The sequence below is a fragment of the Anser anser genome (genome assembly GCF_964211835.1).
Source record: "Anser anser genome assembly, chromosome: 1".
Classification (NCBI taxonomy): Eukaryota; Metazoa; Chordata; class Aves; order Anseriformes; family Anatidae; genus Anser; species Anser anser.
The window spans coordinates 110,759,308-110,831,396 of record NC_139720.1 but is presented as its reverse complement, the minus strand read 5'-3'; the positions used below and the strand labels follow the sequence as shown (position 1 = coordinate 110,831,396).

The window sequence follows — 72,089 nt, the reverse complement described above, 5'->3', positions numbered from 1 at the left end:
TAGTATAATGTAGAGAAGCATCTTCCGTATGTAAGAAGTACATTTCACCTGAAAGAGATTTCTGTAGCATATTAGCATTAATGTGATGGCAATGAGCTGTGGGCTGGAATAAAGTTGATGCCATATGTATCATTATATAATGAGAGGAGTATCCTAGCACCACAGTGTTAAAAAGCATAGTCTTCAGGGACTGTAATAGATCCAGGCATTCATTAATAACATAACATCAGTGGCTTGTAATCAATATCAAAGCCAAAGTAAATTTAAAAATGTGTGATTCCAGATGTCATGGGTAGGATTTTAAACAAGTTTTGCTCCAATTGTCAGTGATGACTTCCACCATATTCTTGGTTCAATAAATGCATATACAATATTTTTGGAATATATTCATCCACTTTTACCTTGCTTCAGCTGGAAAAAGTGGCTTCATGTTAAGTGTGATGACATGCCTTTGCCAGCCATAGATTTTTATTTAAAAAAAAAAAAAAGAAAAAGTAAAACAATATTTACAATCAAAGCAATACTGTGATGCACAAGAGAGACTTCTGCACATAATAAATCCCTTGTATACATAATTCACCTACTTGCATGTATATACAAAGTCCTATTTTAAAGGTAAGGGTAGTAAAATAATAGGTTATGGCTCTGAATAGCAATGGAATCTGCTGTTCTCACTCATGAACCAGAAAAGATGTCCGCTACCACATACGGGGATTTCCAAGAGAACAGAAGGTACAAAAGTTAAAAGTGGCAGAGATAAAGAGAAAATGATGTAATAAACAACAGGCATGCCCAGGTAAATGTAAAAAATATGGCTACATGCATAGTAAATAATTTTAAAGAAAAATATGGGATTACAGTGATCCAATCCTTAGCTGCCTGCCATAATTTAGTGTTCTATGAATATATCACGTCATCTTCCCACCAGCACTGCTGATATTATTAGAATAAGGAGGAATGGAAACAAGGATCATCTTTCTGGTTAAAATGTTATTTTAAGTATGTTGTTTTACCTGTTTAAAATCCTTATGACCAGAATATTCATAGAACAAATACATGAGGTTAGGCCAAAAGATGACATGGCGCCATCTGAGGGTGGCAAGGCTAATGGGAGCATCTATGCTGCTCCAAGGAGAACTGTGGATTCAGGAGCACATCTGGAATGCTTACATACCAACACGTGCAGTATGAATAACAAATGGGATGAACTGGAAGCTTTGGTCCTTTCACAGAGCTACAATATCAATAGTTTTAGTAAGACTTGGTGGGACAAGTCCCACAGCTGGAGTGCAGCTGTTCAGGAGGGACATGCAGGGCAGGCGAGGTGGAGGTGTTGCGCTATACATAAGGAAGAGGTTAGACTGTGCAGCCATTGCCATTACGGATGACATGGTAGAGAGTCTCTGGCTGAGGATTAAGGGGACAGATAGCAAAGCAGATGTCGTGGGTGTCTACTATTGACCGCCCACCCAGGATGATAGCATGGATAAGCTATTCTACAGGCAGCTGGGGGAAATCTCAGGAATGGTTGCCCTTATCTTTATGGGAGACATCAACTTCTCAGACATAAACTGAGAATATATTGCTGCAACAAGTACAACTGTGAAATCCCTAAAGCATGATAACTTCCTGTCACAAGTACTGAGTGAGCCAACTAGGAAAGGAACCCTCCTGGATCTGCTTGAGAATTGGGAAGGCCTTGTGGGAGAGGTGATGGTAGGTGTCTTTCTTGGCCACAGTGAGCATTGAGTTCAAAATTGTTGGTGTAAGGAGAAAAAGATCAGCAGAGTTTCCACCATGGAGATTAAGAGAGCAGACTGTAGCTTCTCAGGGAGCTAGTTAGCAGTGTCTCTAGGAATCTGCTCTAAAGGATCCATGAGAGCTGGTCACTTTTCAAGAACCATCTTTTAAAAGCCCAGGAGCAGGCAATCTCACTGTGCTGCAAGTCACGCAAGTGGAGCAGAAGAACAGCCTGGCTGAACAGGGAACTCTGCCTTGAACTAGGGCAGAAGAAGAAAATATATGACCTCTGAAAGCAAGGTCTGGTTTTACGGGGAGAGTACAGAGCTGCAGTTCACATCTGCAGTGAGAAAATGAGAAAATCCAAAACGAAGCTTGAATTGAAACTGGCCAGTGTGTCATCAGGCAAGAATGTGTTTTTTTGTTGTTGTTGTTTGTTTGTTTGTTTTGTATTGTTTTGTTTCGTTTTGTTTTCTAGTATGTCAACAGCAAGAGGAGGTCAAAGGAAAACATTGGACTGATACTTGGAGTGGATAGTCACCTGACAAGTAAGGCTGAGGAAAAGGCAGAGGCATTTAATGCCTTTTTTTGCCTCAGTATTTAACAGTAATGACAGATCTTGTGCTGCCCAGTCCTCAGAGTTGGAGGACCATGACGGGGGGATCAGTGACTTTCCAGCTGTGGTCATCGAAATTGTAAGGGAATGGTCGCATCAGCTCAATGTTTGTAAGTCTATGGAGCCTGATGGGGTTCACCTCAGTACTGGTGGAGTTAGTAGATGTTATAGCTGTACCCCTCTAAGTAATTTACTGAAGGTTATGGGAGTCTGGGAAGGTTCCTGCTGACTAGAAGCTAGACAATGTTACACCCATCTACAAAAAGAGCATGAGAGAACATCCAAGAAACTACACACTTGCTAGTCTAACCTGGAAAAGTTATGGAAAAGATTATCCTGGGGCGTATTGAAAGACACTTAAACAACAAAGTAATTATCAGGCATAGTCAACATGGGATTATGAAGGGAAAGTCCTTCCTTAGTAATTTGATCTTCTATAATAAGGTCACTTGGATGAAGGGAAGGCAGTCGATGTAATCTTTCTGGTTTCAGTAAGGCCTTTGATACCATCCCTCACAGCACCGTTCAGGACAAATTGTAGAACAGTGAGGTAAACAGGTTCACACTATGCTATATGATGAACTGTCTCAAAGGGTTGTAGTGGATGGGGCTATATCTAGCTGGTGGCCTGTCACTAGTGGTGTTCCCCAAGACTTAGTTCTAGGGCCAATCTTTTTCAATGTTTTTATCAATGATCTGGGAAAGAAAGTTTGCTGGTGATACTAAACTGGGAGGTGCTGTTGACTTCTTGGGGGGATGAGAGACCTTGCAGAGGGATCTAGATTGATTGGAGAATGGACAATCAGCAACAGCATGAAGTTCAACAAAGGTAAGTGCCAGGTTCTATACCTGGGATAGAGTAATGCCAGACACAGGTACAGATGGGGAGACAAGTGGCTGGAGAGCAGCTCAGCAGAAAGGGATCTGAGGGTGCTGGTCGACAGCAGGTTCAACAAGAGTCAGCAGTGTGCCCTGGCAGACAAGAAAGCAAACTAGGATGCTTTAAACACAGCATAGCCAGTCTGTCAAAAGAGGTGATTCTCCCATTATATTTAGCATTGGTGTGGCCTCACCTTAAATACTGTGTGCAGTTCAGTGCTCCACAATATAAAAAGGATGCTAAGATACTTGAAAGCATCCAGAGAAAGGCAACAAAGTGGTAGAAGGGCTGGAAGGCATGTCCGCTGAGGAGAGGCTGAGGACACTTGTGTTGTCTGGTCTAGAGAAGAGAAGTCTGAGAGGGAACCTCATTACTCTCTGAAAATTCCTGAGGAGGGGAAGAGGGGAGAGAGGTCCCGGTCTCTGCTCCCTGATCACTGATGACAGGACACAAGGGAATGGCACAAAGCCGCTCCAGGGGAGGTTCAGACTGGACATTGGGAAACATTTCTTTACTGTGAGGGTGGTCAGGCCCTAGAACAGGCTTCCTAGGAAGGTGGTTGATGTCCTAGGACTGTTAATATTCAAGAGGCATTTGGGTAATTCCTTTAATAAAAAAGTTTAACTTTTGGTTAGTCATGAAATGGTCAGGCAGTTGGACTCGATGATCTCTGTAGGTCCCGTCAAACTGAGCTAACTGCATTTCATTGTTTAGATTCAGAGTGGAAGCCAGTGTTGAAATATGTGAATGGCTGTCAGTTAGAGAGAGAAAGGCTCATTTCCAGTACATCTTGGTACCTGGGCTAAACCCAGTAACAGAGTTCCTCTGTGCCTGGGGTGAGCATTTATGTCAGACTAGACGTCTCTCCTTGGTCACTGTTCCGCAAAGAGAGCAGGTCATTGTCATAGATCCCTGGTTAGCAACATTACAAACAGTAGCAGATGCAAAATGACATCATAACTTTGGTGTTATCACTAGGGAAACTAATTTAACTTACAGGTTGGCAAAAACGCTTGGGCTTTACTTATTTTCATTGTGATGCTTCATGTACTGCATACCACAGTGGCAGGCAAAGCAACAGATAGAGCAAAAAGTTCTTCAATTTTTGAAACCCCCTTTGTGAAAAGATACAGGGGACCCAAGGGGACATGTCCTTTGGAAAGGGTATGTGCCTGCACTTCATTTTCTCCAGGATCTCCAGTTGAACAAATGGTGTGACAGTTTCTGCTGTGATGAGCTTTGCAATGCTGTGATTTGTACTGGGGATGAGGCTCCACAAAATGCACCAATATGTTCAAGTGCACATCAAGAAGCATGAGCACAGTGAGTTCAGGTGCAAAGCCAAAGCCAGTCTGATTGCAGTTAAGGTATCTTTTTCAGTTCAACATCTAGCCTGTGTGGTACAGCTAGTAAGGGTAACAGAGAACAAGCAGCGTGGACTATTTCCTGTTTAGTTAAATGATTCTGATGAATTTGAAGCATTACATTGCTTATTATAAACACATAAAACAATAAAACTAGAGGTTATATGTACACAGGAACATTGTTTCTCTTAGATTTGTGCCTCATGGCTGTGATTTCTGACTACATGACTGGTCATTTAGTCTTAGGGTTTTAAATGCTCTGTGAAATTTGAAAGGTATCCCTGTACTGGTTTTCCAGGATTAAATGTCACCTCACTTTGCAGCAATTCTTGCCACCAAGCCTTTCGTAGGTAGAAGAAACAGTCAGATGTTCTCCTATACCTTACAAACTCAAAAGACTGTAGTTAGCCTTGAAACGAGCTTTCTGTGAAACTTGGCTGTAGTTTTGTCAGATGATGTAAAGTTGTTAGGGCCAGTAAGGATAGTTGTTAGGGCCAGACAAAAATAGAGAGACAACATACACTCATAGACTTCTTTTCTAAGAAAGTTAGGCTAAACTGGTGTTGGGCTAGTTCTAAGAATTGTTTTAAGAACCTGATACAAGCTACAATGAAGTATGTGACACTTGCACTGAACAGCAGATTAAAAAAGGATCGTCACAAGTTACTGGTACTCCAGATAATCTCCATTCTTAACTGAAACCAGTTCAAATTATTTAACTTGAGTAACTGGTATTATACTACCTCCATTCATTACAAATCTGCCCCAAATGTAAAGGTGCAACATCTCTCTCTGGTACAGTGTTAAAGCTATATTTTAATTCAATCTTTTATTTTTTTCCCCAATTTTTATTTTCATATCTTGCTCCCCAAATCTTCTAGGAAAGTGAAAATTAACATTAGACTGTGGCCTGTAATATTACAGTAGAATAGAATAGTTCAGTTGGAACAGATCTTCAAAGATCTAGTCCAACTGCCTGAACACGTCAGAGCTAACCAAAAGTTAAAGCATGTTATTGAGAACATTGTCCAAATGCCTCTTGAACGCTGACAAGCATGGGGCATCAACCACCTCTCTAGAAAGCCTTTTCCAGTGTTTGATCATCCTCACGGTAAAGTAATTTTCCTTAATGTTAAGTAATTCATTTATAACCCAGCTATACTTCAAATCTACCTGTGAGTCATCCATTACTTAGTAAATGATTCCATTCCCTAGTACTGGCAGTCTTCAACAGTGCTTTCTAATAATGAGAGCCTAGAAAAGAAAGCAGTCAAGAGAGGAAAAGAAAGAGTCAAGAGAGAAGTTTTAAGTATTTCTACGTTCTGTTTCTTCAAAATAAGCAAATCAATAAAAAATTAGATCTTCTTTCATTTTCAATGTCAATACTTAAAACTGAATGCAATTTTTTATCAGAAGTCCATGCAAGAGAGTCCTTGTAGTTTCAGAGAGATATTTTACCACAGGAAAGACCTGAGGGTGTAAACATCTTTGTAGGGTTAAGTCTGAATTTTCAATGAAGAAGTTAAAGTCTGCAGAAAATTTATTGGAAAGAGGGAGTAAAGGCAGCAGAATGCTTCTTACACATGTCAAGACAATCTGGCATCAGAGTTAATTATATGGCCATCTGTTTCTTTGGAATTAATGTACATGTTTAATTACATAACATGGAGCTGGACGCATTTGTAAATACTGCTGCAATGGTTACTAACTTCAGGAAAATAGAGATCTTGGGCACACAGCTTACTTTTGAGAAAAGATGCAAATTTTAATATAAAACTTCCCATTGGATTCCTTCCTCGTCAGTTTTGTACTCTAAATTCATCAGAAGCACTGTGAAATTTAATTAACTGAAACAGATTCAGAACTGGTAAGTAAAAGAATCTCAAATAAATAAATAAATAAATAAATAAATAAATAAATCATGTCTTTAAAATATGGAAGCTTTTACTGAATTTTCTTAATTAGTGGAAAAATAATTTGACCTGCTTTGTTGCTTGTAGAGGAATTATATACATAGCTAGGGATCATCTCAAGTGTGTGGGTGGTTCCCCTCAGAGCTGACACTTGCAGACAGAAAGAAGTGTTCTCCAGATGTAAATGGGAGGCAAAGGAAGGAGGGCTATTCATAGGACATGAATATTACCAGAATAAGACCTCTTGTCCTTACTGAGTCAGGTTTCATGTAAAGAGGGCCAGCTGCTCCTTCAACTGTGTTTGCTTTCAATATTGTAGAAACCAGAGAAAGAACACTGAGTGCTAAAACCCTGTGTTGTGAGTAGCTTGATTTACCTGTTTGTATCTGAAGTAGAACAGTGAAAAGCGGATCTATTTGACATTATTCATCGGGTTTGTTTGTTTGTTTTTATGTCTTTCATTTTAGTATTTCTTACGTCCTGTCTCAGGTCTGAATTTTTAATGTTTCATTGTTTTGGTTTCAAACACTCAAAGAAAATATTTTTATTTTGGAGAGGAATTGAAAATACCTATTTCTTTGGACTTCAGCGGAGTCTGGGAAGTCATTTCCACCACTGTTTGATTCTGTTAATACTTATATCTTTGGAAAAATAATCATTGTTCAAATTTAAATCAACAGCATTCCTCTGGTACATATGCAAAAACAGCATAACTTTTCATTGTGGCTCCTTTGCACAAATTATGGGTATGATAATTCTTCAGTACACCATCACACATATATTATTTGCTGCCCTTTCAGAAATGCTCTGCTTTTCTACATGAAAGCTTGCTCTTTTCTCAGTGTGTAAGAATAAAAGAGAGAATCAAAAATGTGTTGAAGCAGCACTGACTGTGTGTATGACCGGTATCTGTGAAGGCACTCAGAAGTATCCCTTCTGTGTAATACCTTTCTGCACTTACAAATTTCCTCTATACTACATGCCCCCTCAGTAGATCTGGAGTATGGACAGTGTGAAGCAGTTGAAACACTAACATGAACATTTAGAAAGGTGTTTGTGCTTTCCTCCTCTTCTTGCTTTCACAAGGTCCACAGGGCTTACAACTATGCTGATAAGAAGGACTCCTTTCACTAGGCATCCTTCCCTAGCTCAGCTTGATAAAACCCTTTTGAAAATCACCAAACTACTCAAATGGAGGTTGGAGCCCTCACAAGAATCAAAGTATGCTCAGTGGTCTATAAAGAAAGAGCACGGCTGCTAAGTAAGAACTCAGAAACAGTGCTGTGGGATTGCTGCTGGCAGATACACTGTCATCAAGGTGTACGCATCCAGCTATATTCCAAATTCAAGATAAAACTAGCAGGCTTAGAATTGAGCTAGGTGCCTGGACTTCACATCTGAAAGTTTTAGAGAGCTTCCAGACATTGGTAGGAGAGATGCCTGCAGAGAAATCAGATTTTTTAGGTATTTTATAATTAGTCATACAGAAGAGTAAAAGAAACAGTCTAAATGTCTAAATTACTACCAAATATGCAAAATGTTCACATTCAATTGAATGGAAAGAGAACATTTGAAATTTGCAACTTTGAACCACTGTGCTTTTGAGGAATAAATAATAATTTCTCAGTAATTTAGATCCACGTTAATGGATCTTTGATTGTAGCTTAATAAACTTTCAGATATGTTTTTAAAATGTTGATTATTGATAAAGGATCAATAAGAACTGTACAGCATGCATTACTGGTTCTTTTCAGATAGCCTCCATGGCTTTTCTCTCTTAGGAGAATCATTTTGGACCGTTGACAGCATTTTTCCTTCTGAACCTCCTAGGCAGGAAGAAGATGCAACTTATATCAGCCTTTATATGTTTCAGGGGAATATTGGATCACAACTACTTTTATCTGTGTTGTGTACAACTTGAGTAAAAAATATCTGGCAGATGACTATGTTTAAGCACATTCACACCCCTATATAAATATGTAAACACATAAATACACAAGAGTCCTTCACAACAGATATATACAAATAATATAGGCCCTACTCAAAGGAGAGAAATCTAGTGTTGCTTCTAGTAATATTCATCACACATGACCCCTCTGGATATTAGTGTTGCTACTCTCACAAGCAGAAGCTCATGCCATGGACTTGCAATTTGTCTTTCTAGGTTGCAAAAAATAAAAATCAGAATAAAAAATCAATGGAGAGGACAAGTATTGTTTAAATGTTGGTTTCTTTTTGTGCTCATGTGGCAATCCTGCCATGAAATGACTAAAGGGAAGACCAATCTGAGGCATTTAAAGCACTGTTGAATGTTGCCAGTTCCATGACAGGCTGGTAGAGTTAACGAGAAAATATTGAGGAATGGCATTTACTTAGAAATACAAAAACTGAGAGATAAGCCTTTCACCAACTTTTCACCTTCCTTGCATATAAGTGCTTTAGTCACTGAGCTGTGTTTTATCTTGGCACTTAAAGTGGTGGGGTTTTGGTTGGTTGGTTGTTTTGTTTTGTTTTGTTTCATAAGCTTTTGAAAGCTGCTTCTAATACAGGGAAAACTTTAAAAAAAAGCAAAAACTTTTGTGAGTTAAAAAAAAAAAGATAATTTTCTTGCTAGTAGCTAGTATGGTGCTGTGTTTTGTATTTAGGGTGAAGATAAAATAATGTTGATAGCACACCAATGTTTTGTTTGTTGCTGAGCACTGCTTACAGTAAGTCAAGGACTTTCACCTTCTTATGCTGCTCTGTCAGTGACTAGCCTGGAAGTGCACAAGAAGCTGAGAGGGGACACAACCAGGACGATGACTCAAACTGATTGAAGGGATATGCCCTACCGTATGACTGTGCTCAGCAATAAAAGCTGGGGCAGTTGCCCAGGGTGGGTTGCCCTGGGCATGGGAATGAATCAGCTGGTGATGAGCAATTGTATTGTGCATCTCTTGTTCTTTTGCTTGTTTGTTTGTTTTTCCTGTCTTATTAAACTCTCTTTATCTCAACCCAAAAAGTTCTCACACTTTTACCCTTTTCAGTTATTTCCCCTCTCACTTTAGGTGGTGAACAAATTGTTGTGTTGTACTTATCTGTCTGCCAGGTTAAACCACAACACCTTTCTATGGATTCCTTTTCTTTTGCATCCTATTGGTAAACTGCTTTTTGTTCAAAAAACTTTAAAGATTTTTTTTGACCTTTGTATTTTAGCAATCTGTTAGAATCACTTTAATGCACATATATATTGGGAAACAAATATTTAGCAGTTAAGGAAATCCCAATATCAGCTTTGGAATCTCATTTTCAAAGGCCCAAAAATATTGTTATACTTCTGAGAAAACACCGTTACTAGAAACCATAAGTTACTAAGTTATTCCCATCTTGAAATACAGTTTAAGAGCCATACTTTCTCTACTAAGTTTTAAAAATCACACCAGACATTTCTGGCAAAAACGATCTCAAGTGTTTTTAGATAACACTGGATACAAGAAAATTTACTCAAGCTGAAATGTGAAAATAGGCTTTGGATTTCATTTTACTTTTTTTTTTTTTTCCCAGTGTTTATAAGTAATGACAAAAAAGTTAAGAGTTCTTTCTGAGCAAGACAGGGTGAATTACTGTTGGATGCCTTATTTGTCCTGCACAGATTAGAAGTTAAAGTATGTTCTTCTCCCATAATCACCATTGTCCTCGTTGTCTTTGAGAAAGACTGCTGCCTTACTCACTCTCATTTAGTCTTCAGCATTGAGGAATGAATTGTTAGGAATCAATGACTATATAGAAAAAAGGAGAAGGATGGCACTTGGGCCCAAGGAATATTATTACTTCTACTTCAGTCTTGCTATTTGGCACAAAGAAGAAAAATTCTATCTTACTAATTTGTTTGGAGCATATTAGGATCCAATAATTTGGCTGTGAACACAGCATCAGTCACCCACTGAAACTGTGAAGTTTTCTCCTTTGTGCTACTCTGACATTAGCTTTCAGATTTTAGTTGTCACAATTTGGCAGATGCTGCTGCAGGCTCTTAATAAGCAACATGCTTCCTTGTAAGGCTACAAGTAGAACTGAGTTTGAGGCACAAAGCTCTTGAAGAAGATAGGAATGGAACTGGAGAAGATAGGAATGGAATGAGGGCTGCTTGTGTCCGATGCAGTCAGGACAAAACTCTTCTCTATGAAGTGAGACTGGAGATCCCACTGCCTGTGGCAGAATTATGTCAGTTCTATGGTAGCTGTTCCAGAACACCAGCTACAAGCAACTTCAAAAGTCATATATCACATCTGAGAGTGGAGGTGATGTAGTTCCAAATAAGTGCTTATATGAGTACACATTAGTTAAACATTTACGTAATTTATTAGAATTTTGTCCTGCCTGTTCCATCCTTCTCTGCCTTGATTGATGTCCAAATTACAATCATCAGCCTTAAATACTACATAAATTAATTTCATAGACTTCCACTCTTTTGTCCACCTCTACCTTGGACAAATATCCCAGCATTGTGCAATCAGGTGAACAAATACATTTTATGTGAAACGTGATGTCCAGGCTACTTAACATTAAAGAATCCACCACCCTTTTGTAAAATGAAAGACTTGTTCTGATTGATTTGGGTAATTGTCTTCTGCATTTTTTTCCCTGCAGTTTCTAGATGTATGTAGTATTATTTATATCTGTTTTCTTGTTCAAAACTGTTGCCTTTTCCTTCATATGATTAGGCAGCTAGGTTCCTGAAAGTAGATGCAGATTCCAAAAGGCATAGATACAGTTGTAGATAATGACATATGTGTCAAATTTGGCCTTGTCTACATGTCTTTATCCATCAGAGTCTTTAAAAATAGAAATAATATAGCAAATAAGCTATCATATCACCCAGAAGAATTGTTCACCTCAGATCTGTGGTAAGACTCTGTACAATGTGAAACAATTTGCACAGATTGTCCTATGTCTTCCTGCTGTGTGACCATATGGCTTCAGTTTCTGATGTTGTTTGTCTGTATTCTCTCACCACAGCTAAAACCAAGATAAAAAAACAAGAACATGAAAACAACTTTTATTCAAATAGAATTTATAATAATTTAACTATTTTTTTCTTCATGAAACATTTAGTAGGTGAAAATAACATATTGATGTACTTAAATTCAAGATGACCACGGGATCCACCTACTCTTCCTGTCAAAAACAGCACATCCATTAAAAAAAAAAAAAAAACACGGCTGCAACGACAAGAAAATCCAAACCAGCTCACTTCCTTTTCTTGTACTAGTGATGGTGGCCACAAATTAAAAACCATACTTCCTTTTATCAGCAGCTGAGAGGAGTTCTTTTAGGAAACTTTTTAGGCACTGATGAGTTCTGAAGTAACAGTTGCAGATTTTAATACATTCTTTTTTCATTTATGAGAAATATTGTCAACATTACTTACTGCACAATATATTTCAGCAAGGGAGCTTTAGAAACCTTGAAACTTCCCAGTACCTTGTTGAAGTAACATGTAATATTTTGTTTTGCATATTCTCTTATTCGTCTGAAAAGATGGAACTCACACCATGATAGGGATCCAAAGAAAATAAATCTACATTACTCAGAGGGAAAAAAAAAATAGTATTTGCATCCAGAAAATAAGAACTTCTCCCCGCTAGGGTCAGGGTAAGTGTTTTGAACTATTTGTACATGAATTTGTTCTTAGTGATAAACAGTTCGTACTGTAACTAATTGACCACATCGACTTAGTGTAGGTTTAAATCTCCTTTTTTTTTTTCTTTTTTTTGGTAGCTTCACTCACTTCCAGTGCTTGTGCTAATCAGCTTTCCATAATACATAATACACTTCATAAAGCCTCAGGGTTTAGATATCTACGTGTTGCCGCATTTGTTTCTGCTTGCAACCAGAAGAAGTTTCAGTTTCTGCTTGTTGATTGATGTGGTGGACTTTGTGACATTCAGACACACATTGCTACATTGCTATTTATCAGTCCTGATGAGTAAATTTGATTTCATTTGAACTAATGCAAACTTCACAAATCTTATAATTATTAATCTCATAGTACCCTTAAAATGTAATGGTGGCCCTACTGAATTCAGTGGATAACCTGTAAGTGAAACCAGTCATTGAAACAGCTGAAAGACAAGATTTAAATCCTTTCATTAACTGGGAACATCAAAAAAAATGTTCCAGCCTGAATGTGTTCCAGGGAAATCCCACAGCACTGACTAGCTAACCAAATGTCTGGAAATGCTGGGGTCAACAGCCTGCTTTCCTACTGCTGTGTCAGAACTCTGTAGCAGGGAGAAGTGGGGTTCCCACAGCTCTGTGCCAGTGAGAATGGGTCCCTGGGAGCACCTGGGTTGGTGTGGAGTCATAGGCCTTGGAAAACCCAGGGAATCATTCCAGAACGGGATATCCCATAAGTGCTCACAGTGACTCATGAACTGGAACCCCAGCAGCTTGCCACAAATGTATACAAAGCTTCATGGACATCATTCCTTTCAGTTACCTAATGACTGAACTTCAGACAGTAAGTTTTATCAACATAATCCTGTTTCACTGAACAGTAAAGTCAGGTCTTGTGCTGGCAATCACATGAAGCGAAGGACCTTGATAGTAGAAAATACTTGCAACAATCAAAGAGAATATTAGACCCCAACTATCTTTCATAGTGTAATGAAAGGCAAGTACTGGTATTCATCTTCTATTATATGTATAAATATCAAAAAACAACAGCAACAACAACAACAAAAAACTAGATTGAGACAATTGGATGGTGATGATTTGCACACCAAAATTTTTTGTAGGTTTCATTATTGGGGTTCAAATACTGCAGGCTGATTTTGAGGAAGGATATGGAGTTTTAATTTGGACCACTACACTCTAGATGTGAAATTAGTTAACAGGAAAAGGTCTGTGTTTTAGTGTCGCTAGACTGATTTCAGTAGTTTATTAAGTTGTTTAAGCCTAGATTCAGTGATGAGAACATTACATTGCAGTCACATTGTCTGCAAAAATGGTTAGAGGGCCTTTTTTATTCTGTTTTGTATGGAACTATCACTGTAGGATAATGACTTACACCCGAGACCCCTAAGAACTACTACAATATAAATAATAACACTGAAGAGCATCCAACATCTCATTATTTCTCAATAGCTAAATAACTTTTGATACAGTGGAAAATCTTTGTTTATATTACTTCCTGTCAATGAGTATCCCAAGCAGCATTTACTGTTATAGCCTTTAAAGACTGTCCACTGTAAATAGAACCAAAATGCTTACAACTTTGCAATGAAGAGCAGTGGCACATTATAAGTACCTTATTATTCATTATTCAGTTAACACATCATGAGAACAGATTCCTATCTCTTAAAGCCCAGATTATTGAGCCTGTATTTTTTTTTCTTTTAATATAAGAAAAAAATAAGAAAGCACATTTTGTTTGTTTGTTTGTTGCATTTGCATTTGCCTCAGGCCTGGTATGGAAATGAAAACTAGATAATTTTTCAAAATCCAGCTGCTAGTGGGAAGCACTTGAAGACTTGTTAAGTCTACTCTGGTGAGATGTGGCATTGCACAGAGAAAAATTTCAGAGACACAGATGTCAGTATAAAATAATTGTCACACTTGTTTGTTTTTTTTTAACAGAAAGAAAAGTTCACCTCTTAAATGATTCTGTTTCATTTCTCAGGCATAATATATGGAGACAATGAAGGAAGCAACAAAAAAGAATAAAAAATTGAACACAACTCAGATGGAAATTTAGAACTCAGGTCAGTGCCACAAATATTTCTGAGCAATGCAGTGTACTTAATAGCTTTTGTATTGACTTGAAGAGACACATCATGCATTTTTAAAAATGTGATAAAATATGTATCATTATGTGATATATATGCCAATGAAGCACCAAAGGTATCTGTATTCTTTTCAGCTTTTTCTTCCTATAATTTCCAGGCTAAAGGTATATTCTATACCCACATAAAATCCCATTTCCATTCCTAATTTCATCTGCTTTGAAGACAAAGAGGATTCCAAAATAAACTCAAAGTCTTTCTGAAACTTGATGCATAGCAAACCAACTGTCCTTGAAAAGGGAAGAAGTGACTTCACACAGCAGATGTAACTAGATTTACATGCACCTTTGTTAACAACGTAATTAATGACAGTAGCCTGACATTGCTTATATGTTAACACTAATGCTTATTAATGCTTATCCAGGGTATGACACTGAAGAATTTGCTAACTTAAGTGAATGTCTTCTCTTTCATATAGCCAATTCTTTGTAGTCATTTTCCAAGTGTTGTGAGACAAATATGTGCTTCATCTTTTATTTACATTACAATAGTTCGTGGAAATGTTATCAAACCCCACTGGCTAAGCCTTTCACAGGTATACATTCAAAGTCCCAAACTCAGTTGAAGTCCTTGAATGTGCTTTACTATTATCTATCTGAAAAAAAAAAAAAAAAAAAGAGTAAAGAGTGCTTGTGACTTGATTATTTATAGAATGTTGTTTTTCAGTTAGCTGGAAGTTGCAAAAGAAACTTTCTTAAGACTGTGACTCACTGGGGATTGCTGAGTCACAGGTAGTAAACAGGATATTGCTGATCTTGTACAACATTTACACTTAAAGTAACATCTTAATAAGCACAGTTTTTCTCCTTTCTAAGAAAAAACATTGACCCATGTCTAAAAGCAGGAAGCAGTGTTCCCAGTGAAATCACTTTTTTTTCTGTGCTGATAATGATTTGAAAATTCCCATGTCTCTAACACACATTGAATACAAGACAGCTTCTGTAGACAGGGCCACTGTAATCATTACTACTTAACATTTCTATGCGATCTTATTTCAGAGTTCTTGCAATGGCAACAGAAATCCTCCCTTTGAAAGTTAATCAGATCTATTACTTTAAGAAGGCTTAACTGGCTACTTGTGCAGGTAGTATAAATAGAGGAAAAGGGATTGTAATTTGACCTGGAGGTGAGATCTGTCAGTATTAACAAAATAGGTATTCACATTTTTTAATGCATGCTTAACTATATAGGTAGAACTTTATAACTGCTTAATTTCATTATTTTCTGTATATAGCTAGGATATAGAGAACCTGAGGCCAAATTCTAAATCTATTAAAAACAAAGGGGAACATGACAGAATGATTGAAGTCCAGATATTAATGTCATTTGTTCTCCTCTGTGTAGGTACAATAAAGGTAATAGTATTTCTCATTTTCACCTGTGCTAGAGCTTCTTGGTAAATTATGAGACTTAAAGTGATGATGTTATGCCTATTTTATCAAACATTTGTGCATATAATCTGTTTCATTGTCCTTTCTGGTGTTTTTGTTAAGAAGTAGAAAATAAATGCTTGAGAAATGCTTTGCTTTTTTTTTTCTTTGCTTTTTTTTTCTTTTTTTTTCAGAAAAGGTAGTTTCAAGATTTAACTAAAAATGCAAAATAAAGAAAATTCTATGACAGAAGCTTCTAATATATTTTGTATTTTGAACTACAAAATCAGAAGATGCAGTGCAGTGTTGCATAACTTTCTTTTAGAACTGTTTATTCCTCTTAGAACATCACAATTCTATTATGACATAAACACAAGATATTGATTAGGACCATACTTTGGAAAAGGGAAGAACTTGTTCAGTAGTTTATTTTTCTATGATTCAGGTTTACACGCAAGACATTCCACCAACAAACAAACAAACAAACAAACAACAACAAAAAACCACGTAGCTTAAAGATACAGAACTCAACTCAGATTTTTATTCTTCATCAAATAAAGGTTCGACCTAAAAATGACTTGTTATAAAATTTCCTTCTTTCTTTCCAGTGTGTAGGCAGACTAGCAGATGTTACTGCATCTGCGGCCTGTACATAGTTAGTTGGTGTATAGAAATATTGTAATAGCGACATTAGACTACTCTGGCAGCTGAATTCCTTATAACTCATACTAATGTTAATTTTTCCTCCCACAGTTTCTGAACTAATTTGCAAAGAACTGGAAAACTGTTGTGATTTTGTGTTTCTGAGGTTTCCAGTAATAGCAATATCATTTTAACACTTTTATGTTCTTTTGAACCAAAAGCATATTTGTAAAGTTTGTATACACATTTGAAGATTATACCCAAGAGAAGGAAGACTTTAAAAATGTGTAAGTTTAAATTAATATTAACAAATGTTGTATCATATTTGCCTTTGGTAATTATTCTGTCAGCAACAGAAGATATCTGTCAATGCTGAATTATTTTTTTTCTTGGAATTAACTTCTAACATATTTGTAATGTAGACATTATTGTTGACCTATTCTCTAGTAACACTAATTCTAGTGAAAAATGATATTTTGAGATAGCTTGATAAAGTATGAAGACTACTTTTGAAAATATCTTCAGGTTTGTTAGATTTTCCTAGTGCTATGTACAGTCCAAAGCTTAATAAAATGTACTTAGAATGTGTTACTACTTAAATTCTTGTAGCATAATGCAAGAATTCAGCATAGCCTTTTCTTTTCCAATAGTTCAGGGTTGGTACAACTAAAGAACAGATAACCTCTGTTCTTTAAAGCTCATACTCATTACTGTATACCATAAACCACTACAGAATATCCCATTTCCCACTTCAGAATGCAGAATCTACTTGGCCTGTGCTTTGTCAAAAAGAGGGGTGTTGTGATTGCCTCTGTGTGCACTTGGGAAGTGGCAGTAGTTTGTTGGCTAACAGTTGTGGCCTCAAAAAAGGCTGGCCAAAATATTTTCACTGCGATATTTTTGAGCTCATTATATGCACACATGCCAAGAGTGCACAACATATTTCATAACAATGGTCACCATAAGGTAAATAACTGTTTCTTATAATGTTATTATAATATGTAAGTCTCAAATCTGATTTCACTTATACAACCATAAATTTACTCTGTAATAGATCAGATTTAGATCCAAAATCCAGTAGACTGCAGTAAGTCTAGCAGTTACAGCTGAAAATTGAGCCTTGCAAACTACAGACACATAAAGTACAGATCTCAGCAATCACCCAGATGCATATATTTGTATAGATGTTTTAGTCTTTGATAGAAAAAGAAGCAAATAATTTATCTTTGACTTTGAGGTCACATGTAGGGTACAATTTCCTTATTCTTGAGTGGATCGGTGTACAAACAACAAAAATGTTAACAGAGCAGGAGGAAAGACATTTGTGTTGTTTCTCCCCTCAGACTATACTACTTTTAAACCCCAGGAAATTTAATGGGAGAGAAGTGGGCGGATTTATTTGGTTTTCAATGATAAACTCCAAAAATGGTTTCCAAAGGTTGGACACCAGAAATTGTAAAACACCTTGCTCACCGCTTAAAACAAGCAAGAGAATTTACTAAATACAAAGATTACAAACTTTTACTTATTTTTTAAATGGTAATTGAGCAATTGAAATATCCACGAGAGACAGAAGTCTTAAATGACAACCTTTATGTTCAAACGGTAGTCTTCTTTCAATTGTTTTGTAATTTAAAGTCATTAAGTCTTGGGTCTGCCAGGAGTTTCTAAGCTTTTATCTTGAAATAGGATAAATTACAGCCCATTCAAAGTTTTAGTATGGTATCACATAGGGTTCTAGTTGTAGCAATAAAAATGAATGGTTACAAAATTTGCAACTCTCTTTACATCTTGAAGCTTATACCTTATCTAATAGTATTTAGCTGTGAAATCCTTTTTCAGTTTATTTCTAGTTTTTATTCATATATTAATATGGGCATTTACATAATGGTGATTGAAAAGCGTTTTAGCTTAATCCAGTAACATATATAGAAAAATCTTACAGGTCAAGAGTATATTATGATTATCTCCTTACAAAGACTTATTTGCTTTTGTAGGTGTATTTTAAAATGTGGTTTCTGAATTTTTATCTGTAACTTAAAGTATATTTTGTACATCTAAATATCTAACCTATGCTTAAGCGTATAATATGTGACAGAAAAATTCACATGCAATTCAGAAATTCAGGTGTGTGAAAGAGATGCAAAGGCAGGCCCAAGTATGTCAAACTGTAGGATTCAGGTTAAGATTCAATATCGTAGGTGAAACTGGTTGAAAACATATATTGGAAAAATTTTATTTAGTGAAGAACTAAAGTAAGACTAGAATATTGTCCTGGTTTCAGTTAGGACAGAGTTAATTTTCCTCCTAGTAGCTGGAAAGGTGCTATGTTTTGGATTAGGATGAGAAGAGCACTGATAACATGCTGATGTTTTAATTGTTGCAGAGCAGTGCTTACACCAAGCCAAGGACTTTTCAGCTTCTTGCTCTGTCCTGCCAGCGAGCAGGCTAGGGGTGCAGCAGGAGCTGGGAGGGGACGGACCCAGGACAGCTGACCCAAACTGGCCAAAGGGGTATTCCATACCACCTGACGTCATGCTAAACAATATATAGGGGTGGCTGGCTGGGGTCGGGGGTCCGGCTGCTCAGGGATAGGCTGGGCATCGGTCAACGGGTGGTGAGCAATTGCATTGTGCATCACTTGTTTCGTACACATTATTATTAGTAATACTACTACTATTATTGTTATTATTATTTTCCTGTCTTAATAAACTGTCTTTTGCTCAACTCACAGTCTTCACTTTCCCGTTTCTCTCCCCCATCCCAGAGAGGGAGGGGGGAGGGTGAGCGAACGGCTGTGTGGTGTTTAGCTGCCAGCCGGGTTAAACCACAACAAATATATATGAAGGATATGTTTTTTCCACTTTCAGAAGAGATGCTAGTGAGTGACATTTTTAATGACAGTAATAATTTAAGAAAATTTCAGTGCTGTTTAATGTGAGTTTTACAAAGTAAAAGAAGTATCAGCAAGTGTTCTGAAAATCACTGAAATGCAACATTAGAAGGGATCTCATGGTGTCTTTTGGTCCATCCCATTGCCTTGCCTAAGTCTGGGTTTAAGAGGTATTTGGATTGTATTTAAAGATGCTATAAAACATCCTTTACATCCTCTCCAGTAAATCTGTTCCACTATTTCATAATAATGACTTTGAAAATACCCTTTTTGTTTTTTGGTTTTTTTTTTGCCCCTTATGTCTATGTTGAATATCTCACTACAGTTTCTGTCAGGTATCCAAATCCTGTTTCCTTTGGACATAGAGGACATCTTATTGTCTTTTACTGTTTCAAAACCAGTTGTGATTAATTCCCTCCTCACCCCAATCTTTTCTCATGCACCTTGTTCTTCTTACTCTCTGCATGTACTTTTTATTCTATTCTTAACATTATGCAAAAACGTACAGACATTTCCATTCTGTTATCATCAGTAACGGTTAAAAAAAGAAAAAAAGCATAATTTATATTCTATCATTTGTCTATAACTTCTTTACACAACAGCCTATATATACTGACACATATTTGGTATTCAGGAGGAAAGCATGAAAAATATACCAATTAATATACCAATATTAAAAATACTTTCTTCTTCTGTGATGGATGTGATCATCAAATTTAAACAAAAGTGAATACACGCATAAAAATGTGTATAGCAGAGTGACCTACTCTTTAAGAATCAGAAGAACCAGATCTTCACTTAATTTGCAAAGCAAGTAAAACGAAGAGGTTTGTATTGCTCCTGCCATAGTTCTGGGCAGTTGCTCCCTTTCAAAAGGTGAGAGACAAGTGATCAGTTCATTGGTCAAGTACTGAAATGCATACAATGAAGCTACTCTTCTCGCACATTTCATAGAATCATAGAATCAGTCAGGTTGGAAAAGACCTCTAAGATCATCTAGTCCAACCTTTAACCTAGTACTGACAATTCCACCACTAAACCATGCTACTAAGTTCTACATCTACACGTTTCTTGAAGACCTCCAGGTATGGTGACTCAACCACTTCCCTCGACAGCCTATTCCAATGCCACACAACACTTTCAGTAAAGAAATTTCTCCTAATATCCAACCACATTTAAAAGAGTGAGTTCCTAAATACTGACACTTTTCCAGAGAGGGAGACAGAAGACTTAAAAATCTCCTAGGTTTTAAAAAAAAAAAAAAAAAAAAAAAAAAAAGAGCCGAACACTGAAGGCATAAAGATGATTGAAAACATGTACATGGGTCTTTCTTCCTAGTCGCTCAATTTACTTATAAACATTCTTCGGTCTGAAATACTTTTCCTCACCAAAGCAAAACCAAAGCCTGATGTGGGCTGGATTCCACCACAGATTCTACCACTTTTACACTTTCATTTATTCAACGCTTTGTTCAACTAGTGCAGTCCTTTCACCTTTTCATGTGTATAATCAGAGGCACAGCCACATTCCTGTGCTCTCTGTAGATTTCTTTTATACTTAATTATGCTTCAAAAGAATTTTTCTTGTTTCACTATCAGTCCAAAATGTAACTAAAACCAAGAGGATCACCAACATAGTTTATAGAATATATATATATGTACATATCTAGGGTGTATAGAGTTTAACTTCTGGTACTGAGTGTGTTTCAACTGAAGTGGGATCTTCTTGTAAAGGCAGTCAGGGGAGGAAACAGGAAGCTAAAGCTGATGTAGTTTCCATTGACTCACACCGAACAACAGGCCAAACTTTGTGTTATTTACTTGTTAAAGTGAAGAACTTTACTCAAGAAAGAACTGCAAAGTGCCTTCCTATGTACCTCCCAATCCAAGGAAGTAGAGAGATGTAACTTCCTACTCATCTTCAGTCTTTTCGTCAAAACTTACACACAGAGAAAATGAAGAATTCATATAACACACCACTGCAGTCCTGCTTTGGATATAAACAAGCATCCTTAGTGTTATCTGAGATTTATGTTTTGCTCTTTTGATCCTACAATTTCCTGAATACAGGGCTTTCTGTGAAACAGTAAAACTGTAGAGCAACTTCTATTACATACCTCTGGTCCACCTGTCAAAGAAAAAGCAGGGGTTTTCTGCAGCTCACTTCCTATTTGCTCTGAGTAACAGTTTGTCCAGAAATCTCTAGACAGCTTAGACTACGACTGTTCTTTTGCATGCTTCTGCTGCACAGCATTTAAGCTTGACTGGCAAATTTGCTCCACTTTTGGGGTCTTGCACATGCAGTTATTCTTGGGAAACGCCAGCTAAACAATTGGCATTTAATTTTCTTGCCAATGAAGAGCTCTATAATCTGAGACAGACTTCACTACTTTATGGAAGGTAGTGAGCTGTCCTTTTTGGAAATTTAATGCAAATATTACACTATGAAATTTTGTTCAGAACTGATACACAAATGCATTCATTTCAGTTCTTTTAATGAGACTATGGGAAGGAGAGCACTCTCTTCCACTATGTGAGAATATGTACTAAAGAGTATGGCTTGCTATAGACTTTATTTCCACTTAAAGAGAAGTGAAGCATGCTCTTCTCTTCCTTCCTTTGTATAGATATTGCAATTTCTACAATAGTTCTGATGTATCTCTTCTCTCTGGTGACCAGCAATAGAACCCAAGGGAATGGCATGAAGCTGCAACTGGGGAGGTTCAGATTGGATATTATGAAAAGGTTGTTCACCAACAGGCTGGTTGGGCACTGGAACAAGTTCCCCAGGGAAGTGGCCATGACCTGCTGGAGTTCAAGACGTGTTTAGACAATGCTCTCAGTTATTTAGTTTGATTTTTGGGTGGTCCTGTGTGGAGCCAGGAGTTGGACTCGATGATCCTCATGGGTTCTTCCAACTCAGGATATGCTATGATTCTATATTTGTGGAACATTTTTTTTTTTTTTGCAAATTTGTGTGTTTGCAACTGAACCTACCAAATAAGTAATAAGATCAACCCATCATGGATACTTTCAAAGTTAAAATTATTTTATTATTCTCATCCCATCCAGTTATCTTTTCTTTGCCTAGTTTTGCAGTGTGCAATTTTAAAATAAGACATAGTGCCACAAGAACTATAGTGTGTTACTTATTTCTGTTAGTAGATTTGGATTCATTTTGGTAATAAATATGTCCATTCAAAAAACATAAATATGCAACGCAACATTCTCTCTCCACTTGGTGGTTATCTAGAGTTCAGCTTTTCTATCTATGTAGAAAGAGTTTTCCTCTCTTATAATGTCCTCCCTTAAAATTAATTAACGGACCAGCCCATAATGATATGTGCTTCCTATTCCAGTAAAGAGGAAGGAAACTTTCAAATCAAATGGACGTCAATTGGGCTGTAACTTCTGATGAATAAATATGTACCTACAAACAGGAAAATCTCTTCTGTTGCCAAATCATGGATAGGAACTGGTCTTCCTCTCCTTAATGGGCAATCTAAAGGTCAAGAGCCTGAATGGAGACAAATGGTGACATTATGCCTGGTGATTACTTTGTTGATTTGAAATATAATATAGGAAGGAGCTGAAAGCTGCCTGCAAACTGATTATTACTCATTGCTCTCATCAACAAAAATAAACAACAAGCAGATATATTTGCCCTGAACATAAGAGTTAAAAATGAAAAAATTCTAAGAAATCATTTTCTGACACAATGCAGTGGAAAAAAAATTATTTACTTTCCATACAGTAATACAGATAAATCTCTAAAGACTCAGAGTAGGCGGCAGTCAGGAATAATCATAATTGGATTTTGATCATGAAAATCTAAGAGACACAGTAGAAGAAGTAATTGTACTGTTTTTAATGTTTTCATGAATAAATGTTTTGGAAGGTTTCATTAAGATCTTTTAAAAGATAATTATTCACAGTGCTTAAATACATTTTATTTTTAAATAAAGAAAAAATAATTTTATTTCAATCTCTTTCCAGATTTCATCTGTATTTAGTAACTTCCAAGCCTGTATTAGGCTTTTCTATGAGCTGGCCACACCAACTTCATCTCTGTACCAGACACAGTAGCATCGCTCACATGCTATTAGGATTTTTATGACTGAATTAGTTTTATTAACTCATTGGGGAACCCCAGGAATTTCTGTATTGCTTTTTGGGGAGATGTAGTGTCAGTAGTGAATCATTTTTACTTGTTGATGCTCTCCCTCCCAGCCTCCTCTTATGCCTGAAAAATAATCACAGTTTCTATGACTTCTTTACTTCCTATTCTAATTATGTCCAGTGTCTGAACTGGGTGCCAGGAGCAAGTATCTGAAAAACTGCTGTCAAGAATTTTTGACATCTTTTCAAACCTCATTAAGGTTCAGCTGGAACTGCACTGTCATTCATATTAGGAAAATTAAGTACAGTAAGAAGAGAAAATCTCGTAAAACTCAATGTTCCTGCTATTCATCCTAGTAACACCCTCTGTTAAGAGAGCAGTGTCCTTTATGAATACAAATCAAACAGAAGACATATACATTTGAAGAAGAGAAACAAAATTCCAGTAATAAACTTGGTTTTGGGGCAATGAAAAATGTACAAATAAGATGTAAATGGGACTTACCCAAATCTCTGATCTTTCCATCCAAACTGAAAGCCAGGCAATCAGCTATTTAGTGTTTCATGTGATAGTTACACAATATGTTTGTTTGTTTTCACACGGCAAGCTTGGGATAAGCTGTCATATACAAAACACTGCTGCTTCTCCCTCAACACCCTCCCCACACCCCCCCCCCAACCCCCATGTCAGAACTGCATTTGGAGTGCCAATTCAAGGGGAAATTTGTATGTTTAAATACCGCCTTCAGGCCAGAAAAGTTCAGAAACTTCCATATTCCTCTTCAATGTTTTTATAAACAATTTGGATGTAGGACTAGAAGGTGTTTTGAGCAAATTTGCCGATGACACCGAACTTGGAGGAGTTGTGGAGTCTGTTGAGGGTGGAAAGGCCTTGCAGAGTGATCTGGACAGGTTGGAGAGCTGGGCAATCACTAACCGCATGAAGTTTAACAAAAGCAAGTGCCAGGTCCTGCACCTGGGATGGGGCAACCCGGGCTATGCGTACAGACTGAGTGATGAAATGCTGGAGAGCAGCCCCACAAAGAGGGATCTGGGGGTTGTGGTTGACAGCAAGTTGAATATGAGCCAGCAGTGTGCCCTGGCAGCCAGGAGGGCCAACCGTATCCTGGGATGCATCAAGCATGGCGTTGTTAGTCAGATGAGGGAAGTGATTGTCCCGCTCTACTCTGCACTGGTGCGGCCTCACCTCGAGCACTGTGTGCAGTTCTGGGCACCACAGTACAAAAAGGATGTAAAACTGTTGGAGAGTGTCCAGAGGAGGGCTACGAAGTTGGTGAAGGGACTAGAGGGGAAGACGTATGAGGAGCAGCTGAGGTCACTGGGCCTCTTCAGCGTGGAAAAGAGGAGGCTGAGGGGAGACCACATAGCGGTCTACAGCTTCCTCACGAAGGGGAGTGGAGGGGCAGGCACTGATCTATTCTCTTTAGTCACCAGTGATAGGACCCACGGGAATGGTGTCAAGCTGAGGCAGGGGAGGTTTAGGCTAGACATCAGGAAGAGGTTCTTCACTGAGAGGGCGGTCGCACACTGGAACAGGCTCCCCAGGGAAGTAGTCACTGTACGAAGCCTGTCGAAGTTAAGAAGCGTTTAGACTGTGCACTTAGTCACATGGTCTAAAATTTTGTGTAGACCTGTGTGGTGCCAGGAGTTGGACTTGATGATCCTTATGGGTCCCTTCCAACTCGAGATATTCTATGATTCTGTATTTAATTACTTCATAATATGTTATGATTTATTCATCTTTTGGTACAATGACTTTTAGGCTTTTGAATGCATGAGTTAGTTGTGGTTTTAAGTTTATTTAAAAAAATAAAAAAGTGTCATACAAGACATACAAGTTTGTAAACTCACACTTTCACTTTGAATTTATACAATTCTTCAGCTAAATCTGATAATAATCCCAAACTATAAGCAAGTTGGCTCAATTGAACATACTACTGTAGGGACTGGTCTTAGAAACTGCTAGAAAAAGCAGCATTTCTTTCTGCAGGAGAGGATGGGAATGAGATAAAGTTCTTTGTAGTTGAAATCTCAAGATACCTGTAATTTTTAGTACTTGGTTCTTGTTCTCCTGGTGACCGATTTGAGATATTTGATGGTGCAATATGAATTTGAAATACAGTACAGTAAGAAGAAAGGCAAACATTTTACAGAGCACAATTCTCCCTAGAAGTGAAAATTCAGGAGGCTATGAATTCATAAGGGACTATTCTATTTGGAATAAATACCAGCATACCAAAAATTTCTCTGTAATAGAACACTAGCTCTTAGGGTTCGGATTTTGGCTGATCATGACAGGCCAACCATTTTCAGAGGGGAAAAGACAGTTAATAAATCCACTGCCTACATTTATCTTTCAGAGTAGTTCACAGCCGCTTGGATTGTTTGTCTCCCTCTTTGCATGTATTATGCACTGGAAGCTTACACAGGCCAAATTATGGGGTCTGGCTGAGTGCCCTGGCCTCTCATCTGAAAGATAGCTCTGTATGGAGGGCAGAGGGCAATGTATCACAACCATAGGAGTGGTTTTAACAACTGGGCAATGTTTTCCTGCTTTTTTTCTTTACCCAGCCAACACTCATATTATGGGGGTGTGTGAAATACAGATTACAATTATAGTCAGACATAATTTCCCACGATTTTGGTTTTCATGAACATTCATCATTTTGCATATTTGTTTGGCACTGATGACCTATTAATCAAAGATGAGCTTTTAGTGCTGACACTTTCAGGCAATCTTGACATTACAAACATCTGCCTATGCTTTAACACCTGTGCACTCACAATAACCCAGCACCTGCTAGTGTCCAAGCAGTGTGATTTATGTGCCTGGCTATGGGAGCCTGAGGGCTTTTGCGGCTACAACCGGTGTCACGTGTGCTCCAGTGAGCACCAGAGTGCTGGGGCCTCGCTTGCACTTGGGCAGTCCTGCCTGCATGCAGACAGAGATCCCAGAGTGACCCATGTGGTTGCTTCAGCCAAGACCCATCTCTCACTGTTGGCTCTGGGGGCAGCCCTGTGGCACCCCATGTCAGGGAGGGGTGGGCTGCACACAGGCAGCCAGTGGCTGTTGGAGGAACTTGAATGTACAATTTAGGGAAGGCAGTGCCAGCACAAAGCTGATTTACTGAGCCTGGCCTGGGGAGAGCCCAGAAGCTTCCAAAAAGCCCTTCCATGGTGTTATAGGTGTGCATGTGCGTGACTTCTAGAGCTCTGTGCCTTCCTCCCTTCTGTGCTCAGTGAAACTTAATGCAGCTTGCATCTGACGCCCTACTCCTCTAGGTACCACTTGAGGGCTTGCTTAGAAATTCCTGAAGAAATTCAGGTGTGCAAATAGATGTGTTTTTAAAGGTTTTTCAAGAGCAAGGTATCTGTGGTAATGTGCTATTTGTCAAAGAGCTGGTAGGTGCCTGAGTAACAGGTTCTTTCCAAAGTGCTAAGTACTCAGCTGTGGCACCTCCAAGTGTAAGAATGAATCATGTTGACAAATGGTTTTAGCTTTTTTTTTTTTTTTTTTGTGAGAACTAGGTGTAGAAGATTGTGGTTTGTTGTTGTTTTTAGTGTGTGTATATGTGTGTGATTTTAGCATGCTATGAAGCTCTTAATCATTAAATATTTTTTTTAATTAATTTCTGATTTTGTCATTAGCACTTACTCAGTAGTCAGAACTGTTTGATCTCTTCTAATCTCAACACCAAGAAGTTATTTTCGCTTGCTTTTGTGACACAGTACAAAGATAATTAAAAACTACTTTCTATTATTTCTAAAAACTAGTAAACTTTATATTTTATTATACAAATGTCTGTTAATCCTACTTTTTGAGCAAAGTATGTCAAAATGTTTGTATAGCTTATTTTTCGTGTTTTATTTATTTACAATCTGCTACTAAGCAAACAGTGCTTGGAAGACATCAATATCTAGGTGGACAACACAACTGCAAAGTCTTCATAATAACTATTACAGAACTCCATCTACCATTCTTTTCCAATGATTTTTCTTTTCCTTATTTTCCCTGTACAGTTTGTATTTGTCACTCCTAACCTTCTAAACAAGTAACTTTCTGGTTTAGAATCAGAAAGCCCATCTGACTCTTCCTAGAAGAAAAAAAAAAAATTCTGATAAGGAAGTAAAATTTTATTGAAGATTGTTAGAGTAGGATCTGCCTACTGTAAGTCAGGTACCCAAAGTTTAAATAAATTAATCTTCAAAATAAATGACTGTATGTAGTTACTTTCTATTTTCCCAGTTCAGATAACTAATTTTCTATGTCCTGGCATTAATATTCCAGTTTCCAAAGCATTTTCAACCAAGAGCTTAAGGGCCAATGCATCAGGAGACAACCTATGGTCTAGCATCGGATACATCATCAATCTCAGCCTAAATGTAGAGTTATCACAGCCACCCTGTCACTGCAAGAGAGAGGATTGCCAGCTGGCTGAAAAGCTGTGACTGTAGCTAAAAACTGTTCTTAGGAACTACTACTTACCTTTCATGCTTGGTTTGGAGAGAGATCATGTAATTTCACAAGGAGCAGAGAAGCCTTCTATAACACAAGAGGCTGAGGATCTTGAGGCATGCTGGCTGCAACTGGATAAAAACAACCTATGTTTATGCTAGCAGTGTTCTTTCAAAACAGAGTGGCTGCATGCAGACTGCTGGGTGGGTATGGTCCTTGTCATCTTTTAACTATCAGATTCTATGCAGGAATCAGTTGATTTTTATCAATATACTAGCATACACTGCAGTCCTGTTCTAGAACCCAGGCAAGTTCTTTGACACACCTGAACTTACTGGCTATTGTGAGCAGTGGAAATCGGAGAGTTGGGGAAGGGAAGATGAATGTAGACAGGAAAACAAGATATTATTTTTTTTCCACATTTTTCACACAAATAAGTAAAGGAAAACAGATCAGCTTGTTTCCTGAGAGGAAAAGTTCAGTTTTCAGTGTTCTAGATTTTCAGTATGGAAGATATTTGATACCACTGCATACCTACAGTTCTGCCCCAAAGAAAGATCATTAACTAGGAAAACCTAATCCAGAATTTTCTACCTACAGAATATTTCTTCAGAGTTTTTTTTTGAGGTTTCAAGCTACAAATACAAGAACTGGTCAGCATCTATCCCCTTTTCCAAGTGCAATATAAAAGTACGATATATTAAAAGATTGTGAATGTATTCTGAATGCGAAGGGGAAGCCCTAACTAAATATAACACATTAACAGATATTTAATATGACTGTTTTCTTCATCATGTTTAAGTATCTGAATTATTCCTCCTCATCACAATTACCTCACTGATTAGTATGTCATAGAATCATAGAATGGCTTGGGTTGGAAGCGACCTCAAAGATCAACTCATTCAAACCCCCCTGCCATAAGCAGGGATGCCACCCACTAGATCATGTTGCCTCATCTAACCTGGTTTTGAACACCTCCAGGGATAGGACATCCACAACCTCTCTGGGCAACCTGTTCCAGTGCCTCACCACACTCTGAGTGAAAAATTCCCCCCTAACCTCTAATCTAAATGTCCTCTCTTTTAGTTTAAACCATTCCCCTCATCTTGTCAATATTTGATTGAGCAAAGAGTTGCTCTCCATCTTTTTCATAAGCCCCCTTCAAATACTGAATATCTGTCCTTTTCTAATAGGACAGATTTTCACCAAGTTGCAAATAAAAATTCAACATCACCATTTGATGAACGTAAACAATGATAATAAAAAAGTTATGTATTTGTTGCTTATTTCCAAATGCTAAAATAGTGGGAACAATTGCTAATTTTTGCACAGTCAATGTATTTAAGAATATTTAAGAGTATTTAAGTATATTAAGTTTGTTTTCATGTGAATCACCAGTGTTTTTTAGCTGGAAGATTTAGAAGAAAATACAGGCAGCTCCCATAAGGTATAAAGAGCCTAAGACTTTTTTTTTTCTTTTTCTTGTTTCTTTTACTTTCAGGAGTGGTGCTACAGAAAAGGTTGCACACAAAGGGTAATCCTTTTGTAAAGGATTTTGCTGTTCTCTTCATCTTGTCTCCCCTCTTTTTAGTAGAATGGTTTTCATGCTTTAGGTGATATTAGTTGTATTATAGTAGGCTACATCCTGACAAAGATTTTAACTAGCTTGGATGCCAGCAGGAGGTTGCAAGATGAATAGAAGGATCCTTTCTCTGTTTTGCAGAGCTTACATCTTAAGAACTTTAGAGCACTTGCTGGTTTATTCAAACATTTAGTTAAACAATGAAAAGAGTGAGAAAGAGGGGCAGCTAGAAGATACAAGTGTGACTGTTATTTCATTGCATTTCCTATAGATGAAATCACTAAAATTAAAGAAAATATAATCATAGCCAACATTAACATCCTGAATAAGATCAGCTCATGTGTGTTATTGACCAAACATACCAAAACTCACTTAGATTAGGGAAGGAAGCTTTGTCTCCTTCATAACGTCTTTCAAATCTAGTGTAGAAAAACTAACATTTCAATGCCTTAGAAATCAATTGGTAGCCTCATGTCCAATTCCCTGATCCTGAATGAAATCTTATCACTAGATAATTGTTTTCCATGTTAATTTCATCATAGAAAATATGAAATTGATGCCTAGATTTAATATGTCGTTTATTAATTTGTCTGGTATTCATTGTGCAGAAATCCCATCCCATTTGAACACAAATTATCTTATGATCTTAAGTCTGGCTCATCAAAGGGCTAGGAATCAGACAAGCCTGTACCTATTTAGTTGTCTTTCACTAGTTGATAGGTAGGTGTTTAAGGGTTTTTGTTTTGTTTTGTTTTCAATTTTACTTAACATAGTGAGCTTGCTGAATTTTTTAGAGGCATGAAAGATGAACAGAAGAGGGACTGTGCTAAGTCCTTTGTAATAGTAGAAGTGTTAGAGCCTACTAGGGAGACAGCTAGATATGTCAGGAAGTAGAAAAAGGTATGGGAAGATTAAAAATTGAGGGCAAAATCTTATTATTGTAGGACAGACTGCAGTAGAACAAGCTACATAGGAATTGCTGACCTTAGAATCAGCCCAAAGATGTAATGTGTCAATGTAGAGTGATTTGGAATATTTCTTGGGTATATGGACTATTTACCTAGAGAGGGTAGTTAACGAGATGAACATTGGTAGGAGAGAGAAATTACTAGGGAATATCATAACACATATAAAAGTTTTAGTGTCTAAATCAGAAAAAGAAGGAACAGGTTTATAATCCTATGTGCCAAGGTAATCTTGTTACTTCGTCTTTGAACTTAAAGCCTTATTTTCATACGGGAAAAACTGTAATTCCCCTGGCTAAAAAATGACAACCTCATTTCCAGCACCTATCCAAGTCTTAAATAAGTCTTTGTTAGGTTTGATATTCCAAAGAATCCTTTGCTCTGAACAGAGAAGGCCTTAAGGGGTTGAAATATCAAGAAAAATATCTTTATCTGTCTTAAATTACTGACGTCAGATATAATAAAGATTATATCCTGCTGTTCTGGTTGCTATTTATGTGATTGAGAGTAGTAATGAACTGAAATTAATCTAGTGCCAAGTCCTTAGGTACACACTCTGAGAAAATGTTGTCCTGTGTTCTGGTTTGCATGTTAGTTTATAATGGTGCAACAGTTCATTGGCAATACAACAGTTGTCCAGCATGTTTATTTATATTATCTTGTACTGTTATATATGCTTTTACTGTATGTAATTGATCTATGACTGTTAGTGATTGCAATTAACTTGTAGTTAGGTCTACATTAATTAGGTATACTACACCACTAGGCAAATTATCTTTCAAAGATATTTTATTTTTTGGTATTTGCTATAACAATTCTAGCATTGCTATTCACATTTTTTGAAAAGTATAAAAGTTCTACACAGGTTGTTATTTCCACAAATTCCTAAGTATCTTTGAGAAACATAATGTATGAATTCTGATCTAATTGTATGATGTCAGATGAGTTTATATTAAAATCCCCACACAAGCAAAATTGGTGAATAGTTCTTAATTCAGACAAAAGCACAAATACTTTCAGTTTTTTCAAAAATAGAATTTCAACAGAAATTTACTAGAAGAAAAAGAAAAAGAAAAAAGAAAAAAGAAAAAAGAAAAAGAAAAAGAAGAAAAAGAAAAAGAAAAAGAAAAAGAAAAAGAAAAAGAAAAAGAAAAAGAAAAAGAAAAAGAAAAAGAAAAAGAAAAAAAGAAAAAGAAAAAGAAAAAGAAAAAGAAAAAGAAAAAGAAAGAAAAAGAAAAAGAAAAAGAAAAAGAAAAAGAAAAAGAAAAAGAAAAAGAAAAAGAAAAAGAAAAAGAAAAAGAAAAAGAAAAAGAAAAAGAAAAAGAAAAAGAAAAAGAAAAAGAAAAGAAAGAAAAAGAAAAAGAAAAAGAAAAAGAAAGAAAAAGAAAAAGAAAAAGAAAAAGAAAAAGAAAAAAAGAAAAAGAAAAAGAAAAAGAAAAAGAAAAAGAAAAAGAAAAAGAGAAAGAGAAAGAGAAAGAGAAAGAGAAGAAAGAGAAAGAGAAAGAGAAAGAGAAAGAGAAAGAGAAAAAAGAAAAACCCACAATTTGTAATGTTAAAGTTAACTTGCATTCTTTCATGATTATTAGTATACAAAGACTGTAGGCCATGCAAGTGCCTCCTCTTTTTCGTCTAAACTAAATCTAGCACCCTGGAATGCGGTATGTTATAGAACATGCCCTGGAGGTTCTCAGGTGTAAAATGAGTAAATTGCATGGTGGTAAAATCTAATTTTACATCCCATCACCCCACCCACAAAGAGAAACAAACAAACAAAAACCGTTGTGGAAAGAAACCCATACTCATATTTCCTTTAAAGACACTGAAAGATAAAAATCTGGGCATTGCAGAGTTGTGAGAAATTGTGTCAGGATAATCATTCTGTAATCCCTTCTGCAAGCAAAACGTGTGAATGTAGGAAAGCCTAACTGTGACAGAAACTCTACTTCCAGGGGTCTCCATCTGTGATATTCAAAGGTATAAATTACTTGCAAATGAGGCACATATCATATTACTGCTGTTACAGTGAAAGGCATATTGCATGCTTCCTGACTATATGCTTTCCTTTTAAAGGGTATGATAAACACAGCCTGCAGTTTCAGCTGACAAAATGTAGTTCTTGTGTCTTCTAGTGATTAATATGGGGTATCATCTGTTGCTGTCCTGTGTTTTATCACAGTAAAGTCTAGTCACTAAGTGCTCATGTATTAACCTGTTATCACACTCTATGCACTCACCTCCACCTCACAATGCATAATCCTGAATTTATCAATGTTTTCCTGAAACATTGAGATCTCTGTTTTATTATTATTATTATTATTATTATTATTATTATTATTTGGCTTTATCAACTGATCAACTGCGTATCTATTTTGTTTAAAAGCTCTGTCATGGAACAGTATGTTGGAGCCTTTGGTATTTAGTCAGTATGAAGGCTCTCCAAATAACTAGTTAATAAAATAATAACATTTTAATGTCTTATTTCATCTAGGCTCAGGAGCCTTTTTACAGACACTTGAATTAGTAGTAATACATAAGCAAACAATGCCTAAACTAAGGAACAGAGTTTACTTTTAAGGGGGGATTTGTGAGTTTATGCAACTTTACACAAGTGTGTACATAATATATATGTATTATGTTATATATATATTATATATAAAAGAGTGTCAGTGTTTTGGCCAGATGGAAAGAATAATGCCTTGGAAGATTAGCTCCTGATAAGAAAGTCAGTAGAGACTCATTTGCTTTCTTTGAGATCACAATGTGTTACTCTGCATTAAGTCAGTCTTTCAAAACTAGCCCGCAGATACAAGTCTAGGTAGTTTATTAATAGACCTGTTTGAAAAAATGCTGATTCAGTATCATCAAAACATTCTGTGGGAACAAGTTCATTTTTCTTAGTTACTCTTGACAGAAACTAGGCAGGTTTCCATGGAAACTTGCCTACTTCACCACCAATTTGCCTGTCTGGAGCCAGATTTCCAGCCATGGGATGAGTCTAAGCTGCTTGGCTCCTAGGGCTGTCAGGGTTCAGAGAACTTGAGGAAAGTCATCTTGAGTTTGTTTTGAAGAGCAAAAGCAAAAATATTGCTTCAATTTCTGTAAACAACATTTAAGGATTCTTGTCAGAAGAGATGTTGAAGTCTTTTTCCAGTGTGCAAACATTTTTCCCCCTCTCAGATTTTCACTCAGAAGAGGAAGTTTGTGCTATGACCACTAGTTTCTTGAAAAGCTGCCATGTATCATACTTCAGGTATGGATCTGCAGAGCATTTCCACTGCTTTTACAAAGTCACAAGCTAGCAAGAATTAGCCCTAATACTTGTCTGAAAATAAATTTGACTCCTTGATATGGCATGGTTTCAAAGGTGTAAGTGTAGGAGGAACATTGGCTTGGGGTAAGACATGTGACGATAGTTATTTTTTGATATATGTATATATTGTTCTTTTTAAGTGCTAGTATTGGTGTGCTGTGAAAGAAAACTAATCCTCTGACTGGCTTTTAAATTCTACATGGATAGTATTTGTTCTGAAAATGTGAGATTTTTAACAAAAGTCTCTGAAGTCAATATTTAACCTTGCTCTCAGTTTGCATTTGTTAAATATATAAAAAAAAAAAAGTGTATTTTTTTTTAAAAAAGGAGGCATTGATCCATTTGTTGAGAGAGAAAAAAATCACTTCAAAAACACCCTTTAAAAAGGCATGAAACAAAAACCAAAACAACACCAAAAAGCTCACACTTCATAGCTAGATTTTCTTTCATCTTAGGTGAGTTAGCCTTTATGCTCTTTGTTTGAGAATTCCCTAAGAGAAGTATTTTCATCACATTCTCCCAGATGTAGTATTTTCTTTACCTCTCATTGCAAAGAACAGTTGTCATCATTTTAGTCATCCATCTGTTTTGTAAGCTGGGTGTTTACAGTGTAAGAATATTAAAACCATCTCTCACACAGCAAAAAAACTAATGGAAAAATCTTACTTGCAGCTGTGGAGGAAGCAGAATCATGTCTGAACTTAAATATTTTAATCCCTAAGTAATAGCAAAGTATTGCACATCTTTGTAATGCACACAGTGTCAACTGGGAGAGGCAACAATTGTTCACGAGCAGTAAGATGTTAAGTAGCATCTAAATAGGAAAGATGTATGTCTTTTCATTCAATACATGTAAATTTACAAATCTTAATACATCTGGTTCTTGCCCCACAGATCATCTATCACATATTGTAGGCTCTTGTAAAGCACTGAGTCTTCAAGTCATAAAGTCACTGCCTTTACTTATTTTTAAATCCGCTCTGGAAAAAAAAAAAAAAAAAAAGCAATCTACGCCCACCCCACTCCCCACCTCCTTCCACCGTCTAAATCACTACCAAAAACAAAGCAAAACAAAACAATTATTCAACAGTCAGGAGCTATCCTTTCAGGTAAATGGTGACCTGTGTTTTTTCTTCTTTCTTCTAGCTTTGCTTCAATGTTTTCTTACTGTCCTAAATTCTACCCTCTGTTATATTTGTCTCATCTCCTTATTGTGATCTGAGCACTCTGACTGAGTTCCTTGGGGCCAGAAATTGTTTTCTGCTTCTTTACCAAGTCTAATATAAAATATCTCTTATTTTCCCAAGGCTCTTAACATCTACTACAGGTTGATACCTAACTATGAGTCCAAACTCTTGTGTGTTACATCAGACTTTAGTTTATTCATTTAAAAGAGTTTAGGCAGCCTCTTCTTTATTTTCTAGGATATATGTATGGAAAAGTTTAAACATAAAAAATATTGGTTATAAAATGAGGCTGCCTTTGACAAATGAAGTGCCAATGCCCTCAGGAAAATGCAAGATGGAATAATATGTCAGTTATTAGCTGGCAGAAAACCTGAGTTACATTTTTATACCCACTGTTATTTAACTGTGGATGCAGTCACTGCATGTATAGTAAGCCAGATTATTTCATGTTCATACATGTTTGAAATACTCTGGGGAGGTATCAGGAAGCGAGATCTATCTAGCAGACTATTCTCTAGATAACTCATATATGCTCACACACTGCGCTTTAGCTTGGGTTGGCAAAACATTGGGTCATTTTTAGAAATATGTCATGCTCTTACCTCCAGCTAGCTGCTATCTTTTCTGCGTTTTCTGTAAAATGCAGATTAGAAATGTTCGGTATCTTAGTCTATGCCATGGTGTGGATTCTTGCCACTAAGCTCTCATCTATCAATGTTTTCCTGGTGATTCTTACCCTTTGCACTAAGCAAGTGTGAAGATATTTTTAATTTTTCTTTTACTATACTTGTTTAATCATCATGAAATGTGCATCCTGCAAATGAAGTAGGAAAGAAAGTGCATCAGCCTCTGAGATGACTGAGTGTTATATGCTGAAAGATGTCAGAATATATACAGAGAGAATAATTATTCCTTGGAAGAAATTGAGTTAAATATTAATGTTTTTATTAATGATATTAGGGATGACTCTTTTACAGTTTTACTTCCTTGCAAAGCCTTCCTGGCACAGAGGAAAAATGTGGTCATAATATTCACAGTAATGCAATTAATTGTCAGCAATTACAAATCAGGTGGGAATACAAATTCTCTCTCTCTCTCTCTCTCTCTTTCTTTCTCTCTCTCTCTCTCTGTCTCTCTCTCTCTCTCTCTCCAGTAGACTTTGTAACCATTTTCTTATACAAATGAAATAATGCAGTCTAGAAAGCTGCTATCCTATGTTCTGTTTGGATTTAGAAGAATGACAGCTAATCAGCATTTAATAGCTATTTTGTCAGAGGTGTAATTTTGTTTAATTGTGACTATTCACTTTATGATAATTCATCATACCAAAGTCAATTTAATTACTTATTAACTTTGACTTATCAAGTCCTTCATATAACAAAACTACTGTTCGGAAAGTTGAGTCAATTATGGTTGAGTCACTTGTTAATTAAGACACTTCACAGTGTGTCATATAGAAAGCTAAAGTGAGCAACTAATTTCAGTAAAGATCAGATATGGGGAGGAAACCAAGGACTGGGGAAAAAAAAAAAAAAGAAAAAAAAAGAAAAACAACCTTCTCATAATTATTTAAGGGCATAGTAAACAAAGAGCTTTTTCTATGGGGAAGTTACACAGGGAAATGAGCTGAATTTAAGAATCTGATATGCTGTGACCTGGAAGGGAAAGAGAAAATCAAGTTTAGGGAGAGTTGTTTCTGGCTTTGAATGGTTAGGTGTATTGCTTGTGACAAATAACTAAAGCCGCACAAATAAATGTGCAAACATTTAACAGTATGGCTAAACCTCTTCTTCAAATCTGCATAACTGTGTTTAGAAAACAAAATATTCAGTGTGCTCTACAATCTTTTTCTTATATGTATGTTTTCCAGAATTTGCAACAGAAAACAATTATGAAATTAATTGTTTTGTGAAGGTACTGAGCTGAATGCGGATCTAAGCCTACATCTCATGTAGTCCAAAATTTAGTTATCATCACAATGTTGTTCTATTTAAAATCAGTTTTGGAATTAATCTACAGTGGATTTCATTAAATGTTATATGAACTGGCAATTAATTGCTATGTGAACTGGCAATCAACGGTTCTGTCTTTCCCCTCCCTCTCCTGAGAAGACAATCTGCACATCTTTCAAGTTGCATCTTTTGTAGCAGTTCTATCCTTTTTTCTTCACAGAAAAAAATATAGTTCTGTGTTGCTGGCTGAGGTACTGTGTCTCCTGTGACTTAAGCATTTCTTGTTTATTATTAATTCTGCTTAGCCTAGATATTCCTAGCTCTAGATCCTGCAAAACTATTGCAGAGGGTGCAGGTAGTTTGGGAATGTTGTTAAAACATATTTTCTTGTCCACAGTCTGGTGGATAGAAGGTTCCTAATTCTGAGCAAAAACCTTCCCTAAAATAATCTTACCTATCTCAATGGTGTGGGCATGTAACTAGCATTATTAGGAATGACCAAATTTCATGCCTCATCCCGTATTAACCTTTGTGAATCTTTGAAAGTATTCACATCAATGCCATTGGTTCACTTTCCAGTAAGGTCATTAGTTCCTGGGGAGTTTGGAGAGAATGCTGAAGGTAGAAAAAAGATTTAAAGAAAGGAACTAATGAATACAAAGTGGGGAGTAGACCAAGCAGTTGAGAATGGAAAATAAGAGTCAAAATAGAAAAAAAAAATATATATATATATGTATATGTATTCTAATACACACAAATGCTTTCTTCAGTTCTAGATCTAGTATTATCACAGTTATAGAAGTTGTTATTTCTTCAGTTAGAAATAGGATGAATATAATTATACCAACTTTTAAAGGGGACAATATAAACTGGGAAGAGTGGTTAGAACTTCTGAAAATAGTTTTGGGAGGCATTTTTACTATTGTCCTAACATAATAAATATAGATTGTGATCTTGCAACTCTGCTAAATCTGCAATCTAGTCATTGAACCATGTTGTGTTTGTTTGTTTGTTTTTCTCATGTGTCTTTATCTTTTAAAACAATTTATATATATTACACTGTTTCTTAGAATAGTTTTGATTCAGCATAATTTTTTATCTGGTCCTGAATCAAATATGTTTCTTGATGTCAGGTGTCTGTCTGTTCCCTGATCTGTTTTACCAGACACCAGTATTTGGATTAGCATAACTAAAAAGGGTGACGTTTGCAGGGAAGGAAGATAGGAAAGTAACAATTGTGCTCAGCAGTTGTTTAGACTAATACTGATGCTGAAAGAAATGAATGTGAAATACTATTTCTGGGATACTTGAATTTGATTCCCTGTTCTTTAAACTGTTCAGAATTCCTTTTCATCTATTTGGTAAATTACTTAGACTTGGACTGACAGTTATTTCAGCACCTAATTGCCATGGATTTTAATGGAAGTTAGAAGACAAAATACTCATATGACTCTGGACTTAGACTCTTTGGTATCCATAAATCCTTACAAAATAAAGAGGAATTAAATAAAAATTAATTAATAAAAAATATTATTTTTCATTAAAAAACACACAAAAATTATTTTCAATAAAAATATGAAGGGCTTGGATGTTATGTCAGTGGAACAGTGTCAGATAAAAGATCTCTTTTCCATGTAACTACATATGTACTCACTTGAACATAAATAGGACAATTTCTATCTCCTCTGAGGCAATATGGCAAATCAGGATATGATTTCTTTGGCAAAGGAAATTTCACTGCATAAAATTTGATTTGTCTCTTTTCATTTGGAATAAAATGCTTCCTAATAAAGAATGCAGATGGATCATTTCCCAAGTTCCTTTAAAAAAAAAAAAAAAAGAGAGAGAGAGATTAAATGAACCAGCAAGCAAGACTTTTGAATGATGCTTTCTTATAAAAGCGTTGAAGGCCAATGAAATATGTAAAAATTCCTCTAACATGTTCATGCTTTTCATTCCCTTTCCCCAGAATAGTATCAGATATTAATAAATTTTCCTTTGTGAAGTTTATTGTCTGAGACCTGCTTCTCACCTTAGGAAAAAAAAAAACAAAACACTCCTCCCTGGCCTTCCTCCCCAGTAAGCAGAAGTTTCCATTTCCCTCTTTGTCAAGGCACGCCTTTTGAAATAATAAGTGGAAGTCACATTTCTTCAGTATTGCTTTCGTCACAACAAAAAGGTCTACAGAAGCCTGGGAAAATAAAAGTGAGCAAGTAGCAATGTGTGCTAAAGTTCAAAGGGTGGGTTTCACTTACTGTGGTATTTTTCACTTTAGCTATCCAAAATATTGATTGTTGATGAAATTAGTTGAGTGAGTGATCAAAGCATTCATTTTCTGTAAGCCAGCTTCAGTTAATATTAAGTATGTGAAAATGGGGAAAAAGTGAACAGAATCACAGGGGGCAGATAATTTGAATTATTAAATGGGGATTTGAAGGAATGGTAGGCTGTCTTTTGACTGTGGGATTGCTTTATAAAACACAACTTGAAAGCATATTTCCAAGTACTGGAAATTGTAGCATAGCCTACAATCAGTAGCTTTTTGGTAAAGTAAAACCACCTTTTATGAGGATAATAGCAAAACTTTGATGTTTGAATAAGATCACACTTGGTTTTCTCTTGCTAATTAGAAACTATTCTCTCATAGTATGTATGTAACAACAGTTTTTGGTCAGTATTCAAAATATTTTGCATGATGTAAATTAATTATTTGATGTGTAAGTTCTGAGCAAGCTACTTTTAATCCCAGTTGTGGATGTATTCACTCCATCTGCCCAATTCCTGATAATCATTCACACTCAAATCTTTGAGGATTTATCATAGTTTCCACTTGAAAATGCAAGTACTTTCATAATATATGTTGATGTGAGGGAGAACATGTTAAAGAAGCTAAGAGTATTAACTTTCTTATAGAAGATTTGGCTGTTGCAAGAATTAGGTATATTTTATGTGAAAATACTGGTGAACTGTACAGAACAAGAATTAGGTGTAAAGAACTAAATATATACTACAAAGTGCACATCCAGAATTTCTTTAAATCTCTATCAGAATATCTTTTTTTTTTTCTTTAAAATGTAGACATTTTAATATTGATGATGTTATAAATATTGGATTTAGTAATGTTCTCACTCTCATTGAGACTGGGCTATAGTTCTAAAAAGAGACTTGCTTAAAAGTGAAGACAAATATATATCCCCATTTATCGTGACTTTTTAAAGAAACTCTTACATTAATCTTACATAAAATCATACATAATCTTACATAAAATATGTTCATGTCATGCTTTCACTTTGTAAGCATGAATAAAGCAGGTGTTTGGATAGAAATTCTAGTTAAAACATTCTTACACTGTTTCCAATCCCTCCCAACTGTGCAGGTATTTCAGGAAAAAGGGGAAGAAAAAAAAAAGGGGGGATTAGTTACATCAATATTTTTTGTTCCCCTTACTTCCCACTATATGTTTAACATATTGCAAGTGTTAAATATAGGGGAAATAATTTTTGGAAGAAAAATCCTATTCAAGAAAGGTAACAAAGGGGTTTGTTTCTTAACAGTAGGAAGGGTACAATATCTTACTTTCAGAAATAACGTCTCTATTGTTCAGCTCAAATCACAATTGTTTTTACTATTTTACTATCAAAATATGATGACTATCTTTTAAAACTTTAGACAACTAAACATTGTATTGACATTCTCTTCAGTACATTTGTGATAACTCCATGATCTGAAGAAAACCCAGCAAAATATTTTAACAGCAACTCCTATGAGTTTCATGTAATTTAACTTTTTTCCATCTTCAGGATGAGTATAAGAGAGGCTAATGATAAATCCCATATGGGAATAAGTGGAGTCCCCTTTGTTCACATGAAAATACACAATACACCCGTGTATGTGTTATATTGGATAGCTAGCATTTGACTATTTTATCACGCAAAAAGCTCTGCATTGATCAGTTTGAATGTATTTTTCCATTACAGCGGATGAGTCCCACTGAGTAACAAAGATGAACATTTAGAATTTAATCAAAAACATGAAGAGACAATATTTTCCCAGTAAACTGACTTTGCTGAGGCAGAAAAGTTATGCTCTCTATATCTACTGTCAATTATAGTCCTAACTAATTCACAAAATAATCAAAGATATATGGTCAGATGTTAAGGATGGTGTATGTTCATGTGCCTGATAAAATATATTTTCTGTGTATTTTAGTATTTTAAACTCTATTAACTCTACTTGTGATTTCATGATTTAAATTATTTTTCCCCCACTAGTCCTATGTTGAAAACAGTGATATTGGAAAGCACAGAGTTTCTTTATGTGTTTCAGAAGGGTGTGAGGAACAATAACAACTAATACTTCCTGGGATGGGAAAACTCCTCTCTTCCCTAGTGAGCAAGGAAGTCTATCCACACCCAGTATTTTCCAGAGGCCATTCACCACCAGAGGAGAGTAAGAGAAGGCAGGGAAAACTGAATTCAATATAGTGTAGGGATAAGATAAAGGCTGATAAAACAGATGAGGTAATGTTTCTAAAGGTACATTTCTAACTTGTTAGAAACTGTTTTTAAATGTATATTCACTGGTGATACCTTTTCAAGACCTTGTCTAGACATAGCATTATATGAGTAAGAATTCAAAATAAATTTTCCCTTAATATGTCTTGACAATAAAATGTAAATGTGAAAATTTGGAAGCAGAAGAAAATTGGGAAGAAGGGATGGTATACTTCTGCAAGGGTATACTTCTGCAAATTGCAGAAGCTAGTCCTCTGTTCTACTGAAGCACTTACAATGTCATAGTCTTATTCAAAACCTTAAAAAAACAGCCGCTCACTCCCAAACTATGTTATATCAATAGTCATGAGATGCAATCAGGTTCATGATATCAATTTTTTACCTTAAGATTCTTACCCCACAAACATTTTAGTGATGTACTCTAAGAATATGTTTATTCATAGGCTGCTTAAACTAGCTTTGAACTGGTTAACTCAGATATCATTGAATCAGATTTTCTAAACAAATATGTTACCTGAGAGACTTGAAGTTCTTAGTATTCTGAAGATTTTACTCTTTCTTTTCAATGAGTAGGCAAACAAAAGTCAGGCTGACTACAAAGCACATATTATCTTGACTGATGAAGTCAAGGTCTTCCTAAGAAACAGACCAAGCTGTTTTGTCTGCTAGATACAGATTCAATACGGGAGCTGCAATGGAAAATAGACTAACAGAAAGCTAATGGACTGGGCATCAAGGAAGATGATCAGGTTCTAAAAAAAAGCTTATATTTTCCCAGGAATGCGAATTACCCAAGCAAGCCTTAACACTATTCAGCAAACAGTGTATACAATTGGTAAATCTAACCTGGAATCCGTTCTTAAGGCAATAGCTGCATGTCAATATAAACACATCAAGAGACACCAATCAAGAATTGTGGGTTTGCTAATTGTGGACATCTGTTTTGAATGTTTGTCACTGACGTGATCACACATGAAACACATGGAAACACAAAAATTTTTCCACAGATGGGAGCATTGTGAAAGCTCTCTGGATAGCCTCCTTTTAACTTGCTAATGGCTCAAATTTGTTTTTGTTTCAGTTGGCACAGTGAAACCATAAAACATTTTTAACCTTCTGTTAACCTTCACATTATTTTAGAGAAACAGGTGCATTCAAGTGGTTGATCATCCATAGAATACTTCTTCAAACAATCATAAAGTTTTGAGAAACGTAAAAATAAGGAATTCTAAACAAAAGTGAAATACTTTCTCCTGAACACCTGTCTATTCAACTGAGGAGTCACAGGAAAAAATAAATAAATCAAGAAATGTTAGCAATTGCCAAAACTTAAAGCATTATTTATTATTCCAAAAGCTAAGATACTTCCCCTAATGTTAAATGTAAGGTATATATACACATCTTTCCTAGGTTTGAGGCCTAAGGAAGTAGTGGGAGCCCTACCCTTTGGACTATTTCTTCAATTACATTTTTCAGTAGAAATACAAATTCCAAAGTGGGTTGTTTTGTTTGTTTGTTTGTTTCTATTTTATTTTTATTTTTTTCTCTTCATCCCAAAGAAGTGAAGTCAACTTTTATTTTAGTCAAAATGAGTGCAACTATCTAATGCAGACTGGACAAGGGATATACAGACACGATACTTAAATATATCAAGGGTTTTTTCATGCATGTTTTTGTTGTTGTTGTGGTTGTTTTTTAAATATAATTTAACAAGATTTTTTTTTTGGACAAATTTGCAGCAAATACAATGAAGACTAAGGAAAAGGAAAAAAAAAAGTTAATGATTTAAAGAATTTCAACTCACCTATATGTTACTAGGAGGTAACTCATTCTGGAGAACAGACGTTAGCGTGTGAATACTTCCCCCTGGAATATCATTCCTGCTACTAGCAGTCATCAGTGAAACTTCTGCTGTTGAGGGTGATGAAAGAAGGCAGACTAACATTTCCACTAACTGAATATAGTCCATTATGTTATTTGATATTGAGGTATGTATGTAAGAGTTTTAGTGTCTTTGTACGCTAAACTAATTTAACTGCTACTCCTGTCAGCAGTAGCATTTCTTGGACTACTGTACTTTGAAGTATTTTAGCAACTACTATAAACAATAACTTGAAGATCTAATCTCAGCTTTAGCTGGTATTCCATAAAACACTGAACTGTCTAGCACAGTGATAGCAAAGACCTGATCAATAGTTTTTATACTTTGGAGAAAAATGGATATATGTTTTATAAAAATAGGTTTTCTATTTGTTCAGATTTCATGATGTATATACCATTGTCCTTTCTCAGTATAATTTTCCTCCTATGTAGTGGCTGTGTTTGGCTTTTTTTTTTTTTCGTCTAGTTTTCAGTCCTTACATTTGAGATTCATTAAGATGTTTAAGGAACTTATGCAAAAAAAGACAGAGTTTACTATTTTTGAGAGGATTTTGAAGTAGTTCCTCAAGTGGATTTTCAGGCACAATGAATAGGTCCTCTGCTTTATTGGTGATTCCCTAAACAGGTCTTCTGATATTCACTTCTTGTAAGTGGGATTATTTTTTTAATTGGATTTTTTATTTGTATATAAATGGATTTTACAGCCTTTTTGACAGAAGGTTACAATACCTAAAGTTAGCAGAGTTGTTTATGAGGATTGCTGGGGTTTATTTCCTTCACTTTTTTTTTTCCTTGTCTAGTAAGCTAACACAGAAACGGGAAATGTAAAGTAAGCAGGATTTTTTCTTCTTCAATGAGAATTAGAGAACAGTTCACTACTCCATTAAAAACCATGAGGAGCTACATCTGAGAATCTGAATCCTTCAGTTTAAGCAATACATGCCTGTTCAGTTTGGGATTAAATTTTTATATATGAGAGAACCTTCCAGGTACTTCATAAAGTTCATCTTATGGAGCTTTCTAAGCAATATTACTTTACCATATACGGTATGGTAATAACAGTCAGACCAATACAATTTTAATAATTAGTTTTTAGTTTAATAAATAGTTTTTAGTTTTAATAGTCTTGTTTTTAATTTAACTTTCAAATTTGAGTCAGTTACTTTTCACCTCATTAAGAAATATTTTGTTCTGTTATGTTAACAAATGCATAACAAGCAAATCATAAAATAATTGCTTTATAACCACGTTAGAAACATAGCCCATCTTTGGAGGTAGAAGAGAATATTTCAAATCCTACTATTAGTACTTCAGCCATGCTCCACCCGGTCATGTGCTTTCTATGATTTGCAGCAAATTTATCCCAAGCATTTGTATGCACAAAAACTGTACCCACAGCAAAACACAAACATGAGTCTCAAAGGGTGAAGGGCTATGAGCCACAACAGAAATTAGACTGCATTCCTTGCACACAAACTCATTATATCAAATTCTGCTTAAAAAAATATAAGGATTACTACATTACTTGGCACAAGTAGTTTCATGAAAATAAACTACAAAGAATAAAATGAAGTATCTTTTTACTAAGAAACATGTAAAGGTGACTTCAGATAGCACAAGGAAAATAAAAACTTTTTTTTCTTAGATCAGCAGCATATGCATTAGACACTAATGATGTTCACAGAAATGTTCTTAAAGTGTAATTCGTTAGGAAGATGATACTAAAAAATATCTGAAGTTTTAGAATAACAGTCAGTGTTAAAGGTCAAATCAGCCTTCTTGAGAGGATAAGATCATACAATTTATCAAATGATTTACACTAGGTGTTGTGATTTATCATACCTAATTTTTATCTACCTAATTTTACTAGTGATCTGCTTCTTCTGTTAGACTTGACAGCAGCTGTCGATTCTGTGTGTTTTCCTACTGACCTGTGATTTCTTGTTGAAATGAATTTTCAGTTGGTTTTCCTCCTTTCTCACTGCAGTGAAGAGCATAAGGGATGGAGCCATATCTGTGAGGTCTTAGTCTGTTCTTGACTTGCTAAGCTCTTAAAAGCTGCAGAGTACTCTGGAATATATATTTGCCATATATATTTGCTATATGATAACTGAGGCTCAGAAATATAAAATGAGAATCCAGGAACAGTTAGAGCTGGTATTCACATGGTCCTAATAGAAAAGGTTTCTATGTGTAGGGAGAAAATGATAGTCAAATGATGGTCAAATGATTGGTCAAAGCTGACCAGCTGACACCTATTCTGAGCTTGCCAGAAAATATATATAGCTTGCCAGAATAAGTAAAATTCCAGTGAAGCGCAGAAACATTCTAGCGTTCCCAGTTGGACAGTTCCTTGAGGTCAATGTGTCTGGTGAATTTGAAAAAAAGCTGGAATTTTAAATAAAGTAAATGTGAATAAGGTAAAATGGTCTACAAAGAGTCTACAAAAGTCCCTGTCCCCTGTGTCCCTGGAGGTAGGGATTTTCATTAAAACAGACTTTAGAATCACTTCCAGTCCCCAAAGAAGTGCTTTCCATTCCTTCTGTGACTTGGTTATCCACTTCCTCCTCCTTGCTGAGACCTTTCTGTTTGAGCTTAAGGCTCATGGCTCCAAGATATCTCTCGTCTCACATGCCTCTGGAAGCTTCAGATTTCGTAATAGACAATTTAAGTGAGCTCTTTGAAAAAAATATATATATATAAATAAATCCATAAAAATCATACTGTCCTCTAATCTATCAGTGACATAAAACATACATTTTAAATTATAATAAAGCTCTACATAGAGAGTTAAATGCATGTTACATACATTTTAAACTTTTCAGATGCCACAACAATGGGTGACTGTTTAGCAGCCTCTCAGGGTGGTCAGAAGATGGCTATTCTTCTCTAATGTAGAGCCTCTTAATGCTTACCTTCATTGCAGAAGATTGAAAGTAGTATTTTTAGATTTGTATGGTTGTCAAAAATTTAGCAGATCCTGGAGATTTAAAATGATTTTCTCAACTGCCACTGATGTTAAGAGATACTTTGGAAGCTTTCTGGGATGCTTCAGATTCAAATGCCATATTAAAGAGACTGATATCAACAACCAGTTATTTTCAGGTGTTTCTGTATTAATGACAAATGTGTGCTTCTTCATTTAAAGTGCAAGGTACTACATGAGTATAAGAAACAGTCATGTTGAAGAAGAAACTGTCAGTATGAAGATGAAACAGTCTTCTTCTGGAGAATTTAGTGATCTAGTACAGACTTGAAAAATGATTCAGTGAAAAAACTTACTGACTTCACCATATGTTTGCAGAATTACTAAACAAGCATCACAGACAGCAAAAATAAATAAATAAATAAACATACCTATTTTTGAGAGAGAAACTGAAATTCTCTGATTACCTTCTGAGGAAGTCTATCTTCTTCTGCAAGAAGGCTGACAGAAGACAGAAGACATTGAATCAGTATCTTCAAAGCTTATTCCGGTACATGAACTATAAATCTATTTTTCTTACATCTTCGTACTTAATGCAATTCAGAGATGTCTGCACTTTATTTAGTAATCTAATGACTAATCAATAGAAATGACTATTCTTTTCCTCTTGTAGAAGGCGTCCAGTTTACATTACTGTTACTATGTAGTTTATTTATCTCTATTTCTGTTGCATGAATTTGTGTCTTACAGGCTACTTAGTACTTGTACTTGGATGGCAGAAGAATGGCTATTTAATCTTTCTTATCCTCTCCTGTACTCTGAACACTTCCAAAAATAATTATTATAATAATAATAAAAATTATGTTGTGATTTTGTCCATGCAAATAAGATGTAATTTGTTTCTCAGTGCAGAAACCATGCTGTGCCTTGGTGTGGAAAGGGAAGTAACGAGTTGCTTTAGAAAAACTTAAAACAGTAAGATTTCACTATACATAGAGTTAGGAAGCTGGAGGAATAAGATTCTTGTTGTAAGGTTATTTAAAATAAATAAATAAATAAACAAAATGTAGAGAGCTCATTTTCTTTTAATTGATTTATTCTTTCTAATTTTTTCTTTTATTTATTGTTGCCAAGTCTTTCCCTAGTTTAGATCAACTGAAACACACAGAAGCACTCAAAATGCATTCAGTTCATATTGCTTCACCACTGCTTGAATGAATTATGAATTATACTACTTGCAGAATGACTAGAAGTTAGGAATGAAAAGAATGGAAATCTGGAACCAGAACTACACAATCTGTTCGTTTGTTCCTAAGGAGATCTTTTGTTTGTCATGATACATTGTACTTCTTTAATATGTTTGAAAGTTGTAACTTAGAAACAAGAAGTAAAGATTCCTTCCCTTATACTTTATATATAAAGGCTTTAAGTGGTCTCAAATAACAAAATGTTACTTTATTTCTGTAAACTTCTGAGAATTTTCTTTTTAATACTTAAAATGTATAATACCACTAATTAAAATACCATAGAATAGGGTGAGATGCTTTCGGAAAGTCTACAACACATTATACAGTAACAGGAATCTAAAAAGGACCTCAGTATACTTTATTTGAGGAAGTGATACTTCAGAAATTGTCACCACATAACGGACAACACAGTGGCATAAAAATGTTACATCATTAGAAATTGATTGCTTTTAGTCATTCTTTTTACAGTTTTCTATTGTGAAGTCAGACTTTCTTCACTTGACTGTGGTTGCTTCCTTCCATCTTCAAATACATACATATATATATGCATATATATATATATGTTCTCTTTTCTCTTTAGAGAAATTACAGAGAATATAATCACTTTTAAGGTCATGTTTCTCTCCAGCTGATGCATCACTATCCTCTTGAAAGCTTTTACTAACCTCTTGATGAGAAGCAACTGAAACTACTACCTCATCAGTGCAGTACAATGAAGGGTAACTCCAGCATTCAGCGCTCAGTCTGGTGAATTCAAAACACAGATTTATTATACAAATTTTTGGCATCAATTAAAAGAAAATAGTCATCTGTAAATGAATGCTTGTTTGTTGACATCTTTTTTTCTAGAGCTTAGCAGTAAAACCTGATGTCAGATTATTTCTCTTCAGAATATTAGTACTTGTTAGAAAGTTTGTTTGAAAGATTTGTGGCCAAGAAGGCCAACAGCATCCTGGCTTGTATAAGAAACAGTGTGGCCAGCAGGGCTAGGGAAGTGATTTTCCCCCTGTACTCATCTCTGGTGAGGACGCACCTCGAGTACTGTGTTCAGTTTTGGGCCCCTCGCTACAAGAAGGACATGGAGGTGCTCGAGCGAGTCCAGAGAAGGGCAACGAAGCTGGTGAGGGGTCTGGAGAACAAGTCTTATGAGGGGCGGCTGAGGGAGCTGGGGTTGTTTAGTCTGGAAAAGAGGAGGCTCAGGGGCGACCTTATCGCATTCTACAGGTACCTTAAAGGAGGCTGTAGAGAGGTGGGGGTTGGTCTATCCTCCCACGTGCCTGGTGACAGGACGAGGGGGAATAGGCTAAAGTTGTGTCAGGGGAGGTTTAGGTTGGATATTAGGAAGAACTTCTTTACTGAAAGGGTTTTTAGGCATTGGAATGGGCTGCCCAGGGAAGTGGTTGGGTCACCATCCCTGGAGGTCTTTAAAAGACGTTTAGATGTAGAGCTTAGTGATATAGTTTAGTGGAGGACTTGTTAGTGTTAGGTCAGAGGTTGGACTCGGTGATCTTGGAGGTCTCTTCCAACCTAGATGATTCTGTGATTCTGTGATTTGCAGTGTCTTCCTGCACTGGGAAACCCAAAACATGGTCTCACAAAAGCTGAATAGAGAAGAAGAATCAACTTCCTTTGAAGTTATTGTTGTATCCCAGTAGCTGTGCACTTTTAAGGTAACCAACCATGTATTTGGCCTTCTTCACAAGAACACACTTCTGACTTTTGCACACTATTAGAACTCCCAGATTCTCTTCTGCAAAGTTGCTTTCTATCTACTCTGCTCTAATCTTTCTATCTATTTTGCAACTGAAGAGTTGCAGGGAGTTCTGAAAAGAAAGAAAAACTGCACTGTCAACAGTTGTTACCTGTTTTGTAATATGAGAAGAAGCAAATATTGGTTTAATCAGCTTAATCAGTCCTGGACTACTGCAGTTAAGCAATCTAAAGCTTTATCCATGAATGTGACAAATAATGTGATTATATTACCTCCTTTGTCTGCTGGAGAAATTCATTGTCTTTCTCAAGATTGATTGATTGTGTTGATTTTTTTTTTGTCATTATTATTTTTTTTGTTGAAATGTGCTAGAAGAGTACAGCAGATTTTCTTGATTACCAGTTTCTGGCAGTTCATTGAATCCTGAAAGTTTGCAGCAGTCTGAGATCCTACTTCATATTTCAAGAAAATATCCTAGAGTACACACGCACACACACAAACACAGGAACTACAACAACAAAAACAGCTGGATGTTCTGTCCACACCCTTGTTTGATTCAAGAGAAGTAAATTTTTTCTGCTTCAGAAAGCCTATTTATTGATGCATGTTTCAATATTCAATTCCACTCAGCCAGAATCTGTTTCCAAAATTGAGTTACTTTAAAGGTTTTAAGCTGCCATTCCACAGATAAGTGGATTATTTGGTTCATAAAGGGTTTGTCGTGGATTGTCAAGTCATTACAGGAAATATTTCATTTGTTCCATGAGATGACTGAATGTTTTTAATTTTATTTTTCCTGTGGCTCTTCCTGAAGCTAGTGACTCAGAATTTTGCACTTACTTAATAGATTAGAAATGAGGGTAGCACTGTACATTTAATTGCCTTTTTCTGTCTGTATTGGACCAAAAGTGGCATAAATCAAATTAATAGACTTTTCAAATAGTCCATATTCAAGCAAAAGAGTGACATCTTGAATCAAATACAAGCAAAAAGCATCCCATCTCTTATCTTTGACCTAAGGACAAATGTCTTAGTGCTACACTTGTACTGAATACAGTAACTAAAAAACTCATACACAGAAAATAAAGACATCAGGTTTGTTAATATGTTAAAATATTGCAGGACTTTCCTACAGCCAGGTGAGCAACAGGAAAATCAGAATCTTTTCCACCATAAACCTTTATTTGGCACTATATGAAGATGTAGGAAGGGCAGAAGTTCAGCTGTATGTGTAGAGATTTTTTTAATTGTTACTATTCATATTGTGACATAAAGCTGTTGCACAGGATTTCAAATATCTTTCTTCAGGATTTTTTTCTGCAACAATATGTTAAGTGAAATCCTGTACTCTCATAGAATGTGATAGATCACTAGAGTCTGCTGAATTCCTATATATGCAACTTTCAGTAATAAGGAACCTGCATTTTGGAATTGTCAGCATGTTCTAGAAAGAAAGCTGACTTAATGGGTGGTAAATCCTTATTACTTTTTCTCTTTCATCCAAGGACCAGAAATCACTTTTAGAGTACCTGTAATGTATCTATACACCATCTGATATATATAAAATATTGTTCATAATTCTAAAAATATATTACTGAATATCAAAAAGTGTTTATGCAACAGTGATAGTAGATCATATTCTCATAAAATAAAAAGTGTTACAAAGCAGACAAAGCAGATGGCTGGAATACAGTAGGCAACTGGAAGTAAATTTGAAACAAGCATTGTTTCCCAACTTTTGCAATAGTCAGGCTGACAACAGTGACTGCCATGCATCTAGATTGCCATAATCTATCTGAAGCTGGTACACATTTTCATCATTTATGTAAAATCTCTCTAGAATCATGTATTTATTTTTGATACTGTGACATGTAACTCTCTTTGGAACTCCATCTGTCCACTATAGACTTTCTGTCTTGTTTTGTGCTTTGTTGTTTATGTCAGCAGGCCAAGGCCTATCATGACAGACAAATTAAAAGGTCCATTCACCCAGCGTAACTGAATATCTTATCTATCTGATGTGTGGAGAAAAGATGTTTCTCCTTGAGGCCAACATGCTTTTAAGACAGTTGACAGGGTCCTTAGTACTCCTGAGATCAATGAGCAGCTTTCTTATTCTGGTCCAGCTTCTTGCATTTATGCTGAAAGGTTTGGTCTTACACTCTGCATCCATGGGAAGGTCTGTTACAATACGACTTTGAATTCTAATTCCTGGATAAAAATGGTCTTCTTCATAGATTTTAAAATAAACAGACTAGCTAATACAGCTCTCTTACAATACACAAAAATACTGTAAGGTTCTTTGCCATTTCATAATATAAATATGAGCAAGCCAGTTTAATATTATTCTAATTTGGTTGGATGACATGCTTATTTATTTATTTATTTATTTTGTAAGCAGAATTTAATCAATCCAAAGAACTCAAAGGGAGAAAATTCTTAGTATCCCTCCATAAATAGTTTCCAATTTCTTTCAATGGTATTTATTAAAGCTGGTATTTTTACTAATTTTCTTCAAAATCAGAAACATTTTATGTGATTTCATTTTCCCATCTGATATTACATCATGCATAGCAATGTAGTGACACTTACTGCTGTAATTGTGAAATATATTTTAAGTACATGGCAAGCAAAAAAGTCTCCGACTTCAATTTTCATATATATCTCTTGGTGCCATTTGAAATACCTTTGGTGTGTTATACAAAAATGTTGTTTTAAACTTAACTATAAAAGATACAATCAGAAACTAAGAATGAATCACAAGATATCCAAACAAAATTCTTTTCCTCCTTCTGCAATACACAATAGCTTTGTCTATTTCTAACTGACGCTGATTTTTCCATCTTGAATTCTTTCTTGCACCTCCAAATCAAAATGTTTAGATTTCTGGGACTATAATATAATCCAGCTAGTCCAACAGCTTTAATTTGTTCATTATATTCTTTATATTTTCTTGTTTTCTCTTTTAAACTCTCCAGAAAACTGAGCAAAAGGCAAAGAAAAAATTGTGTGACAAAATGTTGTTGGCTTCTCATATGCTGTTCCTTCTTGCCTGAATGAAAACAAAAAAGCAATCTTACATCTATTCAGAAATGGATAATATTCAGAAATGTATTTGGGATTTTAATGTTGGAATAGTTTGGCATTATAGTAAATTATTCATTTCATCCCAGATTCTAGGAAACACATATCTTTTGTTGCAGACACATGCCAGATAATATGAAAGACTGCTAGATTTACGGACATATCGGAAATATCTAAACTGAGAAGCTATGTAATATTAAAAAGAATGTATATATGACTGTGTTGAGATACTTTTATTATCAGAGTTTTCTTAGTACAGTAATGATTGGATTATGAATAGACCTATCTTGTTTTGTACTTCATTAGCTGTCCACAGGGGACTGAGTGGTGACCACTTGACTCAGCTGTTAAACTGCAGTGCTCAGTCATCAGGAGATTACTTGGCCACTATTGATTCACTACTGAGAAGAACATTGTGCTACATCTTGGGAAGCCATTCTCAGTAGCCAAAGATTTCTACCACATTGGCACTGAAAACTTATCTTGTGAGTTTTTCATGTTGTAAAAATCTGAAATGCATAGATACCAGATTCACAATTCAGTGACCCTAAAGCAGCAAGACACCTAAGAGGAAATGGGGCTATGATAGCACATCACTAGTAGTTATACAAGAAACATTTACTGATGGCAAGAGAAAAGCTAGTCTTATGTTCCTGTCACTCTTGTGAGCATTGTTTTTAACCTTCCTCTCTCCATTTTAGTAAAAGTAGAGAGGAAATTGTTCACATGGAAGCAAAAATGACTAATGAAGTGTGTATTAACACTTGAAGGGGGACATGTCATTTCCTCTAGCTTAATTTTCAGTCTTGTAAAAAGCAGATGTTCACTTGACACGAATGTGAGTTCATTTGTCTATGAAGCTTTGCATTCCAGGGGTCAGCTTAGCAGCTATCATTCCAGATACAAGGCATAGAAGTCCAGTATTGAATAACAGGGATTCAAAGTGAGGGGAGTGAGAAGAAAACCAGTGCAAATACAAAGGGTATGTAACATACCTTTCACACTAGTTAAATCTAATTCTATGATGTCTGTCATGCCCAAGGCTTTTAAATCTAGAAATAGTTCCCTCTAGGACATTGAGGCCTTTTAAAAGAAATTAATGAACTATTTATTATAAGGTATACAACAGCTGTACATAGTTTTTCACTCAAAGGAAAAGATATACCTAACTCCCACTTGAATTATTACATTTATAATACCTCTTTCTTTGGAGTAATTTTTAACACTAAGAACGTTCTCTGAAATGACACAATCATAAAGTCATAGAATGGGTTGAGTTGGAAGGGACCTTACAGATCATCTAGTTCCAACACCCCTGCTTTAGTGTAGCTGAAAAAGAAACACCAAGTGACGAATGATACCTTTCTGACATTGGCATAAGCAACTGCCAGACATCATAAATAAAAAATCTCCCGAAGGCCAACAAATCAAGTCATAAAAATCTGTGTAAATTATGAATAGCTTCAGTAATGAGGAGACAGATAGAAAGACAGAATGGAAAGAAAAACAGTCTAGTTGTAGTCTGTGCTCTTTGCTTTTCTTCTCAAGACAGGAGGTACTCTGCTATCCCATAATCTATCCCATAACTCTTCTGGGGAGGGGAGGGGAAGGGAGGGTAGAAGGGAAGGGAAGGGAAGGGAAGGGAAGGGAAGGGAAGGGAAGGGAAGGGAAGGGAAGGGAAGGGAAGGGAAGGGAAGGGAAGGGAAGGGAAGGGAAGGGAAGGGAAGGGAAGGGAAGGGAAGGGAAGGGAAGGGAAGGGAAGGGAAGGGAAGGGAAGGGAAGGGAAGGGAAGGGAAGGGAAGGGAAGGGAAGGGAAGGGAAGGGAAGGGAAGGGAAGGGAAGGGAAGGGAAGGGAAGGGAAGGGAAGGGAAGGGAAGGGAAGGGAAGGGAAGGGAAGGGAAGGGAAGGGAAGGGAAGGGAAGGGAAGGGAAGGGAAGGGATTTTCAGATGGTTATGAATGACACTTGATTACACTAATAAAGTGAACGTTTTAATAATTTTCAGATAGTACAGAAGTGCTGTTGGTCAAGGGCTTAATACCTTAAACATTTAATCCTATGAAAACTCATGTTCTCTATATTGCTACTTAAGGTAGTAGTGTTGAAGGGTGGTTCTTTTTAGTCAAAAATGTAAGTTACTGCTACTTTAACAAAATACCATTCTACTGATGTACAGTGGATGTTGCTTGAAGTTATCTATATCTTTTAAAGGATTCCCTACCTATTCTTTCAGACAGTTTGATGTAGAGATGCTCTCTAGTATATTATATGTCAATAAATAATTGTGTAAGTAGTCACAGCACTTTCTGTCTTAACATTTTTACCTAAAGGGGAGGTATACCTTACTAACACACCAAGAGGAGAGGAACAAATGTTCCTGTGTCTGGGATCTGGGATGCAGACACATTCATCTAAGATTCCTGTATGTGTCACATGCTCTGTGTGTTTCTTCTTCAAGGTGAGTAGTTACAGACACACACACACACAAAGCAACAGTTTTGTTGCTATTGTAGAAATATCAAATGATGGAACTCTTTTAATTGTTCCAGGCTATTTTTCATGAGAAAATGCTGAAAGATTTACTAAGGCTGTTTGTGATTCATTATGTTGTCAATAACAGATTGTAGTGAGGTGGAGAGGGTGAATTCTGAAGAGATCTGAGTGGTACCTTGCTGATGATGTGGTAACTGGGGGAAAGGTATGTAGCTAAATCTAAATAACCTTAAAAATCATAACAGTAAAATGAGGCTCTGGATTGGAAACACTATGTTCTGATTGTAATGGTATTTATGACAATTTGATTGGAAAAAGCTAAATAAGAGGAACCCAAGCCTGAGTACCCATCTCATCTTTAACACTGCTCAGTCTGGATAAGCATGTGTGTAATGGTAAGCTTTCAGTAAAACCTCAGAGGAAGAAACTTTTCACAACCATTATGATAATGTGCTTTCACTGGAAAATATGTGGACTTAACATGGGAAAAAGGGGTGGTAGCAAAATTAATATGAATAAATACATGTGTTGTAGTGGTATAAACCAGTATAAATTTGCTGACCCTGATTCTCTGATCCTTTAGCTCAGATTATATTCCATTTGAATATCAGCCCAGGCTATTGGCCCAATGATACTTAGTGACTATCTCAGCAATTCTGTAATTTACAATCTGGTTCCAGTGCCTAGATGCAATCCAAAGGTTAAAAATAAACTTGAACAGTTTGCTTAGGATTCCATTCTTTCTCTTCCCGTGGCCATAGCTGGCATACAGATATTCTGAGTTTTGTTTTTTTTTTTTTCTAGGAGAGTACTCTATTATTTCTAAAAGCATTTTCTATTTTCTTTATGCCTTTTCAGTGGGGTAACAGATATAAAGAGGTTAAAAAAAAAAAAAAAGGAAAAAGAAAGAGAAAAAGAAAAAGGAAAAGAAAAGGAAAAGAAAAAGAAAATAAAAAGAAAAAGAAAAAAGAAAAAAGAAAAAAGAAAAAGAAAAAGAAAAAAAAGAAAAAGAAAAAGAAAAAGAAAAAAAAAGAAAAAGAAAAAGAAAAAGAAAAAGAAAAAGAAAAAGAAAAAGAAAAAGAAAAAGAAAAAGAAAAAGAAAAAGAAAAAGAAAAAGAAAAAGAAAAAGAAAAAGAAAAAGAAAAAGAAAAAGAAAAAGAAAAAGAAAAAGAAAAAGAAAAAAAAAAGAAAAAGAAAAAGAAAAAGAAAAAGAAAAAGAAAAAGAAAAAGAAAAAGAAAAGAAAAGAAAAAAAGAAAAAGAAAAAGAAAAAGAAAAAGAAAAAGAAAAAGAAAAAGAAAAAGAAAAAGAAAAAGAAAAAGAAAAAGAAAAAGAAAAAGAAAAAGAAAAAGAAAAAGAAAAAGAAAAGGAAATTAGCTCTTGATTTAATGGAATGTTTCAAGTTTACAGTACTGTACATGAGAACTGTCTTAGCCCAGCCTCCTATGGCATCTATATGAGATAAACAGGCATCCCAGCTTGGCACAGTAGTTGGAAGGAAACAATAGATCTCAGATTTTGAAGATTTTTGTTTGTTTGTTTGTTTGTTTTGTTTTGTTTTTTCATTCAATTCAAATCTTTGTTCATTTAGGAGGCCCTTGTGGGAACATTTCAAGAGTAAGCTTGAATTTGTAAGAGAAATCATAGCTGTCAATAGCACTGACAATAAAGCTAAAAAGCTTGTTGACGTTAGTGAGCGGAGACAGACAATAAGAAATGTATGATGTCAGGTTGAAATAGCATAAATATTGTATTGATGCATATAGATTACAAAGAAAAGCAAGCACCACTTTATTAGATGTATGTCTGATGTGGGGAATATTTCAATGCAGCAAGCTTTTGGAAATGATTTCCTAAAATATTTTGGCATTAATATTATCAAATCAACTTCCTAAAAACTGGCTGTTCATGCAAAATATGAATTGGTAGCTTTATGTACATATAAACTTAGAAGAATGAATAATGAAAAGGAAAACCTATGGAAAAACAGGCCTCAATTTCTCATAGCTTTGCTTTAAAGTATCCTCCTTTTGAAGTAAATCAAGTATGCAGACAGTTCTGTAGGCGTTTAACTAGAATCTTCAAAATTCTGGAATTCTGAATTTGAATGCTGAACATCTGACTGACTTCCTAGAATAGACAGGAAAAATCACATGCTGCAGTGTTAGCTCTTTGTGGTTGAACACAGCCTTTCAAAGAAAGTTTGAGACATTGTTTCCTCTGTCAAAAGGGTTTACTTCTGCAAACCTGTACTGAGAAAGATTGTCAGTTCTGAGAATGAGGGGTGAAAAAAGACTCTGCAATTGTCCAGTGAGAGGAAGTGGAAATTATGTTTTTTTGGGTATGTGGTTTGATATGATGATTTTTCCTATATTGCAGCATGTGTTTCCATAGTCTCGGATTGCTAGAGTAGCAGTTATTACTTTAGAAACTATTAAACACAGGGCTCCTTCCTCTCTCTTTAAGAGTCTGATAAAGGTAAATTTTAGATGTGGAACTTTCATTTCATGCACAGTAATAGTTAATTTAACCAAGGGAACTGATGTATGTCTTGTATGACATGAAGGCTAGCACTATGTTAAGGAAGCGTGTGTTTGGTAAATTCATCCAAACTCGGGTTGACTTATCCAGGCTAGGGTAGTAGACATTCACGTATTTCAAAGATAACCATAAAAAACACAGATCTGACTGTATTTTGGAGTTATATTTCATAGCTAATAGCAGAATTTTTGTTAACAAGCAGATTGGGTGAGGTGGATTGAGTTTTGACTTCAGCCAAGGATGTCTCTTAGATTTGGGTGTTGTCTTCAAAAGACAGATGTGTATTTTGAAATGTCTTTGTACAGTTTCTGATTTGGAAGTTTGGTCTGAGTGGTGCTAGAAGTTGCCTGGAAAAATCAGCTGTTGGTATTAATTTGATCTTCTTTTGTGAATAAAGAAATTAAGGGCACAAGCAAAAAAAAAAGACTTTCTATACTAGTGCTCTTCTCAGAGAGTCTCCATAAGCATGTTACAAATGTAAGATGTTTGGTATACTTAGAGGCTACAAATTCCCAAAGCCAAAGACAGGAACAAATATGATTCATCTTTCCTGTATGGAAAGCAAAGGATACGAGTGTACACATGCTCATTCCTTCAGGTACTGTGGGGAATAAATATTCATTCCCTATGTATATCATAGAATATTTAGAATAGAGTTATTTTAGACATGATGAATTACATCAGATGTCAATCTTACATTTCACCCTTGTTGCTTTTTTGAATGGAGATTTCCATAACAGAATTAGAATTTGACTTTCAGCCAAGTTTCAGACAAGTATGTCAATTCTATGCGTTTGTACATATCACAGTATATACCTGTCTTCATGTTCAGTAGTATTTTCAAGTATTTGATTACTATAACAATGCACAATTTAATGTAAGCAAGAATTGCAAGAGAGATACAGGTATTTTTAGTAGTCTATATTCTGTCCCAATGTTTACTTTGGACTTTGAAAGCTTCACAGATATTTCACTGTTTTCTCTTCTTTCTGCAGACATTTCTGGGTCAGCCCTAGCATTCTGTACTTAGCGAAAGCTCTTATGGATGTTACAAATTTGCTGGAGTGAAGGACATAGGATATGAACCCTCCTGACGTTTTTTGCCGTTCTCTGAAAGAGATTCCAGGACAGAAAATTGTGCTTGAACATGGACTCAAGCAGAGTTTAGCTAATTTGTCATACATCTAGAAGAGCAGTGTGTTGGTTTCACACTAATGGCTAGCTAAACACTCTCACTCCTCCTTCTCAAAGGAAGAAGGTGAGAAAACACAATGAAAAAGTGCTCAAGGGTTTAGAGAAGGGTAGGGTGAACACTCATTAATTACTGTCATGGGCAAAACAGACTCAGCATAGAGAGATTAATGTATTTCACTGTAGCTAACAGACGAGCAGTGAGAACCTAAAAACAAACTAAAAACACCTTCCTGCACAGCCACCTTCTTCTACATCCTTCTCCCAAGTATTGTGAGGGAACAGGGAATGGGGGTTACAGTTGATCCATAGCCCTTCATCTATACCAATCCTTTGTCCTCACTGTCTTCCCCTGCTCCAGTGTGGGGTCCCTCCCACAGGATGCCATCCTTCCTGAATTAATCCTACATTGGCTTCCTACAGGCTGCAGATCTTCAGGAACTGCTCCAATATGGGTCCGTACTATGGGGTCCATCCTTCAAGAGTGGACTAGTCCAGCATGGTACCCCATGTACAGCAGCTCCCACCAGACCTCCTGCTACACCATGGGCTCCTCTCCACAGGCAGCAGTTCTGGCCCAGAAAACTTCAAATATTTGTTATATGAAGAATTACTTGTTTTGTGTCAACTATGTACTGCAAAATGATCTTCATTCCACACTCTTAAGGATTTAAAATTAATATCTATTTTGAGTCAGATTAACTGTGCCTTGATGCCATTGTATTATGCTGTAAATAAGCATATTAGTGTAATCTGCTGTGACTGTAATTTCAGTGCTAGTGAGACATGGTTCAGCAGCTTGACAGCTTTCCTTTGATCGAGTTTTTCTTCAGTTATGAACCAAACAGATTTGTGTAGCAACATTAAGTGGTGTGTGTAGAACTTTTATTATAAACCCTTAGCTTTGAATGTTTATAACTTGGTCATGCATGATACTAGGTTTGAAGGGGCCACATGTCTCAAGGTCCAAATAGAAATGCTCATTCATGAAATCTACAGAAAAAAATATAAATAAATATAAATATAAATATAAATATAAATATAAATATAAATATAAATATAAATATAAATATAAATATAAATAATATAAATATAAATATAAATATAAATATAAATATAAATATAAATATAAATATAAATATAAATGTAAATGTAAATGTAAATGTAAATATAAATATAAATATAAATGTAAATATAAATATAAATATAAATATATCCATCCCATTTTATGATGAAAGAGTAGCTAGTGATCAAAGCTTGAATTTGATAGCAAATGCTTATCTTTCTGTTCTTTAAAACACTGTTGTTTAGAAACATATTTTTAGTATCTGTATCAGGAAAGGGGTCTGTTGTGGCTGGTCCGTATGCAAACTCTGTTGTAAATTTTCTATTGGTTTTGGTGGTTCTGCTTATAAATAATATCTCCATTTGCAATGATGTAAAACACAGTCTTGACATAGCTGGAGAGATACACTATAAAATTATATTCAAGCTATCTTTCCATTGTTCTACTTCTTGTGTAATCTCTTTCTCTAGTGTAAAGGGATAGGTAAAATAAGCTGTTAATGGCTTGCTTTACACTTCAGTCAGTTATACTAACCTGGAAATAAAATTAAAATTCTCTATCATTTGATTTGGTAAATTCTGCAATGTTTATTATATCACACTTATTAGTCAAGATATTTGTTTCAAATGTTGCAGAGTTTTGAATTACTTATTTTACAGCTTTCACATGAGGAATGACTTACATTTTTCCTGTATTTATCCTTGGCCACAGCCACTCCAAGCGAAACATGACTTCTGATTATTTATATATTTTTTTCTTTTTTTGTTGTTGTTATTTTTTTACTAAACTGGTTACTGAAGCCATATATATCTTTTTCAGTTTTCTTCTGTTCTTGATGTGCATATGTACATACATGTTGTATGAATATATGCCAGATCCAAACCAAACCAACAATTTCCTGTAGAAAGGAGTATAAGAATGGCAGTAATAGTTCAAATTAAGATTCTATCTAGCCTTTTATTCTCTGCTCAATGGATGTCATCAGAGATGTCTAGTAAGAGTATGGCATGCAGGTATGATGCTTTCTCTGACATACTCTTTCATCCATAAGCTATTTTCCACAAAAGGTGTTTCTTGAGCTCATTTGGTTATTTAATAATTGCAAATGGGATACAATCTCCTCTTGATCCTGTGTAATCTCTTTATACCCAAAATGGCTTTTGGCAGAGAATTCTACAGGTTCACTGTTGTATGCACTGTTGCATCCATTTGGTTTGAATTTGGCTTCTTTTGATGTTCCTTACCTCTTGTACTGCAAGAGACAGTGAACTATTTGTCCATTATCATCCTGACAACATTCTCTTGATTTTATAGACTGACAAACCCCCACAAGTCTTTCCAGGCTGAAGAACTCTAGCCTCATCAAATACTGCACTTTACAGAACTTCCACCATCCTTGGTGCTATTCTCTAAACCTTTTCCAGGATATTAGATTTTAAACAAGTAAAGGTTTATATCCTCTGCCATAATAGTTTTTATCTTTTATGGTATGATGGTATGATAAGAGATAAAATCAAGAACATAAACAGTATTCAATGGGGGGGGGGGGGTAGCAGTAAGGGATTGGGAGGTGTGTAGAGGGAAGTAATGGAATGAGATCTTTTTCTATTCCTCCTATTTGTCCAGATACTTATGCTGTTACTGTTCCTTTGGGATTACTTTTGTCACTTCTACAGGTGTTTTATTTTTGTTTGTCACTCTCATCAAGCATTTTCAGTTGTTTTACCTGTAAGAGATAAATTATCCAAATTCTATTATATTTTTTGCAACATTTCATAGAATCATAGAATGGTTTGTGTTGTAAGGGACCTTACAGATCATCTAGTTCCAATCACCCTGCCATGAGCAGGAACACCTTCCACTAGACTAGGTTGCCCAAATCCCAATCCAGCCTGGTCTTGAACACTTCCAGGGACAAGGCATCCACAGCTTCTCTGGGCAACCTGTTCCAGTGCCTCACCACCCTCTGAGTGAAGAATTTCTTCCTAATATCTAATCTAAATCTACCTTTTTTTAGTTTAAAGACATTACTCCTTGTCCTTCCTGACAAAGAGTCTCTCCCCAGCTTTCCTGTAGGCTCCCTTTAGGTATTGGAATGCTGCTATAAGGTCTCACTGGAGCCTTCTCTTCTCTAGGCTGAACAACCCCAACTCTCTCAGCCTGTCTTCACAGAAGAGGTGCTCCAGCCCCTTGCTCATCTTTGTGGCACTCCTCTGGAATCATTCAAATAGGTCTATGTCCTTCTTGTGCTGGGGGCCCCAGAGCTGAACGCAGTACTCCAGGTGGGGTCTCACGAGAGCAGAGTAGAGAGAAGAATCACCTCCCTTGCCTTGCTGGCCACACTTCTTTGGATGCAGCCCAGGGTATGGTTGGCTTTCTGGGCTGCAAGAGCACGTTGCTAGCTTATGTTTATCTTCTTGTCTACCAGCACCCCCAGGTTCTTCTCTTCAGGGCTGTTCTCAATCCACTCATCACCCAGCCTGTACTTGTGCTTGTGATTGCCCCAGCCCAGATTCAGGACCTTGCACTTGGCCTTGCTGAACTTTATGAGGTTCTCACAGGTCCACTTCTCAAACCAGTCCAGGTCCCTCTGGATGGCATTCCTTCCCTCCAGCATGCCATCACACCACACAGCTTGGTGTCTGTTGTGGTTTAACCCAGTCAGCAGCTAAGCATCACACAACCATTCACTCACCCTCCCCCCACCCCCCGTGCCCACCCCCACCCCCAGTGGGAAAGCATGTAAAAGCTTGTGGGTTGAGATTAAGACAGTTTAATAGGACAGAAAAGAAAGAAAAAAAAAGTAATGATAATAGTAATGATGATAATGTGCATAAAACAAGTGTGTATAAAACAGTGCAGTTTCTCACCACCCACTGACAGATGCCCATCCCATTCCGGAGCAACGATACCCCCCACCCTGGCCAGCTACCCCATATTAATTGTTCACTATGACTACATATGGTATGGAATATCCCTTTGGCCAGTTTGGGTCAGCTGTCCTGGTTCTGTCCCGTCTCAGCTCCTTGTGCACCCACAGTCTCCTCACTGTCAGGACGGTATGACAAGATGAAAATTCCTTGCATTAGTGTAAGCACTGCTCTACAACAACTAAAACATTGGTGTGTTGTCAGCATTATTTTCATCCTAAATCCAAAACACAGCACCATACCAGCTACTAGGAGGAAAATTAACTCTATCCTAGCCAAAACCAGGACAGTGTCATCAACAAACTTGCTGACAGCACACTCAATTTCACTGTCTATGTCACCAACAAATATGTTAAATAGTGACGGTCCCAATATTGACCCCTAAGGAACACCACTCGTTACTAATCTCCACCTAGCCATCAAGCCGTTGAGTGCAACACTTTGAGTACAACCATACAGCTAATTCCTTATGCACTGAGTGATCCATCCATCAAATCCATGGCTCTCCAATTTAGAGACAAGGATATCATGAGGAACACTTTGCACAAGTCCAGGTAGATGATATCAGTTGCTCTTCCCCCATCCAACATGCTGTAACCCCATCATAAAAGGCCACCAGATTTGTCAGGCACGATCTGCCCTTGGTGAAGCCTTATTGGATGTTACCAATCACCTCCTTATTTCCAATGTGCCTCTGCATAGTTTCCAGGAAGATCTGCTCCATGATCTCACTAGGCACAGAGGTGAGACTGACAGTCCTATAGTCCCCATGTCTTCCTTTTTTCCCTTTCTAAAAATGGAGGTTATGTTTCCCTTCTTCCAGTCAGCGGGATCTTCACCAGACTGCCACAACTTCTCAAATATGATGGATAGTGGCTTATCAACTACATCTGCCAGTTCCCTCAGGACCTGCCGATGTATCTCATCTGGTCCTATGGAATTGTGCACCTTCAAGTTCCTAAGATGGTCTTGAACCTAATCTTCTCCTACACTGGGCAGTTCATCATTCTTCCACTCCCTGCCTTTACCTTTTGGGGCCTGGACCATTTGGATGGAGCTCTTGTCAGTGAAGACTGAGGCAAAATAGTCATTAAGTACCTCAGCCTTCTCCATATCCCGGGTGACCATGTCTGATAACTAATACTTTATCTATTCATTTTTTTTTACTTCGAGTTGGATACTACATTGATAATTCAGTCTTCCAATACATTATTCTGAAATATTCATTTGAGAATCAATATTCTGTTTATTGAAGAATACTTTATTGTATTACTTATTGGTTTTCAGAGAAACAAAATAGTAGCAAGCATATGGTTTTATCTGTTTGACATCCAAAAACATGAAATGAGGAAGAAGAATATAAATCAGAGAACAGTGTTTTTACATGTTTGCCTCCTAGCTAAGTCTATTCCAACAACTTTTCAATGGTTGTACTTTTTTCTCCTCCCACCTCTCATTCCTGAGATCATTTCATAATCACTAGCACACAGATTATCTGCTGTCATTACTTTCTTAAACTTCTTTGTCAATCAAATGTAGAGGAATGTATCCAAGGGACCTTCTTGATCATCTAGGTATGTTTCTGATGTATCTTAAGTATTTGCAGTGAATACAGTTCAGCTATGTTTTGGTCCCAGCAAACCATCAGATAAGATTAGTTTGTGTTGTTTTAATAAGTCTGTTCCCCGCAAACCCCAAGTTACACGCGTTGGATTTGTCTGCACATATTGTACATCCAGACTAACATTTCCTTCTCTCATTTACTGTTTTGAACAGATTGTTTAAAGACATTTCCTGCTACACTCTGGAACTCAGACTACATACTTCTTACCTCTAATTTTTTAATTACTTTTTTCTTTGCTATAATAGTATTAGTATGCTGTGAATTACAGCCAATTAAATAATACCTTTTCTAATGTATACAGCTTCCATATCCTTGAGTTTATTCTCCATACTGTGAGCATTAGTGCAGAGACTTGAAAGCTCTCCACTGGATTGTCCTAATATTTTTAATTGGCCCTGAGCTTGTACATTTTCTGTGAATTCTTGTTCCTTTCTGATTTGTAAAAGTTCTGTCTACCTACAGACTATTTTTGTCATTATTCTTGGCTTGGTCTACTAAAAAGTTAGCAAGCCTGTATCCAAAATTTTGCTTTATTAGTTCATAGTGAAATTGTTCAACAATTCCTCTCCCCTAGTCAAGGCAGCCTAAATCCATGCTGTAATTTCTTTTTTGTGTGTGTGTCTATATCTTTACTTGAGTCTTTATTATTGTTCACAAATAATAGGGATTCCCGGGTTGATTTATTTATTAGTAGTAGTAGTATTGCCTACAGTCTAAATCAGTGTGATGTCTTCACTTGGTAGTTATCTTAGCATTGTTACAGGTTTCTTTCCTTTTTTTTTTTTTTTTTTTTTTCCCCAGAAATCCTGGCCTTTTCATCCCATAGCTTGTTTGTTTGTTTGTTCTTTAACTTCAGAGAACCTACTGAAACCTTGATTCCAAAGCGTATTATTTCCGACTCTTTAAATGAAGATTGATTAAATGTTTATTTGCTGAGGTATGTCAATTCCAGAATTATTAAGAGAACATGCTGTTCTTAATATGTTAATCACATAGCAATGTGCAATTTTCTGTGCTGTACTGTGCATCTCCTTTGGGGAAAAGAAAAAATAAACAAAAAGAAAAGAAAATAAAAATAAAATAAAAAAAAAAGGACCTTAAAAATGTGTGGCAAATTTCAAAGACATATTGATTCTAATGTGAGATCTAGTACTGTATTTCATAGAATCATAGAATATCCTGAGTTGGAAGGGACCCACAAGGATCAATGTGTCCAATTCCTGGGTCCCAAAAGTACCACCCAAAAAATTAGACCATGTGTCTGAGAGCATTGTCCAAATGCTTCTTGAACTCCAGCAGGCTCAGTGCTGTGACTGCTTCTCTGGGAAGGCTGTTCCAGCGCCCGACTTCCCTCTCAGTGAAGAACCTTTTACTGATATCCAGCCTGACCGTCCCCTGTCACAGCTCCATGCCATTCCCTTGTGTCTTATAGCTGGTCACCAGAGAGAAGGGATCAGTGCCTGCCCTTCGCTCCCCCTCATGAGGAAGCTGTAGACTCTGATGAGATCTCTCCTCAGTTTTCTCAGTCTTCTCTCCCTCAGTCTTCTCCAGGCTGATCAACCAAGTGACTTCAGCTGCTCCTCACACATCTTGCCCTCCAGACCCTTCACCATCTTTGTAACCCTCCTTTGGACACTCTCTTGCAGTTTTATATATTTCTTATACTGTGGCACCCAAAACTGCACACAGTACTCAGGGTGAGGTTGCATCAGTGCAGAGTAGAGCAGAACAATCACTTTCCTCAACTGGCTAGCAACGCTGTGTTTGATGCACCCCAGGATATGGTTGGCCCTCCTGGCTGCCAAGGCACGCTGCTGGTTCGTGTTCAGCTTGATGTCAACCAAAACACCCAGACCCCTTTCTGCTGGGCTGATCTCCAGCTTCTCGTCCCCCAGACTGTACATATAGCCAGGGTCGTCCCTTCCCAGGTGCAGAATCCAACACTTACATCCCTCTGATTATTACCCTTTATTACTTTTTCAAGTTGGTAGTGATGAGGTGGCAAAGAGAAACCAAAGAGCTATCAAAAGGGGCTTTAGGGCTTTAGGGCAATTGGTTGAAGGATCAGGTGCACAGGTAGTGTTTTCCTCCATCCTTCCAGTAGTGGGGATCAATATTGAAAAGAACAGGCGAACCCAGTTGATCAATACGTGGTTCCAAGGCTGGTGCCACTGACAGTTTCAGATTTCTTGATCATGGAAAGTCTACATGACACTGGGCCTATGACTCCTGATAGGGAGCAACTTTCTCTGAGCAGGAAAAGGATTTTTGCCCAGGAGTTATCAGGGCTGACTGACAGGGCTTTAAACTAGATTTGAAGGGGGAAAGGGACAAAACTGTGCCCACCAGTGATAAGCTATGTCAATTTTTGAGGAACTGCATGCTAGCGAGGCCCTTCAGTCTGCCCCTTAGGGGCTGAGTTGAATGAAAGACATCTGAGGTGTTTCTATAAGTACACACACAGCATGAGAAATAAGCATTTCAGCTTCCTGAAGTGCTTGTATACTAATGCATGTAGTATAGGAAACAAACAGGAAGAACTGGAGATCTGCGTGCAGTTGCAAGGCAATGTTCTTATTGCAATCACAGAAACGTGGTGGGGTAGCTCACATGACTGGAACGTTGTCATGGAATGCTACATGTTTTTTAGAAAAGACTGGCCAGGAAGGCAAGGTGGTGGAGTTGCTCTTACAAGAGCGAGCAAGTGGCATGTGTGGAGCTCTGCCTAGGGGTGGATGTAGAGAGAGTTGAGAGCTTATGGGTAAGGATTAAAGGGCAGGCTACCATGGCTGACACTATTGTGGGTGTTTGCTACAGGCCACTTGATCAGGAAGAGGAGGTAGATGAAGCCTTCTTCAGACAGCTCAAAGTAGCCTCCCAGTCACAAGCCCTGGTTCTCATGGGGAACTTCAACCACCCTGATATCTGCTGGGCAGACCACACAGCTAGGCACCAAATGTCCAGGAGGTTCCTGCAGTGCATTGATGACAACTTTTTGACACAGGTGGTGGAGAAGCCAACTAGGAAAGGTGTGCTGCTAGACCTTGTATTAACAAATGAGGAAGGACTAGTTGGAGATGTGAGGGTCAGGGGCAGCCTTGGCTGCAGTGACCATGTTATGGTGGAGTTCGGTATCTTGAGAGGAGGAAGCAGGGCAAAAAGTAGGATTGCGACCCTAGACTTCAGGAGAGCAAGCTTTGGCCTCTTCAGGGATCTACTTGGAAGAAACACATGGGTTAGGGCCCTGGAAGAAAGGGGGATCCAAGTCAGCTGGTCAATATTCAAGTATCACTTCCTCCAAGCTCAAGATCGGTGCATCCATATGAGTAAGAAGACAAGCAAAGGGTGCAGGACACTTGCATGGCTGAGCAGGAAGATCCTGGCAAAGCTCAGACAGAAGAAGAAAGTTTACAGCATGTGGAAAAATGGACAGGCCACTTGGGAGGAATATAGGAACACTGTCAGAGTATGCAGGGATGCGACAAGGAAGGTCAAGGCCCATTTGGAATTGTATCTGGCAAGGAATGTCAATGGCAACAAGAAGGGCTTCTTCAAATACATCAGTAGAAAAAGGAAGACTGGGGAAAATGTCAACCCACTGCTGGATGGGACGGGTGCCCTGGTGACAAAGGATACAGAGAAGGCAGAATGCCTGAATGCCTTTTTTGCTTCAGTCTTTACTGCTAAGATCAGCCCTCAGGAATCTCAGACCCTGGAGACAAGAGAGGAAGTCAGGAGAATGGAAGACTTTCCCTTGGTCAAAGAGGATCAGGTCAGAGATCATCTAAGCAGACTTGACATCCACAAATCCATGGGCCCTGATAGAATATACCCACGGGTGCTTAGGGAGCTGTCCGATGTTATTGCTAGGCCACTCTCCATCATCTTTGAAAGGTCGTGGAGAACAGGATAGGTTGCCTGAGGACTGGAAGAAAGCCAATGTCACATCAGTCATCAAAAAGGGCAAGAAGGAGGACCCAGACAACTACATGCCAGTCAGCCTCACCTCCATCCCTGGAAAGGTGGTGGAACAGTTCGTTCTGGAGGTCTTCTCCAAGCATGTGAAAGATAAGAAGGTGATCAGGAGTAGTCAGCACGGATTCCCTGGGGGAAAATCACGCTAACCAATTTGATAGCTTTATATGATGAGGTCTACCTTGACTTCAGCAAGGCTTTTGACACTGTCTCCCATAACATCCTCACAGACAATCTCAGGATGTGCAGCCTTAGATGAGTGGACAGTGAGGTGGATTGATAAGTGGCTGGTTAACAAAGCTCAGTGGGTTGTGCTTAGTGGTGTGGAGGCCCGTTGTGAGCAGTGTCCCCCAGGAGTTAAACACTGGGTCCAGTGTTTAACTTATTCATCAGCGACCTGGATGATGAAATGGAGTGCACCCTCAGCAAGTGTACTGACAGAGAAAAAGCTCAGAGGAATGGCTGATACCCCAGAGGGCTGTGCTGCCATTCAGAGGGACTTTGACAGCTGGAGGGTTGGGCCGAGACGAACCTCATGAAGTTCAACAAGGGCAAGTGCAGGGTCCTGCACCTAGGGAGGAATAACCCCAAGCACCAGTACAGGCTGGGGGCTGATCTGCTGGAATACAGCTCTGTAGAGAGGGCCCTGGGAGTCGTGGTGGACAGCAGGCTGACCAGGAGTCAGCAATGTGCTCTTGTGGCCAGGAAGGCCAACAGTATCCTGGGGTGCATTTGGAAGAGTGTTGCCAGCAGTTCAAGGGAGATGATCCTCCCCCCCTACTCAGCACTGGTGAAGCTACACCTGGAGTATTGTGTCCAGTTCCAGGCTCCCCAGTACAAGAGGGACACAGAACTACTGGAACAAGTCCAGAGGAGGGCTACGAAGACAATAAGAGGACTGGAGCACCTGTCGTATGAGGAAACACTGAGAGAACTGGGCCTGTTTAGCCTGGAAAAGAGAATACTAAGGGGATACCTCATCAATGTTTATAAATATCTGAGGGGAAGGTGTCAAGAGGATGCAGCTGGTCTCTTTTCAGTTGTGCCCAGCAACAGGATGAGTGGCAATGGGCACAAACTAAAGCACAGGAAATTCCAGCTGAATATGAGAGGGCACTTCTTTACTGTGAGGGTGACATGGCACAGGGACAGGTTGCTCAGAGAGGTTGTGGAGTATCCTTCTCTGGAGATATTTAAAACCCTCCTGGATGCCATCCTGTGCAACATTCTCTAGGTGACCCTGCTCAGCAGGGGGGCTGTACTAGATGATCTTCAGAGGTCCCTTCCAACCTCATCCCTTCTGCGATTTTGTGATTCTGTGACTTGCTCTTTTTAAACTTCATATTGTTAGTGACTGCTCAGTTCTCCAGTTTGCCTAGATCTCTCTGCAAGGCCTCACCGAGTCAACAGAGCTCCACACAATTTGGTATCATCCACAAACTTGTTCAAAAAAACTTTAAGTCATACATCCAAATCATTCATGAAAATATTGAAGAGGACTGGTCCTAAAATGGAGCCCTGGGGAATCCCACTAGTGACAGGTCATCATCCTGATGGAACCCCATTTACAAGAATGCTCTGGGCCCAACCCACCAGCCGTTTGTTCACCCATATTATTATGTTTTTATCTAACTGTTTTCTGGTCATTTTGTCCAGAAGGATACTGTGAGACAGTATTGAATGCTTTACTGAAATGCAGAAGGATTTGGACTTGATAATCCTTATGGGTCCCTTCCAACTCGGGATATTCTATGATTTTATGAAAGATTACATCAGCCAGCTTCCTTTGGTCGAGTAGATGGGTGATCTTGTCGCAAAAGGAAATTAAGCTTTTTAAATGCGACCTTCCCCTTGTGAACCCATGTTGGCTGTTACCAATGTCTGTGTTGTCTTTTAGGTGTTTTTCAATAACTCCCAGCAAAATCTTCTCAATATTTTTACCAGGCACTGAAGTGAGAGTGGCAGGCCTGTAACTGCCAGAATCTTCTTTCTTGCCCTTCTTGAAAATTGGGACCACATTTGCCAGCTTCTGGTGAACAGAAACCTCTTCAGATTCCCAAAGCCATTGAAAATAATTGAGAGAGGTCCCTTGACCACTCAGTCAGCTCGTTGAGTACCCTCAAAGATGAGGGATGAATACCATCAGGCCCCATGGATTTACAGGCATCATTTGTATTTGTAGTGCTTACAGTCATAAGTTGAAATACATTTTTGTATTAATTGTTTTTTCTATTAAAAGCAAGTCATCAAGTTGCAAGATTATATGTTGGGATATTAAAATCTGGCAAATAAACCACACCTAAAGCTCTTGTGCATCCTTAATCAAAGCAAAGAGATCCTAAAATGTGACCACAGTACTGCTAAATGATTGGAGAGTTTTCAACTGTTGTAAATTGAGATTCCCAAAATATCACAGCCATACCATCATCACATTCTAAACTGATGTGGCAATTTTTATATTGCTTAGTACAACCCTGTTTCCCCTCTGTTCTGCCATCCTTTTACTTTTTACTAAGCACAAAATCAGTTTTGGGAAGCAAACAATATTCCCAGTGTGCCCACTAGATGGGATTTTGCTATCCCTGCATATTTCTCATCTCTGCTTTCTAACCTGCGGTAAATACCCTAGAAAAGTTAGTTACTGCTTATTGCACTGTGACCTTTTATCTCTTAGACACCCCAAACACACCCTCCAAGGGTTTTTGAAGAGCAGAGCAAACTACATCAAGATGCTGCTCTTGTTCTGTATAGTAATGGTTTGTTATCAAAGAAAATGAAAACAAGGTGTTAGTATAGCACTTAGCGTAGGCAATTTCCTTTATTCTTCACCAGGTACAGGGCTTTGCATTTTCTTTTGTTGAATATCATGAGGTTTGTGTCAGCATGTCAAAATCCTTCTGGATGGCTGCATGACCATCTGGCATATCAGCTACTCCTGCCAGTTTGGTATCATCAACAAACTTGCTAATGGTATGCTCTACCCCATCATCTGGATCATTAATGGAGGTGTTAAACAGCACTTATGCCAGTATTGATCCCTGGCACACACCTGAGGTACTGGCCTCCATTTAGACTTCAAGACACTTATTACAACACTGAGCTCAGCTGATCAGCCAGTTTTCACTACCTGCTTGTCCAGCTCATACTTCATCAGCTTCTCTATATGGATGTTATTGGAGATGTTGTCAAAAGCATTACTGAGATCTAGGTAGACAATATCCACTGCTTTCCCCTCATCTACCAAGCCAGCCATCATGGCAAATTATCAAGTTGACAAAGTATTACTTACCTTTGTGGATCCATGATGATTACTCCCAGTAACGTTCTTGTTCTTCATGTTTTGTCCTTCATGTTTTTGCTCCAGCCCCAGCTGTTCCTTGCTCAGGCTCCAAGTGGGAGCAGGAAGTTTTCTAATTCCTGACGGCTACCCTTTAAGTGAACACACAAGAGGCATTTATCTTCTTTACATCTGAATTCTACTTGCTGTGACCACAATATCTGTTTCTACTCTTCTGTTTCCCAGCTGAAACCACTGGAAGTGGCCATTCATATCCTGACAGGGAATAAGTTAAATATATCACATGAAGTTTGACAAGAATGAGAAATATTTTTGTTTAAAGAAAGGTCACCATTGCCTGTGATATTAGCAGCATGTCACATGTAATTGATTTAATCCTATTTTCAAATAAAACAAGCTGTAGTCTGCCAAGCCTACTAAGGAGTAAGAACTATTTTTGTTTCATTTTGCAAGACATTCTAATACTTCTAGAATTCTACTTTTTTCTGCTTGTATATAAAACATATTCAAGAGGCTGACTCCATGAAAGATAAATGATGTTTAAAAAAAAAATATCAGGGTTCTTTTTTTTTTTAAAAAAAAAAAAGAAATTAAACATGTGGGATCCCAGATGCTTAGTTGTGTATTTTTTTTTTTAATATGACCAAAGACAAGAAAAATAAACATATATTTCAATTGGAATATTGAAATTATTGTTCTTAATAGTTGAAATAGTCAGATAAGAACATCTGAATCTTTTACACTTTTTATTGTTCGACTGAAAAATAAGTACTTTA

At 36.9% G+C, this 72,089-nt stretch overlaps 1 long non-coding RNA gene across 2 annotated transcripts; it reads right to left on the bottom strand.

Moving 5' to 3' along the window:
• Nucleotides 1-36,107: 36,107 nt before the first annotated feature.
• Nucleotides 36,108-46,702, bottom strand: LOC310888434. 2 transcript variants are annotated; one of them, XR_014575907.1, is made up of 4 exons: nt 46,146-46,702; nt 43,154-43,260; nt 38,868-39,026; nt 36,108-38,655 (listed from the first exon to the last, which is right to left on the bottom strand). It is a non-coding gene; the product is annotated as an uncharacterized lncRNA (long non-coding RNA). The 2 variants fall into 2 exon arrangements; XR_014575906.1 differs by having other exon boundaries at nt 36,108-39,026.
• Between the last annotated feature and the right edge of the window lie 25,387 nt (nt 46,703-72,089).